Source organism: Mobula hypostoma, chromosome 2, assembly GCF_963921235.1.
Source record: "Mobula hypostoma chromosome 2, sMobHyp1.1, whole genome shotgun sequence".
NCBI lineage: Eukaryota > Metazoa > Chordata > Chondrichthyes > Myliobatiformes > Myliobatidae > Mobula > Mobula hypostoma.
This window is the reverse complement of record NC_086098.1, coordinates 242046264-242112559: the sequence shown is the minus strand read 5'-3', so window position 1 is coordinate 242112559 and position 66296 is coordinate 242046264. Positions and strand designations below refer to the sequence as shown.

Sequence of the window (66296 nt, the reverse complement as noted above, 5' to 3'; positions counted from 1 at the left end):
AAAAATAGAGGGCTATGTGCTAGGGAAATTCTAGGCAGTTTCTAGAGTAGGTTACATGGTCAGCACAATATTGTGGGCCAAAGGGCCTGTAATGTGCTGTAGATTTCAATGTTCTATGTTCTATGATAATAAACTTCATTTCAGACATGGAAATTCTTCATTGTTCACCGTGGTACATTTGTTAAGTTGTTTCAAAAGAATTGCTTTACTTGTTACATGTACACCGAAACATACAGTGAAATGCATCAATTGCGTCAACAACCTACACAATCCGAAGATACGTTGGCAAAAGCCCGCCAAGTGTTGCCTTTTTTCTGACGACTACTTAGCACTTACTAACCCTGGTGACGATCTCACCCACCCTGGACATTCTCTCTTCTCCCCTCTCCTATAGGTCAGAAGATGCAAAAGCCTGAAAACACATAGCTGTAAGCTCAAGGACATCTTTTACCCAACTTTTATCCAGTTCTTGAATGGACCTCTCATAGGATGAAGATGGACTCCTAATCTCTTTCTCATGGCTCTTGCAGTTTCTGCCTGCACTACCCTTTCTCTGTACTTCTGACACTTTTGACGTCTGCCCTTGTTCTGCTTTGGTGCACTGTTGTAATGAAGTGATCGGTAGGGATGGCATGCAAAATTTTTCACAGTACCTTGGTGCGTGGGGCAGTAATAAACTGACTGACCAATTCATACAGCTTTTAGAATTCTCCATCCTGGAGAGCTATGGAGGCTGACTCACTGGGGGATATTCAGCGTAGAACATAGAGGAATATGGCATCAAAACTGCCCCTGTGTCAGGCCCACACATTTACGTACCTCCCAGTCTCCACTCAGCTAATAGTAGTCACCTGCAGCCTATTTAACCCCAGTTGTCATCCACAATCCTCCAAGAGGACCACAACCTTGTTGTGTTTTGGAGACCTGCATGCCTCAATGACCCAGAGAGTTATGTTGGCTGGAGTCAGGGCGTGACGCTTTGGCTTTTGGTAGTCACCCATGCCAAGCAGGGCAAAGGGTAGAGGCCAAACTAAGAGTAGTCCACCGGTTCTGCAGCTCCAGGGGTTGATCTCAGGGCTAACAACCCTGACGGGTCAAACAAAATTGCTATGGAAACAGCCATGAAGAATCCTTCTACGATGGTATTCCTGAGTTACCTCTAGCATGGCTGACAGTGGTGAAAACCAAAAGGCAGCTACTGGTACAATGAAGAAAGCCCAGAACACTGCCAAGACCAAGATGAAAATTGGTTTCAGACAGAGATGGAGGCCCTCCATTGCTGCCCTAAGCCCCCAGCAGAGTAATGGACAGCAAGTCTCATCCAGTCCTGTTCACTACTCGAAACAGCCAGCCTCAACCAGTTGCTCTTCGCTTTCACTCTCCCTGCCTAATGTTAAGCTTGTTGTGTTTGTTTTCTGTTCTCGCTTGCTTTGTGGCCCCTTGTGGCTTGTTATTTTTAAAGTTACAGTCCGCTGCTAAATCGTCTCTGCTGCTCTGCTTTTAGGTCAAGCCACTTCTACATTTCCTGATACCCTGTGGTTCACAATGTTCAGCTGAACTAACCATTGAGCATACCTTCAAGGAGCACTGCTACAGAAAGCAGCATTCAGGGGGAGTCCTGGCATCCAGGCCATGCTCTCTTCTTGTTGCTACCATCAGGAAGGAAGAACAGGAACCTTAATTAAGGTCTCACGCCACCAACTTCAAGAAAAATTATTATGCCTCAACCATCAGGATCCTGAACCAGCTTAGATAACTTCACTCACCTCAACACTGAATGGATTCCACAGCCTCTGGACTCACTTTCAAGGGCTCAGCAACGATGTCCTCAAAATGTATGTATGGTATCCCCATTTATTTATTTGCAGAGTTTGTCTTCTTTTGCACATTGATTATTTGTCTGTAGTTTTCATTGATAGCATTGTGTTTCTCAGTTCTGTTGTGAATGTCTACAGGGAACTGAATCTCCAGGTAGTGTATAGTGATATAGTGATGCATACAGTGCTGTGCATAAGTCTTAGACATATCTATCTATCTAGGGTGCCTAAGACTTTTGCACAGTACTGCTGTCTCAAAAAAAAAACAAATTTCATAACATAAGTAAGTGATTTTGATATGGGTCTCTATTGTGGGCTGAGGGTGGGAAGGGGGCAGGGAGAGAGGGGAATCATGGCTGGGAAAGGGGGAAGGGAGAGGGGAGGGAGCAGGAGGCACCAGAGAGACATTCTATAATGATCAATAAACCTATTGTTTGGATTCAAATGACTTTGCCTGGTGTCTCCCAGCTGAGTGTGTCTGCACCTGTGCCAGCCCTGCTCTTGGCACTCCTTCTCTGCCACCTGTCACACACCCCTCCCCGCAGTGCTCCACCCTCATCATTCTCAGTATCTTTACTCCAGCCAGGTTCACAAACTGGCTCTTCGCTCCACGTTGACAAATACTGGACTGTGCAAGAGTCTTAGGCACCCAGGCTACAGAGCAACCTCAGACTTTTGCACAGCACTGTGCATACTGTGCTAATAAATTTAATTTGAACTTTGCAATAAATTAGTCATCAAATGTGATGAGACACTGTCTCGGGTGACTAGGACAGGCTGCACAAAACCTACAGGAAATGCAAGAATATTCCACGTTGACTCATTGAATGTTTTGCTGCATAAAGTGATCCAACTCTTGGACTGAACACAGCGTGACCATAGCCACTGAGGTTGGGAGGGAATGGTATTTGCATACACACAGAATGGAGGCCGGGTAGGGTGCACTTCTCTTCAACCCCGCACCCTCCTTACCTCTCCCCGGAGGCTCACACACAAACTCTATGGGCTTGCTCAGAGTCAGCGTGGTGAGTGGTGCTGACGACCAGGAGTTTGTTCCCCAAGGGCTCAGTTTCGTGAACTCCTAGCTGTATGGAGGCCTTCCATGTCCGCTGTGCCCCATCTTTCCCAGCAACATCAGCTGACTGCAGCTGAATACAGCGAGGACCGAGGAGCACTCCGACTGCTTGTTGGACCAATGTGGATAACTTCATTCACTCCAGCAGTGAACTGACTCCACAACCCACCAACTTACTTTCAGAGACTCTACAACTCATGTTCTCGTAATTATTTATTACTTTTAGACCCTGCAGTGGATAGTGAGGTCAGCTGAGATGATTATCGAGGTCTCTCTTCCCACCATTACAGACATTTACATCACACACTGCATCTGTAAAGCAAACAGCATTATGAAGGAGCCCACGCACCCCTCATACAAACTCTTCTCCCTCTGGCAAAAGGCACCAAAGTATTCCGGCTCTCACGACCAGACTATGTAACAGTTTCTTCCCCCAAGCCATCAGACTCCTCAATACCCAGAGCCTGGACTGACACCTACCTACTGCCCTCTACTGTACCTATTGTTTTGTTTATTATTTATGCAGTCCTGGGTAGGTCTGTATTCTTGTGTAGTTTTACATAGTTCAGTGTAGTTTTTGTATTGCTTCATGTAGCACAATGGTCCTGAAAAACATTGTCTCATTTTTACTGTGTACCATACCAGCAGTTATGATCAAAATGACAACAAGTGACTTGACTTATTATTTGACTTGACTTTTTGTATTTGCACAGTTTGATATATTTTGTACATTGATTATTTGTTCATATCTGTTTGTGTGGTTTTTCACTGATTCTATTGTGCTCCTTTGTATTATTCTGTGAATGACCGCAAAAAATGATTCTCAGGGCTGTAATATGGTTACATATATGCACTTTAATAACACATTTACCATGAATTTTTGAACTTCAAACTTAGAAGAACTTTCGCCATTGTGGTCTCTGCCCACAACTTGAGGCTATTTCAGAAGGTACAACTGCAGAGCAGAGAAGTCACGTTTTGCACTTTAAAACAGTCCCCACCCCCTGCCTGCCATCTTCACCACTCTTCTGCCCACACATTCACTGACATTTTGTAGAAGGTGCAAGGATTAAATTACATTTGGACAGGTACTTGGATAGGAAATAGTCAGAGGGATTATGGGCCAAACACAGGCAAAGGAGACTAGCTTGGATGGTGGGTTAGCATGGATGAGCTGGGTTGAAAGGCCTGTGGTCATGCTTTGTCAAGGCCATATTTGGAGTATTGAGGAATACTCTGATGGCTGACTTTGTGTGGCAGTGCCAAGCTGTGTATAAGTGTATGCAAACACCATTCCCCCTTAACTCCAGTGGCTGCCAAGGATGGCTATAGTCATGCTCCATTGTCAGAGCACTTCAGTGAAGAATCTGTTCCTAAAATGTTGAGTGCTCTTCCTAAAACTGCCTTCAGGCTCTTGCACCTCCTCTCTCATGGTAATGAGAACAGGGCATATCCTTGATTGTGAGGGTCCTTAATGATGGATGCCATCTTTTTGAGCCATTGGCTCAAGATGATGTCCTTGAAGATAGGGAGGCTAGTGCCCATAATGGAGCTGGCTGAGGCTACAATCCTCTGCAACTTTTTCTGATCTTGTCCACACCAGACAGCGACACAACCAGTTAGAATGTTCTCCATGGTACATGTGTAGAAATATGCTAGTCATTGGTGACATACCAACTCTCCTTAAACGCCGAATAAAATATAGCTGCTGGCATGCCTTTTTCATAATTGCAATGACCCTCTGATAGATCTTCAGTCATGTTGACACCAAAGAACTTTAAGCTGCTTACCCTTTCCACTGCTGAACTGCAACCCCCCCCCCTTAATGAGGATTGGTGCGTGTTCTTCTGACTTCCCCTTCCTGAAGTCCACAACCAATTCCTTGGTTATACTGACTGAGTGAAATCCAGGAGAATCCCCTCTCATTAAGCCACAGATAGTAGCAAGGCCACACTTGGAATATTATGCAGAGTTTAGGTCACCTTGGTGTAGGAAAGACATTGTCAAGCTAGAGATGATGGAGAAAAGATTTACAAGGACGCTACCTGGACTAGAGGGCCTGAGATATGGGGACATGTTGGCCACACTGGATCTTTATTCTCTGCAGTGCAGGATGAGGAGTGACCTCTCAGAAGTTTACAGAATCATAAGGGATATGGCTAAGATGGTTGGTTATTGTCTTTTCCCCAGGGGATAGATACAAGAGGAGAGAGACTGAAGAGACGTGAGAAGTAAGAGAGGAATGACTACCTGGAATGAGCTGCTGGAGAAAGTGGTCAAGGCAGGTACGACTGCAACATTTAAGAGACATTTGGATGGGTAAACAGAGGGAGGAGCCTGGAGGGTTATGGGCTTAATGTGGGAAACTGGAACAAGTGGGGAGGCTGCTGTGGTTGACATGAACCAGTTGGGCTGATAGGCCTGTTTTCATGCTGAATTACTTCCCCTTTAATGAATATTAAGTACTTAGAGGAAAGGCGTAGTCTAAAAGTTACAAAAGCACTATCGTGCATCTAGTGTAAGGATGTAGCAACAGGGCAGCAAAGGAAATTGGATGATTTGATCAACACAAGTTAAAAGATTTATATCAAATAAATTATTTCCTGTTAAAAACATTAATCTGTTCAAATAGTCACCACTGTGCTTCTTACTTCAACATTCAAATACAAAGAGTTTCACGCAGGGTTTTTAAAACATTGTTTTACTTCATGTCAAAAACTACACAAAATAGTGTCACATTTATACAAAAATTATCTATGAAACTTACTAAAAGCAGCAGAAATGGCTGTATTACAATGGTTCGAGATACTGGCAAATCCAAAAATGAAGTTTTTGTTTTGAATATTACTTTGACATGTAATGATAAAAATAGATTTTAAAATTAAAAGAGAAAAGAAGGGATTATTAATCAGTGCAGGATAAACATACGTTGGAAATTGTACTTGGACCACAGAATGAGCCAAGCTGGCCAACAAATTCACACCAACTCCCATCTCTGTTCAAAGGCATTTTCTCTTTCTAACCTCAGAGGCAGTGATGGGGAACAGGAACTCTGGCCGATTCCCTCTCTCTCTAACCCCCAGGATCACTGGTCAAGTGAATAAAACCTGATTCTGCCAAGCTTTTCCCCCTACTGACACTACCCCTTCCTCTCAGACATTACCACTAACCCCAGCACTTGCTGAACCAAGATCTCCAAAATGAAGAAAGCCTGGCTACGTAATGTTAAGCATTCGAGGCCACAAGAGTGCATGAGCTGTTAGCTGAGAGTACATCTCGACATGAAATGGTGTGATGCAATGGGATCCCTGATAACCAGTCACAGTACAATTGCCCCAATCCTTACTCAATTGCAGGAAATCTGAAAACACTAATCTGTTTCACAACACTCTCCACAAAGCAGCAGGTTGAAAATATAGTGTGAGGCAGCTGCTCCTTGCCACTCCCTCCACTCCTTTACCAGCAACAGAACTCATTCAGATGGGGCAGGGGGCAGGGTGGTGCGGAGACAGGCAGTGGAGGTTCCAGGGACAGGTGCATCTGGGTAATAACTCTGGTCTGGGTCCCTGCAGCTCCCCCATGGTCTTTCACTCTCTGCCTCTTGCGCACTGTTACGCAAAGGGCATGGGTTTTGTTTGGGGCAGGGAGAGGCGTTACAGAGGCTACCACCACCAGCCCAGTCCCAGCAGCTGTGTGCTCAGATGGTTCAGAGGAAGCACCTACGTCAGTTCAGAGTGACTCACTGAGCTGCTCACAGATGTCCGTATGTGATAGCGATGGTATAAATATAACCAGTAACATGTGAGAATGAGACAGATAGAGGGGAAAGGGGAGTGAGAGTGCGGGGGGGGGGAGAAAGAAATCAGAGAGAAGGAGGGGGAGAGGGGAAGGGGGTGAGGGGAGAGATTAGGCAGAGTGAGAGAGGGACTGAGGTGAGAGAAGGAGAGAGAGGAGACACTGGGAGGCCAGCAGTGGTGGGATATTGAATGGCCACTTGCCAGACCTCAGGAAGCCAAATGGAGGCATGGGGTTAAAATAAAGAATCCGAGTGATGGGAAGAGAGGAGATACAGAAATATGGAAAGGTGTGGTGCGGTGTGTGTGCCTTCACCTCGTTCTCCTCACACCTTGATAAAGAGGACACCGGTGACAAGGGAGAAACCCAGGATAAGCATTACCACCTTGAGGATACGATGGTGGGGCGAGTTGAGCTCGTGGGGCAGAATCTCCATGAAGGTGATGTAGATGAAGGTGCCAGTAGCTATACCCTCCAGCACAGCACGGACAAGCTGGTGGCTGGAGTCCTCGGTCAGTACAATGCCCAGCCCAACGCCTAGTGGCGACATGACAGCAAAGGTGACAATGCAGGCTACCACCACTGCCCACCTCAGCCTGCTCTGCACCAGTTTCAGAGTCAGGCTGAAGGCCACGATGCACTTGTGAACGGACAGGGCAACGCAGATCTCCACCACTCTGGTGCCCGTCTCCTGCACGCCTAGCGCCAATCCCTCGAACACTGAGTGTAGGGAGAGTGCCAGCACAAGCACGACACAACGGATGGCGGAGTGGGAGTTGAAGTCCACATGAAAATGGAAGGAAGGGCTGTCCGGGGGCAACGGACGGCCCAGCAGGGCCCTACTCTGCTCGTCAGTATCTGCCATCTGGTCCCGGCAGGCCAGTGTGATCTGCTCCATGATCAGCACCAGGAAAAAGCCCATGGCGACGATGAACTCTGGAAGGGGGAACTCCAGCTGCAGGAATTGGAGGGGGGGGGGAGAAAGAGAGAGGTGCAAGACAATAAGTGGCAGTGCTCGATGTCCCAATTACCCAGGGCCAGCGGCAGGAAACAGTAGTACATTGCCCTTGATTGGTTTATTGTGGCTGCAGGGTCCCGCCATGGGCCCACCATGGTTTAACAACAAAACTGTTGGGATGATGCAGAGGGAGCTTCACTCTTTGTCTGACCCCAGCAGTGTGCGATGGGATGGTGTAGAGGGAGCTTCCCTCTGTGTCTGACCCCAGGATTGTGATAGGAAGGTGTAGAGTGAGTGTCACTCTGTGTCGAGGCAGCTTTGGGTTTTATGTTAGCTGTGCTGTATCAGCCTTGGGAAGGAGTGGGATGTCTCAGAAGATCATATCAGTAATCGACACGTCAGCTCACTGCAGATTGCTTTACCTTCTTGGCAGCTTCAAGAACGCTAAAATCATTGAAATGCAACAGCTAAGAAAGAGTCACGCTAACAAAGGTAGCTTTGCAATGTACCAAGGATCAGAGAAATGGACAAATGAAGGGATTGGGGAAATAGCAACTTTCCCAAAGTTTGGAACAAGTGGCGTTGGGAGATGGGATAAGGATTGATCTAGGCTCATGAGGAATTTCTACATCTTGTCTTTTGTGATGCTCTCTCTCGAAGCTGTCTCCACCTTCACTCTTTCCCCTCCCCCAGTACATTCCATGCGTTTCATTTTTCCTCCTCTGCCGCTATTCATTCTCCCCCCGTCCCCCACAACCTGCCTATCGTCTTTCACACCTCTCCGCTCCCTCTCAGCCTTGATGCAGGGTTTCAACCCGAAACGCTGACAATCCCCACCCCCACAGATATTACTCAACCTGCTGAGCTGTTTGCTGCTCCAGATTCCTGTCCAGTCTCTGCTTTGATCCAGTGCTGACTGCGTAACCTTTGTGTGCATGCTCATCCCCCGCTACCCAAAACTGACTGTGCGCGCGCGCGCTCGCGGCATCCTTCAGACCATCGCAGACCAAGCTTATGCGTGCAGTGTAAAGACGCAGCAGCATCTCTTAATAAAGGAGAGGTTTGGGGTCTCTTAAGTGTCCCTAATGGATCCACCTCCACCACTGGCAGCCATTCTACGCACTTAACATTCTGTGTAAAAAAAAACCTACCAGACATTTCCCCCTACACGTTCGCCCAAACACCTTAAAGTTATACACATTAGCTGATCACACACGGGACCAATTAACCTACTAGCCCGTACTCCTCCGTCACAGGGAGAACTCCTTACAGACAGCAGTGGAATTGAACCTGGGTCACTGGTGCTGTAATAGTGTTGCACTAACCGCCGTGTGGCTGTGCCGTCACAGCAGTTGCCAAACTGTTGTGCAATGGCACACTTGCTCCCGTCTCATTCCATCGTTGATTGTTTCCGTGCTAAGACGATGTCAAATGAGTGCAACCAGATCTTCTCCTGAGGGCAGCTGTAACTGTTAGCTTTTCCACCAAGTGCCCAGGTTGATGTAAAAAAAAAATCAATGGAACGAGCCGGAAGCAAGTACGTCGTTGCACAAGAGCTACTGAGTTTGGCAATTGCGAAGCACACCAAATGCAGACAGGACGAGAACACCAACCTTCCTGTTTGGAGATAGGGAACCACAAGCTTCCTGCAGACTCGCTGTGTTAGAAAGATCTGATTCATGCTGATCAGGGAAATGTCCACCCCCCCCCCCCGCCCCCCCAGCACCCCTGGTGCAGCAGCTGACACTCACACAGCACTTGATACTGCAGTTTGGATATTCAGGGGTTGAGGGGGTGTCATCTTCCCCCTCGCCTGGTCTTCATGTGTGTTACCAACTATCAACGTTGAAATGTGGTGGGGAAAATGGCCGCCCCTCTGGTTTGTAAGCCTGTGACATTAAACTAGATTCTAAAATCAATGGTCGTGCCGTCAGGTTGGAGGCTATCCAAATGAAATATCAGAAGGAGTACAGCAAGTCAAATTGTAATGGGTAGCCACCGGGAAATCCTACCTTTTGTGGCAGACAGAGTGAAGTGTCCCACGATCTGTGTTGGCTCACCCCAATGTAGAGCAGACTGCACTAGGAGCACTAGATACAGAAGATCACCCCAACATATTCACAGGGGAAGCCTCAGGGAAGTGGGTTTCATGGAGATGTTAATCCCCCCCCCACCCACCAAAGTCATTTCATACTGTCATACAAGGGAAAGGAGAGAGACCTGTGACACTCATCGCAAGGATACTCACGGTGATCTTCATCTTGTCCAACACTGCAGCCATGTCCGACAGGAAGTCTGGAATCAAGTCCAGGAGGCAGGTGGCCAAGAACACCCCACCAGCTAGGCAGCTGAGCAGACTGAGAATGCGGCGATGACCTGGAGAAAGTGTTAAAACCAGGTATAAAACACATCAGGAGTCATACGCTGGCTGACAGCAACATACATGCTGGAGGGAGTCTGACAGGCAGGACTAACTCCCAGTATAGATCAGGGCACAGGAGCCATTCAGCCCGTCAAAGTGAGGCTAGACAAATCAGGACAAAGCCATAGAACAGTACGGCAGAGGAAACAGCCATTGGCCCACAATGTCAGACTGAGCCACCACTTCATTAAACACTTACGTCCACCCACAGCTTCTGCTACTACCACAAGGCTATTCACACGGCCACACTCAGGTTGGAGGAGCAACACTTTATATCGTCTGGGTACGATACCATGAACTATCTTCTCGTAACTTTTCCACACTTGCCCTTTTCACATCCTCCATTCTGGTTCCCCTCTCACCCATTCTCTTCTCCTCACCTGCTCAAATATCTCTCTGGTGCCCCTCCTTTCCTTTTCCATGGTTCACTCTCCTCTAACAGATTCTTCCTTCTTCAGACCTTTATTTCCTCTACCTTTCACCTCCCAGCTTCTTACTTCACCCCCCACCCACCCGGTCTCACCTGTCACCTGCCAGCTTGTATTCATTCCCCTCCTCCTACCCTCTTATCGTGGCTTCTGCCTCTTTCTTTTCCAGCCCTGACAAAGGGTCTCAGACTGAAACGTTGACAGTTTATTCCCCTCCATTGATGTTGCCCGACCTGCTGAATTCCCCCAGCACTGTGTGTTGATGTACTTTTCAACAAAATTCCTTTGTCCCAATAATGTAATGAACCATTAAGGCAGATCACAGGAGAGCTGGCCAAAAAATTGATAGTCTTGCAAACAAGGATACAAACAGGTGATTAAAAGTATAATCCTAGAGTGTGGTGCTAAAGGAAGGGAGAGGCTTCAGGTGAGAAATCGAGCACTCAGGATACAGACAGCTGGAGGGGGCAGTTCTCAGAAGTCCAGATCAAAGGCCAAAGGTTGATCTGGGGTCTGGATTAAAGAGCAAAAATTGATTGGGGGTCCACAAGTCAAGTCCCAAGTCTACAAGTCTCTGTGAGACTACTAGGGAAGTCAGGGCACAATGCCTGTGAATCCACGATCTGCTGGAGCCTGAAAAAGCTGGCTTGTCCTGGGGTTAGGTGTGTGTCTGTGGAAGAAAGCTTGTTTTGCTCTTGTTACTTGGCATGTTCTTTTTCGCTGTGCTGTCCTGCCAAGCATTGTGGACATGTTATGTTGGTGCTGGAGTGGGGACTTCTGCAAGCTGCCCCCAGCACATCCTTGAGTGTGTTGATTGTTAACACAAACTAGGTCTGGAGGGAGAGGGATAATGGAGGTAGGAGGAGTTGAAATTATGGCTGGATCTTTGATAAGCTTCTATAGATGTGCAGTGTTGAGTATACGGACCTGGAATGGGAACACCAATGCCTTTAAATGGAAAGACCACAAACAGTAATGGATACAGCCCTGTCCATCACAGGTACAACCCTTTCTACCATTGAGCACATTTACAGGAAAGCAGCATCTATCAAGAACCCCCACGAGGCTCTCTTCTCACTGCTGCTATTGGGAATGAGGTTCAGAAGCCCGAAGTCCCACACACCAGCAGGTTCAAGGACAGTTATTACCCCTCAACCATCAGGATCTTGAACCAGAGGGGTTAACTTCACTCACTCCAACACTGAACTGATTCCATAACCTATGGACTCATTAAGGACTCTACAATTTGTGCTCTCAATCTTTATTGCCTACGTATTTTTCTTTATTTTGTGTTTGCACAGTTTGCAGTTTTTGGGACATCAGTTGTTTGTCCATCTTTATGACAAAATGAATGTGGTGACACATGCCTTGTTAATAAATTTGATCTTTGAACACAGACGTGTTTCACAGATTCCAGCTAATACTTAACCAGCAGACAATGCAAGCTAGCAAGCACAAGCTAATCAACCACATTCTCAACTGTGGAGATTGTCTGATTTAACCCCAAATCCAAATTAAGCATTTTAGTATCATGTGTTAAAACTGTCACACAATCCATCTGTGGAAACTGATTAAAATAGGGACTGGTGTAAATATACCATAGTAAATATTGGAACAATGTGTTGACAAACCAGCCCCCAAAGCCTGTGCTAAGAATGACCCCAACTTGTAAACTGCAACGAACCCTACACCTCCCCCCCCCCACCTCAGTATCTGCTAATAAATAGGGTCAGAATAAGAATTAGGTTTATTATCACCGGCATGTGACGTGAAATTTGTTAACTCAGCAGCAGCTCAATGCAATACATAATATAGCAGAGAAAAATAATAATAAATAAAATTAATAAAGTAAATCAATTATGTATGTTGAATAGATTTTAAAAACATGCAAAAACAGAAATACTGTATGTTAAAATAAAGTGGGGTAGTGTCCAAAGCTTCAACGCCCATTTAGGAATCAGATGGCAGAGGGAAAGAAGCTGTTCCTGAATCGCTGAGTGTGTGCCTCCAGTGAGAAAAGGGCATGCCCTGGGTGCTGGAGGTCCTTAATAATGGATGCTGCCTTCCTGAGACACCGCTCCGTAAAGATGTCCTGGGTACTTTGTAGGCTAGTGCCCAAGGAGGAGCTGACTAGATTTACAACCTTCTGCAGCTTCTTTCGGTCCTGTGCAGTAGCCCCTCCATACCAGACAGTGATGCAGCCTGTCAGAATGCTCTCCAGGGTACAACTGTAGAAATTTTTGAGTGCATTTGTTGACATGCCAAATCTCTTCAAGCTCCTAATAAAGTACAGCCAAAATAGTCAGGGCCAGCAGAATGTTCACAGCTATGTTCTGGGAAATGCCTGATGTATGACCATGACTTCTTTCCCCTTTCTAATTCATGTCACAATAACACTTCCTCACAGCCCTGCTAATCGTTAAGACCATCGTTAAGTTCGTTAAGCTCCTCATCCCATTTCACCCAGGAACAAAATAGCCCAGCACTTGACCACCCAGCTCCCCCCTCCCCATTTCACCTGGACAGGAGCATGATTGAACACCCAACACACTTCCCTCCCCATCTCATCTGCAGAGAGAGAGCGCATTTGACAGTCCTCTCACCATTTTGCCAGGAGGTGGGCATTGTCAAAATCCCTGCCTGGCCATTTGCTTACAGGGGATACCAACTGTGCATGGTGCTCAATTAACCCGTCACCGCCATCTTGCCTGGGGGTGAGGGGGGGTCACCCACTTCCCCCACCAAGGAACAAGCACAATTAACTAAATCCTCCAACAGTTCAACAGGGGAGAGTGCACAATTAACTCTCACCTTCCCCATCTCACCTGGGTGAAGGGGATCCCAGCCCTCCATCTCGCTCAGAGGGGCTACAATTATCCCTTTACTCGCTGTCTCAGCTGGGAAGGACCCCCCCCCCCCCGGCTATAGTTATCTCCTTACTGAAATAAAAAAGAACTAAGACCCTCTCGCTTAATGCCTCATCTGGGAAAACGGTACAGTTAACCATCTCCCTCCCGTCGCCCCCCAACTTCCGCGGGGGCATTTGAATCGCCAACCTGCCTCCTTTAACCACTAATATTTAAGTTTCATCCAGGGCTGTGGGTGACATCAGTCTAAACCCCTGTCTTCCGACCCCGACCCCCACCCCCAGGGTACATCTAGCTGTCCAGACCCCAGCGGCCTCCTCACCTGCGCCCACAGAGCCGCCGGCCACAGCCCTCATGACGCACACCGGCAAGAGCCCGCACAGCACGGTCAGGACCAGCAGCAGGGCGAGCGAGGCCAGCTTCACCTCTAGCCCGGGACTCATCTTCAGGTCGACACCCGGCTCCAGCGGCATCTTCCCAGGCCCCGCTTCTCCCATCACCTCAAGCCGAGCACACCACCCACTCCATCGACGCCCGCCCAAAGGCGGGGCGGGAGCTGAGGGGTGTGAGGCGGAGTGTCAGCACGAACAGCCACTCGCGTTTAAACTTGGTCTCCGATTGACATAAAACTGACCAATCAATCGGCGCCGGGCGCAGCTCTCATTCGATTTTTAAAAAGAGGCGGGGTTTGGTCCAAGAGCACGCGGAGCGGTTCCAGGGGGCGGGGTTTCGTCTCAAAGTGGGCGTCACCACTGACCTCATCTGTCACAGGTCTTGCGGGAAAGAATCCGACGCCATGTTTATGAGGGGCGCCGACCGAACCGTTCCTAATTGCAAACCAAACGGAATCGCTGTGGGATGACGACAGTCACCAAAAAAAAATACGTTAATACTAGACGTATCACTCATGCCTGGAACAAGTGCCTTTTGAAATGTACTTGTCAAAGGTTTACCACTTGCACCTTACAAATCTGGCGGGCAGCTGCCGAGCGAGGAATCAGCCCGGCAGGTCACTAAATTAGACCAATCGGTTTGCAGTAGGGCAGGCCTCTGATTCCTGACATGCGCAGTCGGGGTGCGGTGACGTCATTGGTGCCAGGTTGGAAGTTGTGGTAAGTTGTCCAAGTGTGGAGGCAGGGTGTTTTGTGTGAGGGACTTTCTGATCTGACAGCGCTTTTTAAATCATCTCCTGCAATTTAATAGAGTGTAAGAGGAAGACATTTTTAAAAATGTACATTCAACAATTGATTAAGAATGCTAAGAAAATGCGCAAAATAACAGCTTGTCAAAGTATATGTCGCTGTGCGTTTACCTTTATTATAAGATGGGCAGGGCCATTCCAGGATCTTTGTATCCTGCACAGCCCAGGTCCTGTGCAAGCACAAAAAAAAAACACATTCCCGCAGATGTCACTGAAGGACGACAGTAGGAAACCAACGATACCACTGTGCAGAGAGATGGTGACCTCACATCTGGGAAAATTGGCGCAGTTTTGGTCTCCTTGTGTAAGAATGATACCATTACTTTTGAGACAGGGTAGAGAAGGTTTGCATCTCCAGACTTCACTGGATGAATGGGTATTTGTATCACAGAGTTAAGCAGATTGGATTTCTCTTTATGAACAATTAGAAGAACTAAAGGCAATCCAAATAATTCTTGACAAAGTAGAGAAACGATGGTTTCCCATTAGAATGTAGGACATTGCAAGCCCGTCATTGTGTGGCTGACTGACTTCCCAATGCTCTGACCTTGGCATTATATGACTGCTCATCCATAGACAATGGATAACTAACAGACCCCATAACCTGTTGCTGCCATAGGAGTCTGATGGGATGCTATAGAGGGAGATTCACTCTATGGCTGACCCCATGAGTGTGTGATTGGAGAGTGTAGGGGAGCTTCACTCTTGTGTCTGACCCCGGGTGTGTGTGATGGGACAGTGTAGAGGGAGTTTCACTCTATGTCTGACCCTGGGAGTGTGTGATGGGACGGTGTAGAGGGAGTTTCACTCTATGTCTGACCCCGGGAGTGTGTGATGGGACAGTGTAGAGGGAGCTTCACTCTGTGTCTGACCCTGGGAGTGTGTGGTGGGACAGTGTAGAGGGAGTTTCACTCTGTGTCTGACCCCGGGAGTGTGTGATGGGACGGTGTGGAGGGAGTTTCACTCTGTGTCTGACCCCGGGAGTGTGTGATGGGATGGTGTGGAGGGAGTTTCACTCTGTGTCTGACTCCGGGAGTGTGTGATAGGACAGTGTAGAGGGAGTTTCACTCTGTGTCTGACCCCGGGAGTGTGTGATAGGACAGTGTAGAGGGAGCTTCACTCTGTGCCTGACCCCGAGAGTGTGTGATGGGACGGTGTGGAGGGAGATTGACTCTGTGTCTGACCCCGGGAGTGTGTGATGGGACAGGGTGGAGGGAGATTGACTCTGTGTCTGACCCCGGGAGTGTGTGATGGGACGGTGTGGAGGGAGATTGACTCTGTGTCTGACCCCGGGAGTGTGTGATGGGACGGTGTAGAGGGAGTTTCACTCTGTGTCTGACCCCGGCAGTGTGTGATGGGACGGTGTGGAGGGAGATTGACTCTGTCTGACCCTGGGAGTATGTGATGGGACAGTGTAGAGGAAGCTTCACTCTGTGTGTGACTGTGGGAGTGTGTGATGGGATGGTGTAGAGGGAGTTTCACTCTGTGTCTGACCCCGGGAGTGTGTGATGGTACATTGTGGAGGGAGTTTCACTCTGTGTCTGACCCCGGGGGTGTGTGATGGGACAGTGTAGAGGGAGCTTCACTCTGTGTCTGACCCCGGGAGTGTGTGGTGGGACAGTGTAGAGGGAGTTTCACTCTGTGTCTGACCCCGGGAGTGTGTGATGGGACAGTGTAGAGGGAGCTTCACTCTGTGTCTGACCCTGGGAGTGTGTGGTGGGACAGTGTAGAGGGAGTTTCACTCTGTGTCTGACCCCGGGAGTGTGTGATGGGACAGTGTAGAGGGAGCTTCACTCTGTGTCTGACCCCGGGAGTGTGTGATGGGACGGTGTGGAGGGAGTTTCACTCTGTGTCTGACCCCGGGAGTGTGTGATGGGACGGTGTGGAGGAAGTTTCACTCTGTGTCTGACTCCGGGAGTGTGTGATAGGACAGTGTAGAGGGAGCTTCACTCTGTGCCTGACCCCGGGAGTGTGTGATGGGACGGTGTGGAGGGAGATTGACTCTGTGTCTGACCCCGGGAGTGTGTGATGGGACGGTGTGGAGGGAGATTGACTCTGTGTCTGACCCTGGGAGTATGTGATGGGACAGTGTAGAGGAAGCTTCACTCTGTGTGTGACTGTGGGAGTGTGTGATGGGATGGTGTAGAGGGAGTTTCACTCTGTGTCTGACCCCGGGAGTGTGTGATGGGATGGTGTGGAGGGAGTTTCACTCTGTGTCTGACCCCAGGAGTGTGTGATGGGACGGTGTGGAGGGAGATTGACTCTGTGTCTGACCCCAGGAGTGTGTGATGGGTCAGTGTAGAGGGAGTTTCACTCTGTGTCTGACCCCGGGAGTGTGTGATGGGACGGTGTGGAGGGAGTTTCACTCTGTGTCTGACCCCGGGAGTGTGTGATGGGACAGTGTGGAGGGAGTTTCACTCTGTGTCTGACCCCAGGAGTGTGTGATGGGATGGTGTGGAGGGAGTTTCACTCTGTGTCTGACCCCAGGAGTGTGTGATGGGACGGTGTGGAGGGAGATTGACTCTGTGTCTGACCCCGGGAGTGTGTGATGGGACGGTGTGGAGGGAGATTGACTCTGTTTCTGACCCCGGGAGTGTGTGATGGGATGGTGTGGAGGGAGATTGACTCTGTGTGTCTGACCCCGGGAGTGTGTGATGGGACGGTGTGGGGGGAGATTGACGCTGTGTCTGACCCCGGGAGTGTGTGATGGGACAGTGTGGAGGGAACTTCACTCTGTGTCTGACTCCGGGAGTGTGTGATGGGACAGTGTAGAGGGAGCTTCACCCTGTGTCTGACCCCGGGAGTGTGTGATGGGACGGTGTAGAGGGAGCTTCACTCTGTGTCTGACCCTGGGAGTGTGTGGTGGGACAGTGTAGAGGGAGTTTCACTCTGTGTCTGACCCCGGGAGTGTGTGATGGGACGGTGTGGAGGGAGTTTCACTCTGTGTCTGACCCCGGGAGTGTGTGATGGGACGGTGTGGAGGGAGTTTCACTCTGTGTCTGACTCCGGGAGTGTGTGATAGGACAGTGTAGAGGGAGTTTCACTCTGTGTCTGACCCCGGGAGTGTGTGATAGGACAGTGTAGAGGGAGCTTCACTCTGTGCCTGACCCCGGGAGTGTGTGATGGGACGGTGTGGAGGGAGATTGACTCTGTGTCTGACCCCGGGAGTGTGTGATGGGACAGGGTGGAGGGAGATTGACTCTGTGTCTGACCCCGGGAGTGTGTGATGGGACGGTGTGGAGGGAGATTGACTCTGTGTCTGACCCCGGGAGTGTGTGATAGGACGGTGTAGAGGGAGTTTCACTCTGTGTCTGACCCCGGCAGTGTGTGATGGGACGGTGTGGAGGGAGATTGACTCTGTGTCTGACCCTGGTAGTATGTGATGGGACAGTGTAGAGGAAGCTTCACTCTGTGTGACTGTGGGAGTGTGTGATGGGATGGTGTAGAGGGAGTTTCACTCTGTGTCTGACCCCGGGAGTGTGTGATGGGACAGTGTGGAGGGAGTTTCACTCTGTGTCTGACCCCGGAAGTGTGTGATGGGACGGTGTGGAGGGAGTTTCACTCTGTGTCTGACCCCAGGAGTGTGTGATGGGACGGTGTGGAGGGAGTTTCACTCTGTGTCTGACTCCGGGAGTGTGTGATAGGACAGTGTAGAGGGAGTTTCACTCTGTGTCTGACCCCGGGAGTGTGTGATAGGACAGTGTAGAGGGAGCTTCACTCTCTGTCTGACCCCGGGAGTGTGTGATGGGACGGGGTGGAGGGAGATTGACTCTGTGTCTGACCCCGGGAGTGTGTGATGGGACGGTGTGGAGGGAGATTGACTCTGTGTCTGACCCCAGGAGTGTGTGATGGGACAGTGTGGAGGGAACTTCACTCTGTGTCTGACTCCGGGAGTGTGTGATGGGACAGTGTAGAGGGAGCTTCACCCTGTGTCTGACCCCGGGAGTGTGTGATGGGTCGGTGTGGAGGGAGATTGACTCTGTGTCTGACCCCGGGAGTGTGTGATGGGACGGTGTGGAGGGAGATTGACTCTGTGTGTGACTGTGGGAGTGTGTGATGGGACGGTGTGGAGGGAGATTGACTTTGTGTGTGACTGTGGGAGTGTGTGATGGGACAATGTGGAGGGAGATTGACTCGGGAGTGTGTGATGGGACAGTGTGGAGGGAGATTGACTCGGGAGTGTGTGATGGGTCAGTGTGGAGGGAGATTGACTCGGGAGTGTGTGATGGGACAGTGTGGAGGGAGATTCACTCAGTGCTGTTTCTGATGTTTGATTTAATCTGATCGCGGTGTTTACTCTGTTTACTCTCTGTGTTTACTCTGTGTTTACTCTGTGTTTACTCTGTGTTACCCTGTGTTACCCTGTGTTACTCTGTGTTTGCTCTGTGTTTGCTCTGTGTTTATTCTCTGTGTTTACTCTGTGTTTACTCTGTGTTTACTCTCTGATCGCGGTGCCCCCAAGTGAGGTACTTGTTTTCTTCTGTGTTTCTGAGGAAATGAATCCTGGCGACCAGGACCTACTGGTCAGTTATCAGGAGCAACAGGAGGGAATTTTCCTCAGGAATGGCTATTTGGGGTCCATTGAGGGACAGGAAGAGGCAGACGAAGTGGTGCCTAACTGGTCAGCCGCCAGATCTGGGGTGAGTGATATCAATGAAGAGTTGGCCCCTAACTTGTGTATTGATCATAATATGACACCGCCTTCATTATTTCATGCGTCCTCATCTCCGAGACCCCCCTCCGCACCCCACCCTGGCCATGACCCCCACTGGCCCCCACCCCCTACCCATCTCTGTAACCCCCTTGGGCTCCTATTCTTTCTCTCTCTTTCTATCTCTCTATCTCTATCTCCCTCTATCTCTCTTTCTCTATCATCTCTCTATCTCTCTCTCCCCCTCTCTCCGACCCCACTGGCTTTTTCACTGTCAATCCCCTGAATATTCCTGAATCTCATCAGCACCTTCTCTCTCTGCTCCAGGCTCTGGAATTTCTTCCCGCTACTCCTCGTGTAAGACGTCCCCCGACCCCTTCCCACTCTCAGAACCTGCTATTCTCCAAGTGGAAGATTTGAAGTTTAGGTTGAGGGACCAGTGGATGGGGTGGTTGGATATTTATCCTCCTGAGGCTGAGGTCTCTCTCCTCGAAGGTTGTGGGCAAGGTGGAACTTGATGAGCTGCTTCAGACTCGCGTTAATCCCAATGAGGTGTACAACAACAGCAGCAATAACGGTGGCACCGCCGAATCGACTTCTGAGGCGGACAGCGGCATCTCCGACGACCAGCGGCCTGACAGTCCACTTCCTGCCGAGGCAACCCCCGCCCGCCTCTTCCAGCTCGTGTATGGGGTCAGCGTGAAGTCAGAGTCTCCTGGGGCCGATCTGGTCTCCATCGATCTTGGTCAGTGATCCCTGAGAAAGGGTAGGAGTGTGGGCATCCCCACCCAACTCCCTTCTCCCCTTCCCGCCTCTACCCCCTCTCCCTTCTCCCCCTCACCCCCTCTCACTCCTCTACCTCCCTCGCCCCCTCTCCTCCCCCCTCTCCCCCCTTCAAAGAGTTTTTTCAATTTTGTAATTTCAGATAACATAGAAACATAGAAAGCCTACAGCACAATAAGGCCCTTCGGCCCACAATGCTGTGCAGAACATGTCCTTACCCATAGCCCTCTATTTACCTGAGCTCCAGGACTCTCTTAAAAGACCTTACAGTATCCGCCTCCACCATAGTCGCAGGCAGCCCATTCCACGCACTCACCACTCTCTGCATAAAAACACCTACCCCTGATATCTCCTCTGTACCTACTTCCAAGCACCTTAAAACTGTGCCCTCTCATGCTAGCCATTTCAGCCCTGGGAAAAAGCCTCTGACTATCTACACGATCAATGCCTCTCATTATCTTAAACACCTCTATCAGGTCACCTCTCATCCTCCGTCACTCCAAGGAAAAAGTTCACTCAACCTATTCTCATAAGGCATGCTCCCCAATCCAGGCAACATCCTTGTAAATCTCCTCTGCACCCTTTCTATGGTTTCCACATCCTTCCTATAGTGAGGCACAGTACTCCAAGTGGGGTCTGACCAGGGTCCTATATAGCTGCAACATTACCTCTCGGCTCCTAAACTCAATCCCACAATTGATGAAGGCCAATGCACCGTATGCCTTCTTAACCACAGAGTCAATCTGCACTGCAGCTTTGAGTGTCCTATGGACTAGGACCCCAAGATCCCTCTGATCCTCCACACTGCCAAGAGTCTTACCATTAATACTATATTCTGACATCATATTTAACCCAGCAGAATGAACCACCTCACACTTATCTGGGCTGAACTCCATCTGCCAAGGTACTGATGTGTAACCCAGGTCTACGAGGATATCAAAACGTTCCATACAATGTGTTCTTGCAGCCGACTAGCCGGGACCAAGCTGGAGTGAGATGTTTCCTGTGAAAGCATCTCACTGCTCTGAGGCTGTAAAAAAAAAAATCACTTCTAAACCACTTTTAAAAATCATGCCACATGGGCTGTGACAGTCACTGTCTTATCGACCCTCCTCCTTCCTGCTGGCCTGTCCCGCAACATCCTTTTTTTTCTTAAAGCCGTCTGCTTCCTGAAGCAGTGAGAAGTGTAAACAGAATCCTTGGTGGAGAGGCTGGCTTCCGTGATCTGCTGAGCAGAGTCCACAACTCTCTGCCGGTTTCTGGTGGTCCTGGGCAAGACACAGTGAAGGGTTTATTTGCAGACGGAGGTACAGTTACACAGAAAGTGCACTGCAAGCAGATAATAAAATGCAGGGTCATGCCAAGGTAAATTGCGTGGTCAAGAGTCCATCTTATCAGTACTCTTATCGAAGCTGTCCTTGAGCCTGCTGGTACATACTTGCAGGCTTTTGTATCTTCTGCCCTGTGTGAGAGTGGGGAAGAGAGGACATCCGGGGTGGGTGATGTCTTTCTTTATGCTAACTGCTCAGCCAAAAGAGGCGAGAAGTGCAGAGGGAGGCCGTGTCCAGACTCTCTGCTCTTCCCCATTGTGGAGCTCAGTGGGCAAATGGCCTAATTCTGCTCCTGAAGGCAGACACAACAGTACAATTTACAAGATGTTTGGACAGGGATTTGGATGTAAAGGATGTGCAGGTAACCTTGATATTGGGGTTGGCATGGGACAGGCAGGACCTGTTTTAGGGGAGTGAAGGAGGGAGTTGCGAGTGAAGGAAAGAGGAGGGGGTGTGAAGGAGAGGGGGGTGAAGGAGGGGAGGGTAAGTGAGGGAGAGGGGGTGTGAAGGAGAGGGGTGAAGCTGAGAGGGTGAAGGAGGGGAAGGTAAAATGAGGGAGAAGGGGTATGAAGGAGACAGAGGGTCTGTGTAGGAGTGAGGGGGAGTGAAGGAGGAGATGGTAAAAGAGAGAGGGGTGACAGGGAGAGGCTTGAAGGGGGAGAGGAGGTTGAAGGAGAGAGATGGGGAGTGACATTAAGGGGGTGAAGGTGAGAGAGATAGAGGGGGAGAAGAGAGAGTGAGAAGGGGATGTGAAGGAGAGAGGGGGAGTGAAGGAGAGGAGGGTAAATGAGGGAGAGGGGGTGTGAAAGAGAAAGGTGAAGCAGAGGGGATGAAGGAGGGGGTAAATGAGGGAAAGGGGGTGTGAAGGAGAGAGGGGTGTGTGGAGAGAGAGGGTTTGTGAAGGGGAGGGGGGAGTGAAGGAGAGAGCAGGGAATAAAGGAGAGGGGGTGAAAGAGGAGAGGGTATACAAAAGAGGGGGAGATGGAGGGAGGGGGTTGTGGGGTGGGAGTTGAAGGGGGAGGGAGGGGGTTGGTGGAGAGAGGAGTTTGAGGGGGGAAGATGGGGGTTAAGAGATGGGGACTGAAGGGGAGAGAAAGATAGGGGAGAAGAGAAGGGAAAGGGAAGGTGTGTGATGGAGGGTAAAGGGGGTGAAGGGGAGAGAGGGGGTGGGGAGAGAGAGAGTGATGGAAGGGGATAAAGGGGAGAGAGAAAGTGTGTGAAGGGGAGGGGGAGTGAAGGAGAAACAGGGAATAAAAGAGGAGAGGGTAAAGGAGAGAGATGGGGTGAAGGAGAGAGTTAAGGTGTAGAAATAGAGTGTGAAGGGGGAGAGGGGTGTTGAAGGTGAGAGAGGACTGGGGTAATAGAGGGGAGGGTAAAGCAGAAAGATGGGGTGAAGGGAAGAGAGGGCGGTTGAAGGAGAGGGGAGTGAAGGACAAAGGAGGTGGAGAAAGAGGGGATGAAGGAATGAGAGATTGAAGGAAGGGAAGGTAATGGGGAGAGATGGGGGCTGAAGGAGAGGGGGTTTGAAAGAGAGTGAGGGGGTTAAAGGAGTGGGGACGTGGGTGAAAAAGGGTGGAGGGTGGAGTGAAGGAGAGAGAGGGGGGTGAAGTAGAGAGGGTGAAGGAGAGAGATAAGGTGTGTGAAGGGGAGTTGAAAGAGGGGAAGGAGAGGGAGGCTGTTTGAAGGAGAGAGGGAGTGGGAAGAGAGGGGTGGAGGGAGAGAGAGTGGGTGATGGAGGGGAGGGTAAAGGTGAGAGATGGGGAGAGTGGGTTGAGGGGGTGAAGGAGAGAGAAGAGGGAGTGAAGGAGAGAGGGGAGTGAAGGGGAGGTGGGTGAAGGAGAGCGGAGGGCAGAGTGAAGGAGAGAGGGGAAGGTGAAGGAGGGGCGGGTAAAGGAGAGAGATGGGGTGAAGGGGGGTTAAGGAGAGAGAGATGGGGTTGAAGGAGAAGGGTTTGCAAAACAGTAGAGAGAGAGGGTGGGTGAAGGAGAGACAGTGGAACAGAGAGAGAGGGGATGAGGAGGGACGAAGGGGAGGGGGTTGGAAGGAGAATGAGGAATTCCCACCCCTCCCCTTCTCACCCCAAATCAGTCGTACATTTGGGTATTCTCCCAATGCTGCTATGCTGCTTTTATTACCCTGCACACATTATATTTTCATAAAACTAATGGCATGTAATATTTTAATTGTTAAGTAATTATGTGTGATGAACAAGTGTAAGCTTTGTGGGCCAAAGGGCCTGTATTGTGCTGTAGGTTTTCGATGTTTCTAAGACAAACACTGCTTTCTGGTAGCACACAAATTCAGTTGGAAATGATGATGATTCCAAGCCATCTCATTATATCTTCCAAAATCCAGAAAAATCCAAAACACTTCCGTCCCCAAGCATTTGGATTTGATATTTGGGTGATTACAACAACAGCACTGTTTAGAAGTGAAGTTATTTTTCGATTGCATTTTTATAAGATTGATATGGATAATTTTTGAACACATTTTCTGAAGTACTTCATTTATTTCAATCTGTCTGTGTTAAACTTTTATTAAGAGTAAAACAATGAACATGTAAACAAGCAACAGAACTAATCATTTTTCCTTTTTAAAATAAAGGCCACAATCGGACTTTTATTAAACTAAGATACGAGCAGAATAAGTACATTTGGCCACATTGAGTCTGTTCCACATTATCGCCCATATTTGTTACTCATTGATTAACCAATGATTAGATTAGATTAGATTGGATTCAATTTTATTGTCATTGTGCCAAGTACAGATACAAAGCCAATGAAATGCAGTTAGCATCTAACCAGAAACGCAAAGAATATTGATAATCTCTTGACAAAATTACCGAGGTACTAAAGAGGATTTTTTCTTTAGAAGCCATTTTAGGCACACGCTCTCAAAAAGGGTTTCCATTCCCACCTGATGACAGATCAATGGGGAGGTTGTTCAGGGTGCTCAGATGTCCCAGAGAGAGGGATCTGGGAAGGGAACAGAGTGCATTCCTGTGGGCATCAGGGATCAGACCTCAGACTGTAGACCCTACCCTACGTTACCCTGATAGCCAAAGAAGGGATTCACCACAGGATGTTTTGTTCTCCCCCCCCACCCCCCCGTTACAGGCAGCTGGAACAGCCAGGCGCTCCTGCCCGAGTCTTGCGTAGTGGATGCCAGCAGGGAACCAGGCACTATGGATGATCTGCCGGTAGGGGCTGGGGCCAGGGTTGGGCGGGGGGAATTGAAGTGGGGAGGTACAGGGAGGAGGCAGAATAGTATGCCTGGTGGAGGGGTCGCGGCGAGAAATGGAGTACAGACCCCTACCACAGTGGGAGGGAAAGAGGAGGAGGGTCATCCCTGTGGCGAAAAGGGAAGGGAGTGTCCCCCCAGAAGGGTAGGCGGAGGAAGTAGTATCTGCTGCGTTGGGGGAGGGGGAGGAAATTATCCCTGGTGGGGATGGGAGAAGGAGTGCCCCTTGGCTGAGGAAGGGGGGAGCATCCCATGGCAGGGAGAGAGGAGAGGGACGGTCCACATCTCGAGGAGGATGTGTGCCCTTCCTGGGGGGTGGAGTGTAGGAAGAGAGGGGAAAGGAGCATCCCACAGCAGAGGGATGAGTGGGAGGGAGTGTTCCCCTGTAGGGAGAGAGGAAACATCCTGACAAGAGAGGACCTGTTGTCTCTTCAAGAGAAACTGGACAGTTTGGGTCTGTCTTTCATTGCTTTACGAGGAGGGGGAGGGAGGTGACATTATTCACATACAAGATGTCTCGATGGGGACAGATCTGGAGATGTTCTTGCCAGTGGGAGAGTCTCGAACATGGGGATGCAGCTACAAGACTAGGGAGCAGGTCAGTTCAAAATCCCTTCTCTTGGAGGGGAGTGAATCCCTCGACTTCTCTGTCGTGGGGGGGATATACATTCAAGATGGAAATAAATAAATAGTTGATAGATAGATCGAGGAATTGAGGGCGATGGGGAACTGGGAGAGAAGAGGAGTTGGCACCAGTGTAGGTCAGCCACCATCATACTGATCGAGGGGCTGAGTGTGCAAATCCTGTTTCTTGTGTTCTTATGTCCCCTGGTGAGGCAGCATCCCAGGGAGATGTGTGTGGACTCACACCAGAGCAGCTGCCCTCTCTTGTCTGATAAAAGGCAAGGTGTGTTAACTGGTGGTGATCCTGGACGGTGGGGGAGGTGGAGGAACTGACGGCCCACCAACACCACCATCACCGCTTAGGCTGCGGCTGCTCCGGCTCGTTGCTGCCCTCCGACAGGCTCTTGTCCTCCTTCGGGGGGTGGAGTCCAGGGATGGCTTCGGCCCATGCAGCGGCGCTGGGGGTCTGCGGCCGCGGTGTCTGGGCCTGGATGGTGGCTTGGGGCACTACATTATACGATGCAGTCTTGGCTCAATTGCCTTGGCCGGCAGCCAGTCGAGAAGAAGGACACTTCTGACTCTGAACCCGGGCAGACAGAGCTCGTTAGCTTTGGCAGACAGTTCGTCCATAAGAAAGAAAAATGAGCTGCAGAGAGCTGTAAACTCAGCCTCATCGTGGGTACTAGGCCCCATCACCCAGGACATGCCCTCTTCTCATTGCCACCATCAGGGAGGAGGTATACACACTCAGCGATTCAGGAACGGCTTCTTCCCTCCGTCATCCGATTTCCAAATGGACATTGAACTCATGAACACTGCCTCACTACCCCTTTTTATTTTGATTTTTTCACTATTTATTTAATTTAACTATTTAATATATGCATAATACTTACTATAATTCGCAGCTTTCCCCTCTATTATTGTACTGCTGCCACAAAGTTAACAAATTTCACGGCACACGCTGGTGGTATTAAACCTGATTCTGATTCTGATTCCAATCCCTTGAAGTGTCAAGGCATGACGGACAATCTCAACGTGCGAAGACCCTGGGTCCAGAGACACGCTTTGAGCATCTATTGGCCATGGCTTGTCATTGGGAAACTGGCCCAGTGCCATGTGGGTCACTCCCAGGAGAGACGAATGTTAAGGGTGTAAACCCTGACAGTAAATCTGGAGTGGAAACCCTAAGGGTGGCAAGATGACATTCTATGCCTCCGCCTGGCAACTCCTGCAGCCGCGTTGGTATCAAATTGTACCAGTTCTACCTTTCCTTTGGATTACATCAGCAAGGCCACAGGGGTTTCTTGCCGTCTGGGCAGCCCAGGGTCTCCGTATCACCTGCCCTGGCTTGTAGCACCCTGGAGGGGTCACTCCAGTGATGTTGCAAGACTTGGGCAGAACATGAGAAGTGGCAGTTACTGGTTCTAAGCTCACACCGATTGGTGTAGGAATGAGCACCAGAGTTTCCTTCTGATGGTGGGTGAGATGATCGCATCTTATTGGACAGCTACCACCCACCTCTAGCTGGGCAACCCCCAGCCAGTAAGGCACTGTCCCACCTCAGCCAGTAAGATACTGTCCCAGCCACGGCCTACCTGCTTCAGTGGGTGCGTGGAGCTTAGAGACTAACCTCAATGAGCAGGCTAAAACCCTGCACCAGGCAAACCTAGAGGAATCAAGAAGACTCCAGCTCTTCGTGTCGCAAGCTGGACCATGCGTCCAGGACTCATGAATGACATCCAACAGATCGATGAAGCTCACAAGACTGCCGTCACAAACAGAGAACTCTGCAGACTGAATATTGACATGGCCTGCCTTCAGGAGACTCATCTGGAAGACAGCGGCTGTATCAGAGAGTCGAACTACACCTCCTTCTGGCAAGGGAAGCCTTGAGATGAGCCAAGACTGTCTGGTGTTGGCTTTACGGTGAAGAACACACTAGCTGCAGCTGTTGAGCCCCCACTGGGGGAGGGGGGAACAGGCAGAATCCTTCTTCCTGCTTGACAATGTCATCTTCCCTGGTTGACTTTGTCAGCATCTATGCCCCCACTCTCGGGACCACCCCCAACAATGACAATCTCTTCTACGGGGCACTGGATGAAGCATTGCCCAAGATATCTAGCACTGTAGGGTTGTACCTGTTGGGAGACTTCAGTGCCAGAGTAACAAGGCCTGCCCCAGCTGTTTAGGCCCACATGGAGTGAGAAAAATGAACAAAAATGGGTGGAGGCCGCTAGGACTCTGCTGTTACCATGGACTGTGCATGACCAAGACCTATCTCCAGTGCAAGGAGCTTCACAAGGTCTCATGGAAGCCCCCACGATCTCATCACTGGCATCAGCTAGACCTTGTCATCACCACCTTATCACCCACAGTTATCACACTGCAGACTGTGACACCGACCTCTCCTCATAGCCAGCAAAGCGAGGAGCATACCAAAGAAGCTAAGAGGGAGGGTCGACCACCCATCTACACTTGCTGTGTGTTCAGTGCCAAGTGGACACAGAAGTTCATTGATGGCTTTGAAGGTGCTTTGGCAGCCTCCAGCTATGATGACAGCAAGTAGTTCCGTCTCCACGATGCCACCTTCAACTCAGCCATCACTGTTCGGTAAGAGAGGACGCACACGAGCAAACCAATATGAGGAAAGCTGGAAAGAAATGGAATCAGTGACTGAAGCCAAAAGAAGAGCCCTCCTTGCCTACAAGAATGATCCTAACCCTGGCACCCAAGAGCTTCTTTAAGGCCACAAGGAATAAGGCCTGGAAAATTGCTTCCTACTGTGCCAACAACTACTGGCTGAACTTGCACGGCAGTATCCAAACTGCTGCGGACATGGGATGCATGAGGCATGCGTGAAGGCATCAAGAAGGCCACAGGATCTTTGTCCCTCTGTCCTCCATAACCCTGGGGTGGAGCAGATAATCTGCACCCGAGGGTTCTGAAGGAGGTGGCTGAAGAGGTTGTAGAAGCATAAGTAACGATCTTTCAAGAATCAATGGATACTGACATGGTTCCAGAGGACTGGAAAATTGCAAATGTCGCTCCACTCTTCAAGAAGAGGGAGAGGCAGAGGAAAGGAAATTATAGGCCAGTTAGTCATCAACGGTTGGCAAGATATTGGAGTCAACTGTTAAGGATGTAGTTTGGGGCTATTTGGAGGCATGTGATAAAATAGGTCATAGTCAGCATGATTTTCCTCAAGGGAAAAGCTTGCTTGTCAAATCTGTTGGGATTCTTTGAAGAAGTAACAAGCAGGATAGACAAAGGAGAATCAGTGGATGTTGTGTTTTTGGATTTTCAGAAGGCCTTTGACAAAGTGCTACACGTGAGCTGCTTAACAAGCTATGGGCTCAGGGTATTACAGGAAAGATTCGAGCATGTATAAAGCAGTGGCTGGTTGGCAGGAGGCAAAGAGTGGGAATAAAGGGAGCCTTTTCTGGTTAGCTGCCAGTGACTTGTGGTGTTCCACAGGGGTCTGTGTTGGGACTGATCCTTTTTACATTATCTATCAGTGATTTGGATGATGGATTTGATGGCTTTGTGGACAAGTTTGTGGATTATACGAAGATAGGTGGAGGGTAGGTAGTTTAAGGAAGTAGAGAGGCTACAGAAGGACTTGGATTAGGGGCATAGGCAAAGAAAAGGGAGATGGAATACAGTGTTGGCAAGAGCATGCTCTTTGGTAGAAGAAATAAAAATGGACTATTTTCTAAATGGGAGAAAATTCACAAATCTGAGGTGCAAAGGGACTTGGGAGTCCTTGTGTGGAATTCCCTAAAGGTTAATTTTCAGGTTGGGTTGGTAGTGAGGAAGGCAAATGGAATGTTAAATATTCTTTTCAAGAGGGCTCGAATATAAAAGCAAGGATGTAATGCTGAGACTTTATAAAGCATTGGTGAGGCCTCACTTGCAGTACTGTGATCAGTTTTGGGCCCCTTATCCAAGGAAGGATGTACTTACATTGGAGAGGGTTCGAAAGAGGTTTACGTAAGTGATTCTGGGATTGAAAGGCTTATCATATGAGAAACGTTTGATGCTCTGGGCCTTTACTCGCTGAAATTCAGAAGAATAAGGGGGTTTCTAATTGAAACTACCGGATGTGGAAGGGCCTTGATAGAGTGGACGTGGAGAGAATGTTTCCTATGGTGGTGGAGTCTAGGACCAGAGGGCGCAGCCTCAGAATAGAGGGAAGTCCACTGAGGATGGAGATGAGGAAGAATTTTTTTTTAGTCAGGGAATGCTGAATCTGCAGAATTCATTGCCACAGGCTGCTGTGGAAGTCATGTCATTGGGTATGTTTAAGACAAGGGTTGATAGATTCTTGATTAGTCAATGCATGAAGGGACACAGAGGGAAGGCAGGAGATTGGGGCTGAGAGGGAAATGGGTCAGCCATGATGAAATGTTGGAGCAGGCTTGATGGGCCAAATGGCCTAATTCTGCTCCTGTAAATTATGATCTTATAGACTGCCCCTCTGAAGTGTAAGAATGGAGAGGTCATATCTGATCAAGGCAAGCAGCTTCAACACTGGGTTGAACACTGTGTAGATTTGTACTCAGCTCAGAATGTGGTGACACATTCGAACCTATCCTAGATCTACCAGTCCCGGAGGAGCTAGACGCACTGCCGACACTGGAAGACCTCAGCAAAGCCATTGACTATCTCGCTTGTGGGAAGGCCCTTGGAAACGCTGTATCCCTCCAGAAGTTTTGAAGAGTGGCAAACCAATATTGCTGCACTATTTGCATGAGCTTCTCTGTCTCTGCTGGGCGAAAGGCTTCGTGCCACAAGATAGGCGAGACACCAACATGTACAATTCAAGGGCGATGGCAGTCTCTGTAACAACTACTGTGGCATCTCCCTCCTCAGCATTGTGGGAAAGGCCTTTGCACGAGTCGTTTTGGCACAGCTACAGCACCTTGCTAAACATGGCTACCCAGAGTCATGGTGTGGTTTTAGAGCACTCTGGATCTTCTCACTATGCCAGCTCCAGGAGGAATGTCCAGAGCAGTAAAAACTATTCTTCATTGCATTCATTGACTTGACAAAGATGCTCGGCCTGGTTAGCAAAAGTGGGCTCTTCTGCTTGCTGCAGTAGATAGGCTGCCCTCCGAAACTGCTGGGCTTGATCGCTTCCTTCCATGAAGGTGTGCCCAGTTCTGTTTGCTTCAACAGTGGAACTTATCAATCTTGACTTCCGGTCAAGGTGGTGCCAGCAAACCGTGCTACCTCGGATGTCACCTTTCAGATGGTCCATGAAACTTTGTTTCACTTCTTCTACATCTTTTTATCTTAATTGTGTTTCTAATACTGTTGGAGGCTGTGATATAAGTTTGAGATCGATTGAGCAGTCTGGCGCTTTGCAGTCTCTGAGAAGGTCCCAGGAGGCCAGTGGCCTCGAGGCAAAGAAGCTTAAAGACGAGATGTGAGCCCGCGATCGACTCCATCTCTTACTGATCTTGCCAATTAGAACGTCGAGGAAGATTGAAGCATCGAAGTGAATGTGGTGAGAAGCGTTCAGCGCCATCTTCCAGCCTCTCACTTGCTGCTGCCAGAGAAGGTGTCTGCGTGTGACGGATCTCTCACCCGCTCAAGTGGTCTCTCCCACGATGCTGTCGGAGGATGTTACCAAAGTTGGCAATTTGCGGACTGTGATTTAAACTGGACTCCTTCAGTTTGATGTTTTTATGTTCTGTGTTTTCAGGGGTTCTTTCTTGTTGCCATTTGTGCAATTTGTTTTTTTTTTGTGTGTGGGGGTTTTAATGTTCTTGTCATTTGCATGATTTGTTGTTTTTTACATGGGAGGAGTTGATAGTCTTGTTGCTGTTTACTCAAGTTTTTTTCTGTGTGTAGGGGTGGGGTGGTTGATGTTTTTCTTTGAACTGCTTCCATGGTTTTTTTTGTTTTGTGGCCATCTGTAGAAGAAGAATCTCAGAGTTGCATACTGCAGACATACTTTGATAATAAATGCAAGTGAACCTTGAATTTTGGAAGATTTTCCAGTGAGAAGCGGAATAGAGCAAGGCTGCACTCTGGCACCGACACACTTGAGCATCTTCTTGTATGTGCTGCTTCAGTATACTTTTGGAGATTGTGCCAATGGCATCTGCCTACATACCAGAACTGACAGCCTGAGGGCATCTTTCTACATACCAGAACTGACAGCCTGAGGGCATCTCTCTACATACCAGAACTGTCAGCCTGAGGGCATCTCTCTACATACAGAACTGACAGTGCCGAGGGCATCTGCCTACATACCAGAACTGACAGTGCCGAGGGCATCTGCCTACATACCAGAACTGACAGTGCCGAGGGCATCTGCCTACATACCAGAACTGACAGCCTGAGGGCATCTCCCTACATACCAGAACTGTCAGCCTGAGGGCATCTCTCTACATACCAGAACTGTCAGCAGTCTCTTCAACATTGCTCACCATTACTCTAAGACCAGGCTCTGAGAGGTCTTCATTTGAGAGCTGTTGTTCACTGTTGACGCAGCACGAACTTCCCACACGGAAGCCCAACTGCTGGATGTCATCGACCACCTGTCCCATGCTTTCAAGGAGTTTGGGCTGACCATCAGCCTGAAGACAACTGTCATGGCCCAGGGCACTGACTCCCTCGCACCCATCACCATCGATGGTCACACTCTAGAGGTGGTTAACTCCTTCACCTGTCACAAACGCTCTGACTCTTGATGCTGCACTGAGCAACCAGGCTGCAGCTGTCATGGCTAGGCTGAACAAGAGAGTGTGGCTGGGAATACCAAGCTGCATGTGTACCAGACCTGTGCTCTTGGCACTCTCCTATACAGTTGTGAAGCCTGGAAAATCTGTGCTAGGAAAGAGACGAAAGTGATCAGCAATACACACAGCAACCCAGGCAGCATCTATAGAAAAGAGTGAACACTCAATGTTTCGGGCCAAGATCCTTCTTCAGGAGCGAGGTGCCTGAATTAAAAGGTTGGGGAGAGGGGGGTTGAAAGGCCATCTGGAAGGTGGTAGGTGAAACCAGGTGGATGGGAAAGGTCAAAGGTTGGCGAAGAAAGAATCTGATGGGGGGAGGGGTAGAGTGGACCAAAGGTGAAAGGGACGGGGAAGGGGAGCCAGGGGGAAGTAATAGGCAGGTGAGAAGAAGTAAAAGGTCACAATGGGGAATGGAAGGGGGTGGTGGTGAATGTTTGTTCACTGGAAGGAGAAATTGATATTCATGCCATCAGGTTGAAGGGTACCCCGATGGAATATGAGGTGTTGCTCCTTCACCCTGAGGGTAGCCTCATCTGGGCACTGGAGGAGGCCATGGAAGGACGCATTGTAATGGGAATTGAAATGTTTGGCCACTGGGAAGTCCTGGTTGTGGCGGATGGTGCGGAGGTGCTCGATGAAGCGGTCCCCCAATTTACAACGTGTCTCACTGCGGATCCTGCACATACCTTGGCAGCACAGAGCCACTAAATCAGAGGTCTTACAATGTGCAGGCATCCTCAGTACGTTTGCCCTCCTCAGCCAGAGGCGGCTCAGATTAGGATGTGTCGGACGGTTGGGCTCTGGTTGAATCCTGAAAGACCTGCTGTGTGTGCCCAGTTGGTCGCTCACAGCTCTGCTTCAAGGACGTCAGCAAAAAGGATCTGAAGCTGGTCGGCACTGAGAAGATAGAGTAGACGATCGGGCTGCCTGGAGCCTGGCGGTTCAAAAGGGCAAGTACAAAGAGCAGGAAGTACCCTCAGCAACGAGCTAGCTGCAAAGAGAGCTCAACGGACGGAGAGGGGCCGCCCCAACCGCACACCAGTCTTCCTTCACCTACGGCCTGTGAGGAAGAGACTGTTACTCCAGAGTGGGACACCTCAGCCACCTCTAGGAAGTGCACCACCACGAGCTGACTTTCGCTGTGTGCAACCCAGCATCCTTCGAGACAGTAGGATGCCAACTAATGAACTGGGCAACACAGCTGCCCTAGTGGGTCACAGTACCGGAATTCCGAAACAAATCCAGCCTCCGGCGCTGACTGCCGCTGCAGTTTCCGCCCAGGTCCCAGTGGTTAGCATGTGGGGACGAGGCAGAGTCTAGATGGGCTGAAGGGCCTGTTTCTGTGCTGTAGTTTTCTATGACTCCATGAGAATAAGCTGGGCAGTGTTAGGGCGAGCAGCATGGTATCTCTTTATGGTTCCAGCGATCTGGGGTTCAATTCCCACTGCTGAGTGTAAATACGTTCTCTTTGTGACCACGTGGGTTTCCTCCGGGGGCTCTGGTTTCCTCCTACTTTCCAAAGAGATACAGGTCGGGGTTAGTGAGTTGTGGGCACGCTATGTTTATGTTGGACACTTGCAGGCTGCCCCCAGCAAAATCCTTGGACTGTTGGTCTCAAACAGCTCATTTCACTGTGTGTTTTGATGTATGTGTGACAAATAAAGCTAATCTTTAAACCTTTATTTTCTCCCTGTCTGACAGCATTTTCCGGATCTGTTGTTGACTGAGGAGGAGCAGCGATTGCTGAGCCAGGAAGGCATCATGCTGCCTAGCAACCTACCACTGACTAAGGTATCCTGGCAACTGTCACCAACATCCCACCACCAGACCACAGTAACTGGGGCAAGAGAGGGTCTGGGGATGAGGGAAGGAGTTCCGTAACTCCAGCCAGAGCAGGAGTGGTACAGAGACGGGAAAGTATGTAGGGGCCTGGAAGGGGAGGGGATACAGAGACAGAAGGTGTGTAGGGGCCAGAGGGGTTACTGAGACAAGGGGGGGTGTAGGGGCTGGAGGGGGTTACTGAGACAAGGGGGGGTGTAGGGGCTGGAGGGGGTTACAGAGACAAGGGGGGTGTAGGGGCTGGAGGGGGTTACAGAGACAGGGAGGGGTGTAGGGGCTGGAGGGGGTTACTGAGACAAGGGGGGTGTAGGGGCTGGAGGGGGTTACAGAGACAGGGAGGGGTGTAGGGGCTGGAGGGGGTTACAGAGACAGGGAGGGGTGTAGGGGCTGGAGGGGGTTACAGAGACAGGGAGGGGTGTAGGGGCTGGAGGGGTTACAGAGACGGGGAGGGGTGTAGGGGCTGGAGGGGGTTACAGAGACAGGGAGGGGTGTAGGGGCTGGAGGAGGTTACAGAGACAGAAAGGGACATAGGGGTAGAGTGGGTTACAGAGATGGGGAGGGGTTCAGGGGGTGGGGGCCATACAGAGATGGGTTGGCGCGTAGGGTCACACTGGGACGGGGTGAGGTATAGGGTCGCACAGATGGGGAGGCATGTAGGGTCACACAGTGACAGGGTAAGGTACATTGGCACGCAGAGTGTTTGGGAGGGTGCTGACATCCTGAGGGATCTCAACTGAGATGAAAGTGTTGCTCCATTTGGGAACAATTCAGGTCGCCCGTTAATGGGGCACTGAGGGAGAAGAGCCCTTAGGTTAGCGGAGGGAATGGGAGTAGTGGAGTCACGCAAGGGCTGCTCTGTGAAGGCAAGCAAAAGCAGACTGGTGTTGCTGAGAAGGGAACAGAAACATACCCTGCGCTATTGACTGTGCCTCATGCTGGGGATGCTTAAGACTGTCCTCCCAACCTGGTCATTTCCCATAAGAACCTAGGAGCTGAATTGGGCCATTTGCCCCTTTGACCCTGCTCTGCCATTCAGTCATGGCTGATTTATTTTTCTTCCCAATCCCATTTTCCTGCCTTCTCCCTGCAACCTTTGACACCCTTACTAATCAAGAACCTATCAACGTCGGTGTTAAGTGTAGCCAATCACTTGGCCCCACAGACATCTGTGGCAATGAATTCCACAGATCCACCATCCTCTCGTGAGTAGACGTCCTTGTATTCTGTGACCTCTGGTCCTAGACGTGGGCACGTGGCCAAGTGGTTAAGGCATTGGACTAGCGATCTGAATGTCGTGAGTTCGAGCCCCAGTCGAGGGAACGTGTTGTGTCCTTGAGCAAGGCACTTAATCACACATTTCTCTGCGACGACACTGGTGCCAAGTTGTATGGGTCCGAATGCCCTTCCCTTGGACAACATTGGTGTCGTGGAGAGGGGAGACTTGCAGCATGGGCAACTGCTGGTCTTCCATACAACCTTGCCTAGGCCTGCGCCCTGGAGAGTGAAGACTTTCCAGGTGCAGATCCGTGGTCTCGCAAGACCTAACGGCCCTAGACTCTCCCTCAATTGGAAATATTCTCTCCACATCATCTTCCTTACTCCCGTCTCTCCTTTCTCCTCTCCCTACTTTATCTGGTCACTCTCCCCTTTCCAAATCCTTACTCCTACATTCTGTCCTTTGTTACTCCCTCACATTCCAGTGTATTGTCATGGGCAGATATGCACAGGGAATAAATAGCATGAAGATCATGGTGAGTGTGAGTACCCTCGCTTTACAACACCAGTGATCACCGACTGGTGTTCAATTCCTGCCGCTGTCTGTGAGGGGTTTGCACGTTCTCCCTGTGATTGCGTAGGTTTCCTCCCACATTCCAAAGACATACGGGTAGGGGTTAGTGAGTTGTGGGCACCTTATGTTGCTGCAACACTTGCGGGCTGCCCCCAGAACACCCTGCTGCTGTGTTGGCCATTGACATAAACGATGCACTTCGCCATGTATTTCGATGTACATGTGACAAATAGAAACCAATCCTAAATTAAATTAGCTTTTTATACTGGCATAAATGAACATAAATCATTAGTAACTTGCAGAAGTGCAAAATAAACATGACAATGGAGCAGAATTGAGCCATATGGCCTCTCAATCATGTCAATACTAGTGCACGATTGAGAGACAGGGAAAGTGAAATGTAGTCGGACATAGTGTTCAGGTATTTCAGCTTGGTTCGAGAACCTGATGGCAGTGGGGAAGAAGCTGTTGAGCTGTGGGTCTTCAGGCTCCTGTACCTCTTGCCTGATGGCAGCAATGAGAAGGGAGCACAGCCTGGATAGTCCGGGGTCCCTGATGGTGGATATCACCTTCCTGAGACACTGTCTCTTGTAAATGTTGCCTGATGGCTGGGAGAGCCGTGTCCATAATGGAACTGGCTGAGTCCACTGCTTTCTGCAGCCTTTTACAAGTCTGGGCATTCGAGTCTCTGCAATGCAGACAGTCAGAGCACTTTCCAGTGTACATCTGTAGAAATTTGTCACTCTTTGAAGACAGGCTGAATGGTGTTAAACTTCTAAACCATTTATCAATCAGTATTAATCACCAGGCTTCTAAACCATTTATTAATCACCAGACTTCTGAACCATTTATCAGTCAGTATTAATCACCAGGCTTCTAAACCTGGGCCTCTGTTCCCGTGTCTGCAACTGAATCCTTGGTTTCCTCATCAGGGTCTACAGTCAGTATGGATCGGTTATAACATCTGCTCACTGACAATCAGCACAGGCACTCCTCAAAGATGCCTGTTTACTGCTCTACTGTCTCTACAGTCATGACTGTGTTGCTAAGCACAGCTCAAACATCATCTATCAACTCGCTGATGATGCAACTGTTGTTGGCAGAGTCTCAGATGGTGTTGAGGAGGCGGACGTAGATTGGCTGGTTGAGTGGTGTCGCAATGATAACCTCATTCAGTGCCAACAGGTCCAAGGAATTGATTGTGGACTTCAAGAAGGGGAAGTCGAGGGAATGCACACCACTCCTCACTGAGGTGTCAGCGATGGAAAGGGTGAGCAACTTCAAGTTCCTGGGTGCCAACATCTATCCCGGGCCCAACGTATTGATGCGATCACAAAAAAGTCAGAGCAGTGGCTATATTTCGTTAGGAGTTTGAGGAGATTTGGTATGTCACCAAGAACCCTTACAGAGGTACAGTGGAGAGCATTTGGACTCTGCAACACCGTCTGGTACAGAGGCACCAAAGCACAGGCTTGCAAGAGCCTCCGGAGGTTTCCAGACCTAGCCAGCTCCACAAGCCTCCCCACCAATAAGGATATCTTCAAAAGGCAATGCCTCAAGAAGGTGACATCTTGAAGGTGACCCTCTTCTTGTTACTACCATGCAGGGAGGAGGTACGGGAGCCTGAAGATACACACTCAGTGTTTAAGGAACAGCCCTTCATCTCCACTGTCAGATTTCTGATTGGTCCATGAACACTACTTCACTATTCCTTTTTCTGCACTATCTCATTATTTTAGTAATTTATAGTAATGGTATGCCTTTGCACCATACTGCTGCCGCAAGACAACACATTTTATGTCATATAAATCGGTGATAATAAACCTGATTCAGATCAGACCCTTTGTCTCCCTCATCACATCTCCTCAGGCAGAAGAGCGGATTCTTAAAAAGGTTCGGAGGAAGATCCGGAACAAGCAGTCCGCACAGGAAAGTCGCCGTCGGAAGAAGGAATACATTGATGGACTAGAGAGCAGGTAAAGCGTGGGTATTCAGCATGCTGGGGTTGGTGGGGTTTGGCTAAGGCTTTGGCCTTGAAGAGGAACAGGCCGTTATATTGGAGGTGTACAAGACATTGGAGCAGCTGCATTTGGAATATTTTCCATTTCAATTCGACTTCCCATTCCCAGTCCAACATGTTTTGTTCATGGCCTGCTCTATTGTCATAATGAGCCCAGGTTGGAGAAGCATCACCTCGTATTACATCTGAGTAGCCTCCAATCTGATGGCATGAACATCGATTTCTCCAACTTCCAGTAATTTCTCCCCCACCTCTCCTTTTTTCCATTCCCCATGCTGCTTCCCTCTCAACCTTTCTCCTCACCTGCCCATCAACTCCCTCTGGTTCCTCTCCTCCTTCCCTTTCTTCCATGTTCCTCTGTCCTCACCTATCAGCTACCTTCTTCAGCCCTCCACCTCTTATACCTATCACCTCCCAGTCTTACTTCATTCCCCCCTCCCCATCCACCCACATTCCCCCCTCCCTATCCACCCACATTCCCCCCTCCCTATCCACCCACATTCCCTCTCATCTGTTCTCTCCTGTCAGCTGCCAACTTGTACTCCGTTCCCTCCTCCCACCTTCTTATCCTAGCTTCTACCACCTTCCCTGCCAGTCCTGATGAAGAGTCTTGGCCAGCATCATGTGTTTATGACTTGGAATATTGTGTTCAATTTTGGTTTCCCTGCTATAGGAAAGTTGACATTAAGCTGGAAAGAGTGCAGAGGAGATTTACAAGGACATTCCTGGGACTTGAGGGACTGAGTTATGGAAGAGGCTGAGCAGGTTGGGACTTACTTTCATGAAGCATAGGAGACTGAGAGGTGATCTTGTGGTGGTGTATAAATCATGAGAGGCATAGATAAAGTGTATGCTCAGAGGGTTGGGGAATCAAGAACTGGAGAGCACAGGTTTATGGTAAGAGGGGAGAAACTTAATAGAAGCCTAAGGGGAAACCTTTTTGAATTGGAACTATCTACCAGAGGAAGTGGTTGAGGTAGGTATATTAACAACATTTAAAAGGTACTTGGACAAGTCCAAGGAGAAGGAACGTTTTATAAGGATACACCCAAACTAAGTAAATGGGACTAGCTTAAATAAGGTTTTAGTTGGCCAGGACTTGGGCTGCAGGGCCTACTTCCATGGGATGGGGGCTAGAATGGATTATGGGGCAAAGGTTGGATGGAGGAGCCAGGATTTGTTAGGTTGGTACAGGGACAACATCTGTGGGCTGGAAGTAGTAGGTAGGAGCGGGGTGGTGAGAGGGTGGTTTGGAAAGGGGACTGGTGTGAAGCAGGCAAGAGGTGTGTGTTTGGTCTGCAGGTAGAAAAGGGGCAAGTCTGGGGTTGAGTTGGTTGACACACAACACAGTACAGCAGAAACAGGTCCTTCGGCCCACGATGTGGTGCAGGTTAAAATAATCCTCTCTGCTTGCGAGTGATCTCCATGTATTCATTCCATTTGTAGTCATTTCCCTCTTGAAAACCTCTGGCACATCATTATCCATCACCAGCCCAGCCTCTAGAACACCTTTATCCCTCACCATCCCAGAAGCCTCTAGAACACCATTCTTCATCATCAGCCCAGCTTCTAGAACACTGTTCTTCATCACCAGCCCAGCAGGCTCTAGAACACCCTTATCCACCACCAGGCCAGCAGACTCCAGAACACCTTTATCCATCACCATCCCAGAATCCTCTGGAACACCATTCTTCATCACCAGCTCAGCATGCTCTAGAACACCCTTATCCATCACCAGCCCAGCAGACTCTAGAACACCATTCTTCATCACCAGCCCAGCCTCTAGAACACCCTTATCCATCACCATCCCAGAAGCCTCTAGAACACCATTCTTCATTACCAGTCCAGCCTCTAGAACACCGTTCTTCATCACCAGCCCAGCAGGCTCTAGAACACTTTTATCCATCACCAGTCCAGCAGACTCTAGAGCACCTTTATCCATCAGCAGACTCTAGAACACCTTTATCCATCACCAGCTCAGCAGACTCTAGAACTCCATTCTTCATCACCAGCCCAGCCTCTAGAACACCCTTATCCATCACCATCCCAGAAGCCTCTGGAACACCACTCTTCATTACCAGCCCAGCCTCTAGAACACCTTTATCCATCACCATCCCAGAATCCTCTAGAACACCGTTCTTCATCACCAGCCCAGCAGACTCTAGAACACCCCTATCCATCACAAGCCCAGAATCCTCTAGAACACAGTTCTTCATCACCAGCCCAGCAGGCTCTAGAACATCTTTATCCTTCACCAGCCCAGCAGACTCTAGAACACCTTTATCTATCATCAGCAGACTCTAGAACACCTTTATCCATCACCAGCCCAGCAGACTCTAGAACACCTTTATCCATCACCAGCCCAGCAGACTCTAGAACACCATTATCCATCACCAACCCAGAAAGCTCTAGAACACTATTCTTCATCACCAGCCTAGCAGGCTCCAGAACCCCTTTATTCATCACTGGCCTGACAGCCTGTCCTGTTACCACCATAGTCCGTGTGCAAAAATAAAAGCCTGCCCCACACATCTCATGAGACCACAAAGTAAAGAGGCAGGATTAGGCCATTCATCAAGTCTGCCTCACCATTCAATCATGGCTGATTTATTTCCTTCAAATCTAACCGCTCTCATTTTAAAGCTATGTGAAAAGCCACTCAAAGAAAAATGGAGAGCTATGTTCAAACCTCAAAGCACATTTATGATCAAAGCACGAACACCATGTACAGCCTTGAGATTCGTATTTTCTCCCAGGTGAGAGGAAAGGTTTAGATTGATGTAAGAGTAGGTTAAAGGTTTGCCACAACATTGTGATCCGAAGAGCCTGTACTGTACTGATCCATGTTCCATGTTCTATGCCCTCTTGTATTTGACTAGGAAAAGATTCTGACTGCCTACCCTATCTATACCTCTCATCATTTCCTAAACATCTTCCCCTCAGCCTCCACCACTCCACAGAAATCAACCCAATTTTGTCCAACCTCTCCTTGTAGCTCATGCTCTTTCATCCAGGCAGCAACCCTGGTGAACCTGTTCTGCACCCTCTCCAAAGCCTCGACATCCTTCCTGTAATGGGATGACCGGAATTGCACGCTGTCCTCCAAGTGTGGCTGTACCAGGTTTTTTTTTAAACATCTGTGTAATAAATCAATCTGAGGGGTGGGTGTGGTAGGTTGGGGTTTCCGACGCTGTCTGAAAGAAGGCACAGTTTGGGATTGTGAAGAGGTGGGCCTGTTTGGTGATTGACAGTTCTGATCTCTCTTTGCCTCTCAGCCAGAGGGTGGTGAGTGAACCAGTGGAATTCATCGCCACAGAAAGCTGTGGAGGCCAAGACATTGGGTACATTTAAAGCGGAGGTTGATAGTTTCTTAATTAGGAAGGGAATCACTGGTTACAGGAAGAAGGCAGGAGAATGGAGTTGAAAGAGATAGTTAATCAGCACTGATGGAATGGTGGAGCAGGCTTGATGCGTTGAATGGCCTAACTCTGCTCCTGTGTCTTGTGGTCTTCTCTCAGAGTGGCTGCGTGCACCGCTCAAAACCAAGAGCTTCAGAAGCAGGTGGAACAACTTGAACATCACAACCTGTGAGTATCACTTGTTTGCCCTTCTCCCCCCACCCCTCCACCCGATGGCACTGCTTTTGCATCTCCCCACCTGTAGTCCATCACTCCCTTACCGGTGGTGATTAGTGTATGTTGTCACATGATACAGTGGAAAGCATTTATCTGCGTGTCATCCAGACACATCATTCCATGTGCAGGTACATCGAGGTACTAAGGGAAAACAGAGCATAGAGTATAATCACAAGAGATTCTGCAGATGTTGGAAAAACAGAGCAACACACGCAAAATGCTGGAGGAGCTCAGATCAGCAGCATCGATGGAAATGAATAAACACAAGATTTTGCAGGTGCTTGCTTACTTACACTGTTGGCATTTAGGGCAGCAATGAAGGTCCTCCACCTCTGTCTGTCCTTGGTCATCTTCTCTATTGTGTGGTTCAGGGTCCTCACTTCTGCCTCTAGGGTAGAGAGCCAAGTTGTCATTGGTTTCCCACATTTCCTCCGCCCTTCAGAGGTCCAATGCTGTCTTGATGATAGAGTTGGCCTTTCTTCTCATCACGCACCCAATCCACCTCTAGGGTTTCCTCATGATGATTGTGGCCACGTTCTTCTGATGACACTGAAGAGTAGGGTGTTCTCGGAGCTCTTTCTTGGCTAGAAAATATGGAGGATCTTCCAGACTGTCATGGTGTGGCATGACGACAGCTTGGCAAGGTTGTTCTCTGTCGTGGGCCAGCATTCTGACCCGTACAGGAGTGTGGACAGAACAGAGAGCTGGTACAGCTTCACCTTGGTGTGGACGCTGTACTTGGTTGATCCCCAGATGTCAGTCATTGATCGGTAGGTGTTTCTAGCTTTGCTGAGTCTGCACTGGGTGCCGTCCTTGGTCCCACCTTCCTGCTGAATGGTACTGCCTAGGTAGGTGAATCTGCCAGTGCTGGGTATGTTGACGCCATATGCCTTGGTGGGAGGAGGAGTCTCTACATTGAGTGTCACGGTCTCAGTCTTTCCCTGGCTGACTCTCAGTCCAACCTGTCTATCAAAAGTGACCAGGCACCGGTGTCTATGGGATAGTAATGCAAGGTCGTTTGCAAAATTAAGGTCTTCTAAAGTAGAGAATGGAGTCCAAAGTGCCTCTCTGCTTATCTTTCATTGTTCGCCTCATGACCCCAGTCAATCACCGGGTTAAACAATATCACTGACATCGCACTGCCTTGCCTGACTCCTGTCTTGACTTCAAAGTTCAAATTGCAATCCCCAACTGTACAGGTGAAATTAGCACAGCGATTGGATAAACTGGACAGTTTTGGAAGGGATCCCATATCACCAGAGGCTCGCCCTGTGGATACTGTGAACTGCCTTTTCAAAGTCCACAAAATTCACTTACAGTTGTATCTGCCACTCTGTGCACTGCTCTATGATGTTACACAGTGTGAAGGTCTATTCGACACAGCCTCTGTTCTTCCTGAAGCCAGCTTGCTCTTTCCTCAAGCACACATCGACAGCATGAGTAATCCGTTGGAACAATGACTGTGACCTGAATCTTGCTGGGTGCTGACAGAAACATAGAAACATAGAAAATAGGTGCAGGAGTAGGCCATTCGGCCCTTCGAGCCTGCACCGCCATTTATTATGATCATGGCTGATCATCCAACTCAGAACCCTGCACCAGCCTTCCCTCCATACCCTCTGATCCCCCTAGCCACAAGGGCCATATCTAACTCCCTCTTAAATATAGCCAATGAACTGGCCTCAACTGTTTCCTGTGGCAGAGAATTCCACAGATTCACCACTCTCTGTGTGAAGAAGCTTTTCCTAATCTCAGTCCTAAAAGGCTTCGCCTTTATCCTCAAACTGTGACCCCTCATTCTGGACTTCCCCAACAACGGGAACAATCTTCCTGCATCTAGCCTGTCCAATCCCTTTAGGATTTTATACGTTTCAATCAGATCCCCCCTCAATCTTGTAAATTCCAACGAGTACAAGCCCAATTCATCCAGTCTTTCTTCATATGAAAGTCCTGCCATCCCAGGAATAAATCTGGTGAACCTTCGTTGTACTCCCTCTAAGGCAAGGATGTCTTTCCTCAGATTAGGGGACCAAAACTGCACACAATACTCCAGGTGTGGTCTCACCAAGGCCTTGTACAACTGCAGTAGTACCTCCCTGCTCCTGTACTCGAATCCTCTCGCTATAAATGCCAGCATACCATTCGCCTTTTTCACCGCCTGCTGTACCTGCATGCCCACTTTCAATGATTGGTGTATAATGACACCCAGGTCTCGTTGCACCTCCCCTTTTCCTAATCGGCCACCATTCAGATAATAATCTGTTTTCCTATTTTTGCTACCAAAGTGGATAACTTCACATTTATCCACATTAAATTGCATCTGCCATGAATTTACCCACTCACCCAACCTATCCAAGTCACCCTGCATCCTCTTAGCATCCTCCTCACAGCTAACACTGCCGCCCAGCTTCGTGTCATCCGCAAACTTGGAGATGCTGCATTTAATTCCCTCATCCAAGTCATTAATATATATTGTAAACAACTGGGGTCCCAGCACTGAGCCTTGCGGTACCCCACTAGTCACTGCCTGCCATTCTGAAAAGGTCCCGTTTATTCCCACTCTTTGCTTCCTGTCTGCTAACCAATTCTCTATCCACATCAATACCTTACCCCCAATACCGTGTGCTTTAAGTTTGCACACTAATCTCCTGTGTGGGACCTTGTCAAAAGCCTTTTGAAAATCCAAATATACCACATCCACTGGTTCTCCCGTATCCACTCTACTAGTTACATCCTCAAAAATTCTATGAGATTCGTCAGACATGATTTTCCTTTCACAAATCCATGCTGACTTTGTCCGATGATTTCACCGCTTTCCAAATGTGCTGTTATCACAATTTTGATAACTGACTCCAGCAGTTTCCCCACCACCGACGTTAGGCTAACCGGTCTATAATTCCCCGGTTTCTCTCTCCCTCCATTTTTAAAAAGTGGGGTTACATTAGCTACCCTCCAATCCTCAGGAACTAGTCCAGAATCTAATGAGTTTTGAAAAATTATCACTACTGCATCCACTATTTCTTGGGCTACTTCCTTAAGCACTCTAGGATGCAGACCATCTGGCCCTGGGGATTTATCTGCCTTTAATCCCTTCAATTTACCTAACACCACTTTCCTACTAACATGTATTTCGCTCAGTTCCTCCATCTCACTGGACCCTCTGTCCCCTACTATTTCTGGAAGATTATTTATGTCCTCCTTAGCGAAGACAGAACCAAAGTAATTATTCAATTGGTCTGCCATGTCCTTGCTCCCCATAATCAATTCACCTGTTTCTGTCTGTAGGGGACCTACATTTGTCTTTACCAGTCTTTTCCTTTTTACATATCTATAAAAGCTTTTACAGTCAGTTTTTATGTTCCCTGCCAGTTTTCTCTCATAATCTTTTTTCCCCTTCCTAATTAGGCCCTTTGTCCTCCTCTGCTGAACTCTGAATTTCTCCCAGTCCTCAGGTGAGCCACTTTTTCTGGCTAATTTTTATGCTTCTTCTTTGGAATTGATACTATCCTAATTTCTCTTGTCAGCCATGGGTGCACTACCTTCCTTGATTTATTCTTTTGCCAAACTGGGATGAACAATTGTTGTAGTTCATCCATGCAATCTTTAAATGCTTGCCATTGCATATCCACCGTCAATTCTTTAAGTGTCATTTGCCAGTCTATCTTAGCTATTCACGTCTCACACCTTCAAAGTTACCCCTCTTTAAGTTCAGAACCTTTGTTTCTGAATTAACTATGTCATTCTCCATCTTAATGAAGAATTCCACCATATTATGGTCACTCTTACCCAAGGGGCCTCTCCCGACAAGATTGCTAATTAACCCTTCCTCATTGCTCAAAACCCAGTCTAGAATAGCCTGCTGTCTAGTTGGTTCCTCGACATGTTGGTTCAAAAAACCATCCCGCATACATTCCAAGAAATCCTCTTCCTCAGCACCTTTACCAATTTGGTTCACCCAATCTACATGTAGATTGAAGTCACCCAGTATAACTGCTGTTCCTTTATTGCACACATTTCTAATTTCCTGTTTAATACCATCCCCGACCTCACTACTACTGTTAGGTGGCCTGTACACAACTCCCACCAACGTTTTCTGCCCCTTAGTGTTATGCAGCTCTACCCATATCGATTCCACATCTTCCCGGCTTATGTCCTTCCTTTCTATTGCGTTAATCTCTTCTTTAACCAGCAACGCCACCCCACCTCCTTTTCTTTCATGTCTATCCCTCCTGAATATTGAATATCCCTGAACGTTGAGCTCCCATCCTTGGTCACCCTGGAGCCATGTCTCTTTGATCCCAACTATATCATAATCATTAATAACAATCTGCACTTTCAATTCATCCACCTTGTTACGAATGCTCCTGGCATTGACACACAAAGCCTTCAGGCGCTCTTTTACAGCTCTCTTAGCCCTTCTTGATGCTTGCCTTGGATTTGTCGGCCTGCCACTTTTACTTTTCTCCTTACTACTTTTTGCTTCTACCCTCACTTTACACCCCTCTGTCTCTCTGCACTGGTTCCCATCCCCCTGTTGTGAACTAACCTCCTCTCGCCTAGCCTCTTTAATTTGATTCCCACCCCCCAACCATTCTAGTTTAAAGTGAGGTGCCACGCCAGTTGTTGCGGTCACCGTGCTCCTTTCTTGAGGACCTAACAACAACTCCTTTTGTACAGTTGGTGTTTTCCTGTCCCCATTCCCAGATTATAGTGAACAGTGGTTGCAGGATGGTTGCTGCAACCTTTGGTTCAGCTTTGAACAGTTTGGGATTCAACTTGTCGAGTCCCGGGGCTTGGCTGTTCTTTAATGATTTAATCGCAGCAACAATTTCTTTATTCTTGGGTGGATCTGTGTTGATGTCGAGGTCCTCTGCTGCCTCTTGTATGCCAGGTTCTTCATTTGGTGGTGGTCTATTCAGTAATCCTCTAGTTACTCTGTCCATCGTGCTTCTTGATCTTTCTCAGTTGTCAGAAGCAGACGGTTCTAATCTCTCTCAGGACCACTGGATCTGACCTGCAACTTTCCACACACTAATTTTGAAACCTTGTTTTTATTTCCCTAGCTGCTGCTTTGGCCTCTACTGCAAGGTCTTCCATGTAAATTCTCTTATTCTTTCTTGTAAGATTCTTCACTTTCTTGTTAGCTTCAGTATATGCTAATTAAAGTTTCAGCTTAATTTGTGTTGAGTGCATCTGACACTTTTTTTTTCTAATTTTCCAGCTTTCTTCTAAGGCTGTCCATGTTTCCTGCTATATCCGTTCTTTGTTCTTCTTTCCAGCTCTGTTACCTAGACAAGCCTCATTGCTTTTCTTGAAGACTGGGGCAATCCACTTCTACATTCTGTTGACCTTGTCTACTGAGACATCTTCATCAGGGTCTTGCAAAGGGTGAAATCTGTGCTTAAGCGGAATGGTGAAGGCAGAGCTCACACTGGTGTCCTTGAGATTCTCAACATCAAAGCATCTTTGTACACATGTTCTGGTCCCAGTGGTTCTCAGTTCCATCTCGGCTACAACAAGGTGGTGATCACTTCCTCTCTTCATCGTTGCACCCTGCAAGGATCGTCTCCACTGACCATTGATCTTCAAATAGTCAGTCTGGTTCTTGTCGTGTCCTTTGCGTGAGCACCGTGTCAGTCTCTGGATTTCACGGTGTGGAAAGAGGTGACCAGATTATTCATGGCACAGAATTCCACCAGTTTTTCACCGTTGTTATTCATTATGTTACGTACCCTGTAACTGGGTTGCCAAACCAGCAGAAATGGACCACTTAGTTGGAGTCTGGATTGCTGGAACTAAGAAAGTTTTATTAAAGAAATAAGTAACACAGTCCTCTAATAGTAAGGATATAAATGCAACAGGTTAGCAATGAATAAACACACATGTACACAGAACTAGGATAATAGGATCAATCAAGCTCTATCGCAGTCTAGGGGTAAAATGATCAGTCACAAGTGACAGAGTTCAGTTCAATTTAGTTCAGTTCGCAGTAATCGCTGTTGTGCCGAAGGGGGGAGAGAGAGAGTGAGCGAATGAATATTCAAATCAGATTCCAAACAGACCTTCGATATTCCTCGCAGTTAGCTTTCGGGTGAGCCCTTTATAATGTCTTCTGAGGTCACCGACTGTGACCCCTCCGTTCCAGATACGATCGTTCTTCTGCGGTGAACCTGGCACCCAGGCAAGGGCGGACACACACACCAGGTTCCCGCCCAACCGTATCTTTCCACCCTGTGCTCTATGGCTGGTCCCGCGACCAGACCTCCAAAACTCCACCAACTTGTGGGGGCACACCGCTTCCAGGGTCTCGTTACCTCGTGGTGTCGTGTCTTGCCTTAGTGAACCTGTTCCTTTTATCCCCCTGCTGGGGTATCGCCTGTCCATCAAACTTCAAACAGTTCAAAGTAACTGGTCTCTGACAATACTCGGAACTGTGTCTCCTTTCGGTAATCTCTCTCGTCTCTCCCTTATTAGCATTTTGAATGTTCCCCCATTGTCCTCTTATCAGCATCAATCTTCTGATAACTGGTTCTTTTGTCACAATTATTCCACGTTGTTGCGTGCCCACGACATCCTTTCCTTCAATTTCATTGTCGTTAGTTGGAGCTCAGCACTGGATCAGTCATGTTCACTTGCTTCCCTTTCAGCCTGACTCTCATCAGCTTACTGTTGATTGGTTTCCACTGCAGCAAGCACTTCTCAAAGCCTTTCTTCAAAATGACAGCTACACCATCATGATGCTGACCACTTTCTCTTCCCGAGTATAAAACTGTTTCACCAGTTGTTGCTTTTAGTCTGCCAGACCCTGTCTATCTGCTTTCACTGCTGCCCAGTGTATGTAAATTGTAACAACACATTTCTGCAGTTACTTGTGTAGCGTTCCAGTGTTGTACATAGTCCATATATTCCAGAAAATCAATTTTGATCTTGGTCTTGGCAGTGTTCAGGGCTTCCTTCATCATGCCAGTAGCTTCCTCTCGGTTTTCACTACTGTCAGCCAGGAAAGGACAGGTGGAGACTCAGGAATACCATCTGATGTAGAAGGAATCTTCATTGCTGTTTCCATAACAATTTTGTTTTACCAATCAGGGTTATCCCTGAGCTGAACCCCCAAACCTGGAATACTGGTGGACCACTCTTGGCATCTACCTTTTGGCCCTTGGTAGGGTCAGCCATGCCAAACAGTTCAAAGCATAAAGCCCTGACTCCAGCCAGCATAGCTCTTCACATCATTGAGGCACACAAGCCTCCAAACCCTACCACAAGGTTGTGGTCCTCTCGGAGGGGAAGTCCAGAGCAACACACACAGAATGCTGGAGGAACTCAGCAGACCAAGGAGCATGTATGGAAATGAATAAACAGTCAATGTTACGGGCCAAGACCCTTCAGGAGGACTGGAAAGGAAAGGGGGCAGTAGCCAGAATAAGAAGGTGGGAGGGGGGAGATTGAAGGAGTACAAGCCTGCTGGTGATAGGTGAGACTAGGTGAGGGGGAATGTGGATGCACGGGGGAGAATATAATGTGGAGGAATTTTGCTGAACTGTGGGTATGCTATGTTGGCACCAGAATGTGGCAACACTTGCGGGCTGTCCTTGTTTGTGTTGGTTGACAAGGCAGGTGAATCATCAGTGTACATGTGATAATTAAACAAGTCTGAAGTGTGAAGCAGGTAGACAAATAAGTTAGACAGGAAGATGAGGAGTTCACCTTTTTGTCATTGAAAGCTTCTTTCAAGAGTCTGGGGTAGATGCTGTCCTTGAGCCTGGTGTTATGTGCTTTCAGGCTTTTGTATCTTCTCGTGGCAGGGGGTTGAAAGGGGTCCTTTATTATGTTGGCTGCTTTCCCACGGCAGTGGGAAGTGTAGACAGTGTCAGTGGCTGGTTTTCGTGATGGATTGGGCTGTGTTCAATGTCATGCAGTCTGGGAAGAGCCATTGCCATTGTATCCAGATGGGATGCTTTCTGTGGTGTACCAATTAAAAAACGGTGAGGGTCTAAAGGGACATGCCAAATTTCCTTAGCCTCCTGAGGAAATAAGAGTCCGGAGCCCAGGCCTCTGCGCTGTTTTTGAAGGCTAGTTACGTGGGGTGTTTCAAAGGACATCCAGAATCTAGGTGTCTGCGCCGTGTTTGAAGGCTAGCGATGTGGAATATTTCAAAAAGCATCCAGAGTCTCGGCTCTGCCCCATGCTTGAAGGCCAGTGATGTGAATGTGTGACAAGGGACATTGGAGTACAGGCCTCCGCTTTGTGCTCAAAGGCCAGTGATCTAGACACATGACATCCGTGGATGTCGAGCTGCCCTGGGTCGTTGAGTCCCAGGAATGTCCAGGATCGGATGCTCATGCAAGCAAGAGACACAAGGGCCGGTAAGTCAGCGACCTAGAGTTCGAGGCCTAAGTTCAGGGTCTGGTCATCAGCTAGTCCAGGGCTGGTTACCGAAGATCGAAGCCCATGAGTAGATGGGAAGTCTGGGCGTCGAAGCCTGGGGAGTGGAGGTCCAAAGGCCTACCCTTGAGTTGGAGGATTGTCTGTGTGTGTCGGACGGTAGGGGCTTGTTTGCCTTATGTCATTTACTGTTATTTGTTGTGTTCTGTGGAACATTGTGGGCACGCTTTGTTGGCGACAATTGCGGGCTGCCCCCACACATCCTTAGGCTTGTGTTGGTTGTTGATGTAAGCTACGCTTTTCTCTGTATGTTTCGATGAAAAGGCATCCGTTAGTCTTGCGAGACCATGGATCTACACCTGGAAAGTCTTCACTCTCCAGGGCGCAGGCCTGGGCAAGGTTGTATGGAAGACCAGCAGTTGCCCATGCAGCATGTCTCCCCTCTCCACGACACCGATGTTGTCCAAGGGAAGGGCATTAGGACCCATACAGCTTGGCACCAGTGTCGTCGCAGAGCAATGTGTGATTAAGTGCCTTGCTCAAGGACACAACATGTTTCCCCGGCTGGGGCTTGAACTCACGACCTTCAGGTTGCTAGTCCAATGCCTTAACCACTTGGCCACGTGCCCACGTTTCAATGTATAGTTGATAAATAAATCAGAATCTGAAACAGATGCTGGCGAGCGCTCTCGGCCATGGCGTTAGTATGGCGAGGTACAGGTCCAACAGAAAACTTGCAGCAGTGTCAAGTACGTACGGACAACACACAAGACATAAATTATCCAAGACAGCAAGGGGAAAGGCTCTGCAGAAACATGATCAGAAACAGGTCTGTGGAAGTGTAAGAGGTGGTGTGTGGCTTTCCGTGGCTGAGGGAGAGGGGAGGACGACTCTCGTGATGTGCTTCTTACAGCCTCAGACATTTTGTGTTGCTGCTTCTTATCCCCTCCTGCAGGTCTCTGATCAGCCAACTACGTAGACTGCAGTCTCTCATCAAGCAGACATCAAACAAAGCAGCCCAGACCAGCACCTGTGTCATGGTAAGTTCGCAGAAACACCAGTGGAGGGATGGGGAGCTGCAACACCAAGCGGGCATCCATAGTTTCGAGCGCGAGGGGGTGGGGTGCAAAGTCAATGCACAAGTGCACCAATGCATTCCTTGCGCCTTGTGAAACGGTGCAAAACAGATTCACTGGGGTTTGGCCTCGGTCAGAGTATTAGTCATTAGGAGTCATTATGTTGCAACTTCATAAAACTCTGGTTAGGCCACATCTGGAGTATTGCACACAGTTCTGGTCGCCCCAGTATAAGAAGGATGCTGAGGTTTTGGAGAGGGTGCAGAAGAGGTTTACCAGGATACTGCCTGGTTTAGAGGGCATGTGGTATCATGAGAGGCTGGATCAACTTGGGTTGTTTTCTCTGGAGCGCCAGAGGCTGAGCGGAGATCTGATAGAGGTTTATAAGATTATGAGCATGGATAGAGTAGACAGGGAATAACTGTTTTCCCAGGGTAAAATTGTCTAATACCAGAGGGCATGCATTGAAGGTGAGGGGGGTTAGGTTAAAGGGGGATGTGGGGTGCTCAGTGTTTTTACTCAGAGAGTGGTGGATGTCTGGAATGCGCTGCCTGGTATGGTGGTAGAGGCAAATACATTACAGGCTTTTAAGAGGCGTTTGGATAGGCACATAGATGTAAGGAGGATGGAGGGTTATGGACATGGTATGGGTAGAAGGGATTAGTGTTTGGGTGTTTTTGATTTCCTTTTTAGCTGGTTCAGCACAACATTGTGGGCCAAATGCCCTTTTCCTGTGCTGTACTCTTCTACGAGAAGTTAGGTACATTTAGATTATCCATGTCTGTAGATCCCTCAAAGTTGCCATGAAGTTGATAGGGTTGTTGAGAAGGTGTATAGTACTTTGACTTTCATTACTCAGCGCTTAAGAGCCGCGAGATAATGTTGCAGCTCTATAAAACTCTGGATAGACCACACAAGCAGTATTGTGTTCCGTTCTGGTCGCCTCATTATAGGAAGGATGTTGAAGCTTTAGAGAGGAGATCGACCAGGATGCTGCCTGGGTTAGAGAGCATGTCTTAAGAGAAAAAGCTGAGCGAACTAAGGCTTTTATTTTGGGCTTTCATTAGTCAAGGACTGAGTTTGATAGCCACAATTGCAGTTCTATAAAACCTAGATTTGAAACCTTGCCTGGGTTAGAAAACATCTTTTAAGAAGATGGATTGAGCAAGCTAGGGCTTTTTTCTTTGGAGCGAAGGAGGATGAGAGGTGACTTGATAGAGTGAACAGGTTGATAAGAGGCATTGACTGAGTGGAGAGCCGGAGACTTTTTCCCAGGAGGGAAATGGGACTTGATGCAAACGATGCATTCACTGTAGGTTTTAGTATTTCAATATACATGTGTGAAATAAAGTTAATCTTTATCTTTACATTCTGCAGCACTAAAACTAATTAAACCAGCAATTAAATGCCTAACTAAACTAATCACTTCTGCCTGCACAGTTTCCACATCCCTCTATTCCTTACATCTTCACTTGTGTATGTAAAAGCTGGTGGCGGGGTGGAGATACATCTCTGCTAAAAGAGGTGTAGGGCGCTCCTTCCCTCTGCTGGCCTGCGGGTCACCCTTGGGTAAGGTGTAGCACCTGCTTAGCCCCTGATCAGGGTCACATGAAGCTATGGTGCAGGTGGTGGATGGCCATATGAGCAGCTGGTGCACATCATAAGCCCTGGTTGTGACCACTGATGCCATGCTGACAATTATTGACGAGTAATAATAATGGCTGGGGTCACCCGTCTTGTAAAGACACTGCCCAGAAGAAGGCAATGGCAAACCACTTCTGCAGAAAAATTTGCTGAGAACAATCATGGTCACGGAAAGATCATGATTGCCTATGTCATATGACATGGCACATAAAGAACAAGAGCGATTTGTACGTCTTTATCATACTTGCCTCTACCACACAACCCAGGCACCCACCACTTCTGTGTTTTTTAAGAAAGAAACAAAACTTTGACCCGTACTTATCCTTTGAACTTCCTACCCTGTTGTGTACCTTTCGTTAGATCTTATAGCAAAGAACCAAAAAAAATGCAGGGTAGATCTGTTCAAATGCATGTTTATTATTTGTAAGGAGAAGATCTCCTCTACTCCTCCATGAATGGCAGGCGGCTTTTGTTTTACAGCTTTCAAAGTTATTTTGTTTTAAAATACAAGTGTTCAGGCTATTCCTTGGCTGTTATCTGTTCTGGGTGTCAAGTCCTTCACTTAGCAGCTGCAGTCACGCAATGTACCAACCTTGCCTTAGTTACACATTGAAAAATGATCAGAACATTACATGCCTCCTGCCACATACACATTTCACATATAGCAAAGCACTCTGGGATTATACGGGTTCCATTTTGTCACATTGTAAGATTAAGTACATTAAAAATCTCAAAATTACGAATATACTTGCACTCTCCTCTCACCTTACATTTCAGCCTTCTGCTATTACATAATTTGACCCGTGCAATGAAACCTTACTTGCAGCAGCATCAGGGGCACATAGCATTAAAGACACACCTTTCACAAGAACAGCATAAATTTTATTATAAATCATACGAAACAGAATGCAATTATAACAAAAACAAAGTCCACTGTAGTGTACAGTGTTGTGAGCAGGGTTCAGATGAAGGTACAACGCCAATGTATATGTCACCATATACAACTCTGAGATTCTTTTTCTTGTGGGCATACTCAATAAATTGATAATACAATAATAACCATAATAGAATCAATGAAAGGCCACTTCAACATGGGCTTTCAACTCATGCAAAAGACAACAAACCGTGCAAATACAAAATAAAGAAATATAATAATAATAAATAAGCTATAAAATCGAGAACATGAGATGAAGAGTCCTTAAGAGTGAGTCCATAGGTTGTGGGAACAGTTCAGTGATGGGACAAGTGAAATTAAGTGAAGTTGTCCCCTTTGGTTCAAGAGCCTGGTAGTTGAGGGGTAATAACTGTTCCTACACAATGTCCATATCCTCCCAATTCCCTCACATTCATCTACCTATCTAAACATCTGTTAAAAGTCTAAAAACGTAAACATGAGGAATTCTGCAGATGCTGGAAATTCAAGCAACACACACCAAAGTTGCTGGTGAACGCAGCAGGCCAGGCAACATCTCTAGGAAGAGGTACAGTTGACGTTTTGGGCCGAGACCCTTCATCAGGACTAACTGAAGGAAGAGGCCACACATTTTAATTCCACATCCCATTCCCATTCTGATATGTCTATCCATGGCCTCCTCTACTGTAAAGATGAAGCCACACTCAGGTTGGAGGAACAACACCTTATATTCCGTCTGGGTAGCCTCCAACCTGATGGCACGAACATTGACTTCTCTAACTTCCGCTAAGGCCCCACCTCCCCCCCGTACCCCATCCGTTATTTATTTATACACACACATTCTTTCTCTCTCTCTCTCCTTTTTCTCCCTCTGTCCCTCTGACTATCCCCCTTGCCCATCCTCTGGGTTTTTCCCCCCCTCCCACTTTTCCTTCTCCCTGGGCTTCCTGTCCCATGATCCTCTCGTATCCCTTTTGCCAATCACCTGTCCAGCTCTTGGCTCCATCCCTCCCCCTCCTGTCTTCTCCTATCATTTCGGATCTTCCCCCTCCCCCTCCCACTTTCAAATCTCTTACTAGCTCTTCCTTCAGTTAGTCCTGACGAAGGATCTCGGCCCGAAACGTCGCCTGTACCTCTTCCTAGAGATGCTGCCTGGCCTGCTGCGTTCACCAGCAACTTTGCTGTGTGTTAAAAGTCTCTAATGTTTCTGCCTTTACCACTGCCCCAGGCAGTGTATTCCAGGCACCCACCACTCTCTGTGTGAAAAAAAATAAAAACTTGCCCCTCACATCCCCTTTGAACCTACTCCTCTCACCTTAAATACATGCCCTCTGGTATTAGACCTTTGGAAAACAGCCTGTCTACTTCTGTGCCTCTCATAATCTTATAAACCTCTATCAAATCTCCCCTCAGCCTCCAAGAGGAAACAATGCAAGATTATCCAGAAACAGAATGAGAATCAGGTTGAATATTACTAGCACTTGTCATGAAATTTGTTGTTTTGTGGCAGCAGTACATTGAAATACATAATAAAAAATGATAAATTACATTGAATATATATAACAAGAGAAAATTATATTAAGTAGTACAAAAAGAGAAGGAACAAAATTGCTGAGGAAGTGTCCGTGGGTTCATTGTCCATTCAGAAATCTGATGGCAGAGGGGAAGAAGCTCTTCCTGAAATGTTGAGTGTGTGTCTTCAATCTCCAGTACGTCATCCTTAATGCTAGTAATGAAAAGGGGTGATGGGGGTCCTTAATAATGGATGCTGCCTTCTAGAGACATTGTGTTTTGAAGATGTCCTCGATGCTGGAGAGGCTAATTCCCAGAATGGAGCTGGCTGAGTTTACAACTTTCTGGAACTTTTTCCGATACTGTATGGAGTACCGCCCCCCCCCCCACCCACCCAACCCTGCCTCATAACAGACAGTGATGGAAACAGTTAGAATGCTCTCCACAGTACATCTATCGAAATGTGCTAGTGTCTTTGGTGCCGTATCAAATCTCTTCAGGCTCCAAATGAAATATAGCCACTGCCATGCCTTCTTTGTAATTGCATCGCTATATTGTCAATATGTTATTGATATGTTATCAATAGGATGTCATTGACAATTATTTCAGGGAAAATTTATTAATATTATTTTATTAATAAATTGGAAAACACTGTTTGTGCTTCCGCAGATCCTGGTCTGCTCCCTGATGTTGCTGATATTCCCCAGTTATAGCCCATTCAGCCTGGAGACTCCAGTCAATCCTCAGGGATACAAACCCACTGGAGGTACAGACCTATTGTACAGTGCTGTCCCGTCTGGCCCTGTTTACTTCCACAACACCGCCCCCCCACCCCGACCTACTTGTGCAGGGTCTTGCTTTTCACTCAGGGATTCTTAACCCGCACCATGGTGCTCCCTCCTCACCACCCCTCCCATAGCGCAGTTCTTCGTCCTCACCACCCCTCCCGCTGTGCGATTCTCCCTCCTCACCACCCCTCCCATAGCGCAGTTCTTCGTCCTCACCACCTCTCCCGTAGTGCAATTCTCCCTCCTCACCACCCCTCCCATAGCGCAGTTCTTCATCCTCACCACTTCTCCCATAGTGCAGTTCTTCGTCCTCACCACCCCTCCCGCTGTGCGATTCTCCCTCCTCACCACCCCTCCCATAGCGCAGTTCTTTGTCCTTACCACCTCTCCCGTAGTGCAATTCTCCCTCCTCACCATCCCTCCCATCGCACGATTCTCCCTCCTCACCATCCCTCCCGTTGCGCGATTCTCCCTCCTCACCATCCCTCCCGTCGCGCGATTCTCCCTCCTCACCAACCCCTCCCGTCGCGCGATTCTCCCTCCTCACCAACCCCTTCCGCCGCGCGATTCTCCCTCCTCACCAATCCCTTCCGTCACGCGATTCTCCCTCCTCACCAACCCCTTCCGTCATGCGATTCTCCCTCCTCACCAACCCCTCCCGCTGTGCGATTCTCCCTCCTCACCAACCCCTCCCATCGCGTGATTCTCCCTCCTCACCACCCCTCTTGTCGCGTGATTCTCCCTCCTCACCACCCCTCTTGTCGCGCGATTCTCCCTCCTCACCATCCCTCTTGTCGCGCGATTCTCCCTCCTCACCACCCCTCTTGTCGTGCGATTCTCCCTCCTCACCACCCCTCTTGTCGCGCGATTCTCCCTCCTCACCATCCCTCCCATCGCATGATTCTCCCTCCTCACCACCCCTCCCACTGTGCGATTCTCCCTCCTCACCAACCCTTCCCGTCACGCGATTCTCCCTCCTCACCAACCCCTCCCGCTGTGCGATTCTCCCTCCTCACCAACCCCTTCCGTCACGCGATTCTCCCTCCTCACCATCCCTCCCGTCATGTGATTCTCCCTCTTCACCATCCCCATGGCATAGTTCTCCCTCCTCGCCGCCCCTTCCACAGCACTGGACACCCTCCTTGCCTCCCCTTCTCACCAACCTTTGCCAGAGTATACATTGGTCTGGATGGATCACCTAGCCCAGCATCACCACTCCTCTCTCTCCCTCTGCAGTGATCTCCCGGACAATCCTGAATGACCTGGAATCCTCGCGGAGGTCAGAACACGCTGAGATGGCGGCGCCGGATGCCGCAGCTCTGCGGGAGCAGGAGGAGCGGCAGGACCCTGCAGCCCCCCTGCCGAAACCGCCCGTGACCGGATTCCCACCAGTACCCAACGTTGCCCACCAGGATGTCATTCCTTCACTGGATTCATCTGACCCTGGCACGGCCTCCAACTCGACCTCTGACCTTCGACCTCTGGGCCACGGTCCATTACCCAAGGATTCCGACTCATCCAAACCGGGGCATGCGGACGAGATGTGATTGGAGACTTAGTGAGCCTTGATCACTGACTGGTACCCCATCCCCATCAGGTGAATGGGGCAGAAAGCGATTGGCCGTAGGGATGTCGTGGCAATGAACTCAGAGGCCACATGGACACCGTTCGTGATCACTTCTCCACTGAATGGGTCAGGCACTGCCCCGTCTGGGCTCGAGAGAGTAGACACTGTACAGTTTCTGTGCTGGTGTGATATTCCTCACTGTGGTGGTGTATAAATACTTCCTTCAAACTTCTGCCTGAAATCTGATTCATCCTCTGTCTGTCTCTCACACTTTCTCTGTCCATCTCTCTCTTTCTCTGTCTGTCTCCCTTTGTCAGTCTGCCTGCCTCGCTGCCTGTTTCCCTCTCTCTGTCTCTGTCAGTCTCTCTCTTCTCTGCCTGTCATGCTCTCCCTATCTGTCTCTGTCTGTATATCTCTTTGTCTGTCTGTCACTGTATCTCAGTCTCTCTGGCTTTGTCTATCTCTCTGTGTCTGTCTGCAACGCTGTCTTCCTGTCTCTCTGTCTGTCTCCCCTGTCCTTGTTATAGGATTGTTATATCTACATGAAATAAAATATTTGATATTTGCATAAACTCAACCCCTCCTGTTTCTGAAGAGACCTCTCATCTGGATTTAATAATGCCAACAGCTTAATTAATTCTCTTTCCTGGTATTTTGTGGACAGCTTGGGTGTGAATGATTTTTACATGGGGAGGGTGGTGATCCTTTGTGGTAAAAGGCACTATCTTATTGGGGTCCAGTGCCCAGCAGGACCTGTTCCCAGAATTCCAGCATGGCCATTCATTAAGCTTGTTATCTCTTTATGTGCTTTGAGCACAGACTTTTTTTTTAGCTCTCACAAGGAAATCTGCAGATGCTGGAATTTCAAGCAACACACATAAAAATTGCTGGTGAATGCAGCAGGCCAGGCAGCATCTATAGGAAGAGGTACAGTTGACGTTTTGGGCCGAGACCCTTCGTCAGGACTATAGATGCTGCCTGGCCTGCTGCGTTCACCAGCAACTTTTATGTGTTGCTTTTTTTTTTAGCTGTCTGCTTTCCCAGGACAGAGAAAGGAATAGAGTGTCTTTTCATTCCTGATCTTCCTTTCCTAATAAAGTGGAAAGAGAATTATGGAGTGTGCATTTGTAGTCATAATTTCCTGAAGATAAAACTGAAATACTTTTGGTTGGTCCCAAAGCAAAAAGAAATAAACTTCCTGATAAACTTGGGAACTTGGCTCCCCTTGTAAAATCAGAAGTAACAAGCCTGCATTGAATTTTGAATTGAATTGACATTATTTCTTACATCCTTCACATATGCAGGGAGTAAAAATCTTTAAGTTACATCTCCATCTGAATGTGCAAAGTGAGAATTTTAGTAAATAGTATATACAACAGAACAGTCAATATAGCTTAGAAATACAATTGTATCGGCACGAATTAATCAGGCTGATGGCCTGGTGGAAGAAACTGTCCCGGAGCCTGTTGGCCCTGGCTTTAATGCTGTGGTGCCATTTCCCGGATGGTAGCAACTGGAAGAGTCTGTGGTTGGGGTGACTCGGGTCCCCAATGATCCTTCAGGCTGGATGTTAGCGTTGATTCCGATTTCAAATTTAAAACCCACATAAAGAAAGTGACCGGAGCAGCATTTCTACACTTAAAAACATTGCAAAGGTGTGTCCATTTCTGACACACAATGATTCAGGAAAGCTTTATTCACATCTTTATATCGAACAGACTCGGTTACTGCAATGCCCATTTTTATGACCTTCCAAAGCAATCTATTCAACTCATTTAAACACTGCAGCTAGACTTTTAACTAAAACCACGAAAAGGGAGCACATCATTCCCATTCTAGTCACTCTGCAATGGCTTCCTGTATCTATTAGAATTGATTTTAAAAACGCTCTTACCTGTTTTTAAAGCTCCCAATGGTCTAGGACCGGAGCACATTACCAAATCGGTTTCATTTTATAATTCTGCACAAGCTCTAAGGTCTTCTTCCGCCAGTCTCTTAAACTTAAACAATCTCTCTCAAAAGATAATTGGCAAGTCAGCTTGTTATAACTTCACTCCTAAACTGTGGAACTCAGGTACCTAAAACTGTAAGGGATGCAGACTCAGTTGACAATTCTAAATGCCAGCTCAAACCCTATTTATTTAATCTTGCTTTAAACTAATATAATTTTGCCTTTTATTTTCATGTTTGCACTTTATCCAATTGTAAAGCACTTTGAACTGCATCAACTGTATAATAAGTGCTCGATAAATAAGTTATTATTGTTATCAGAAGGGCGTATACTGTGTGTGGGTGCACGCGCATGCGGCAGAGATGGTCAAACAGTGTAATGTGGCGGATGCCTTGTACGTGGACTTTTAAAATAGCCTTTATCAAAGTTCCACACGAAAGGCTTGCCAGCAGCAGTAGTATGTTTGGGAGAGTCCGAGTCAGCTGGATTTTTCACTGACATACAGGCATATCATAAAATTTGTTGTTTTGTGGCAGCAGTCATGCAGTACATGAAAGTTACCACAATTTACAATAAGAGATCTATAAAAGGAAGTAGTGCAAGAAAAAGCATATAGTGAGGTAGTTTTCATGGGTTCTTGGACATTTCAGAAATCTGATAGCGGAGGGGAAAAAGTTGTTCTTAAAAAGCCATGTTGACTATCTCTAATTAGTCCATATCTATCAAAATACTCATATATCCAGTCCCTTAGAATACCTTTCAATAGCTTTCCCACTGCTGATGTCAAACTCACTGGCCTAATATTTTCGAGTTTATTTTTAGAGCCTTTCTTTAACAGCCGAATAACATTGGTTAACCCCCATCTTATGAGCCTGATTGATTGATTTGTTGAGGATGTGACTAAACACATTGATGAAGGTAGAGCAGTAGATGTAGTGTATATGGATTTCAGCAAGGCATTTGATAAGGTACCCCATGCAAGGCTTATTGAAAAAGTAAGGAGGCATGGGATCCAAGGGGACATTGCTCTGTGGATCCAGAACTGGCTTGCCCACAGAAGGCAAAGAGTGGTTGTAAATGGGTCATATTCTGCAAGGAGGTCAGTCACCAGTGGACTGCCTCGGGGATCTGTTCTGGGATCCCTACTCTTCATGATTTTTATATATGACCGGAATGAAAAAGTGGGGGGATGGGTTAATAAATTTGCTGATGACACAAAGGTTGGGGGTGTTATGGATAGTGTGGAGGGCTGCCAGAGGTTACAGCGGGACATTGATAGGATGCAAAACTGGGCTGAGAAATGGCAGATGGAGTTCAACCCAGATAAGTGTGAGGTGGGTCATTTTGGTAGATCAAATATGATGGCAGAATATAATAATGGTAAGACTCTTGGCAGTGTGGAAGATCAGAGGGATCTTGGGGTCCGAGTTCATAGGACACTCAAGGCTGCTGTGTAGGTTGATTCTGTGGTTAAGAAAGCATACAGTGCATTGGCCTTCATCAATCGTGGGATTGTGTTTAGGAGCCAAGAGGTAATGTTGCAGCTATATAGGACCCTGGTCAGACCCCACTTGGAGTACTGTGCTCAGTTCTGGTCGCCTCACTATAGGAAGATATGGAAACAATAGAAAGGGTGCAGAGAAGATTTACAAGGATTTTGCCTGGATTGGGGAGCATGCCTTATGAGAATAGGTTGAGTGTACTCGGAGTGACGGAGGCTGATAGAGGTGTATAAGATGATGAGAGTTATTGATCGTGTGGATAGTCAGAGCCTTTTTCCCAGGGCTGAAATAGCTGGCACTAGAGGGCACAGTTTTAAGGTGCTTGGAAGTAGGTACAGAGGTAGCTGTCAGGGGTAAGTTTTTTACGCAGAGAATGGTGAGTGTGTGGAATGGGCTGCCGGCGACGGTGGTGAAGGCGAAAATGAAAGGATCTTTTAAGAGACTCCTGGACAGGTATATGGAGCTCAGAAAAATAGAGGGTTATGGGTAACCCTAGGTAACTTCTAAGGTAAGGGCATGTTGGGCACAGCTTTGTGGGCCAAAGGGCCTGTACTGTGCTGTAGGTTTTCTGTTTCTTTCCAGAATCTGTCTCCCTATCTGCTCCTTGATATCCCTGTTACCTTTGGGTAGTCTATAAAAAACACCCAGTAGAGTTATTGACCCCTTCCTGCTCCTAACTTCCACCCATAGAGACTCTGTAGACAATCCCTCTATGACTTCTTCCTTTTCTGCAGCCGTGACACTATCTCTGATCAACAGTGCCACTCCCCCACCTCTTTTGCCTCCCTCCCTGTCCTTTCTGAAGCATCTAAAGCCTGGCACTCGCAGTTACCATTCCTGCCCCCTGAGCCATCCAAGTCTCTGTAATGGCCACAACATCATAGCTGCAAGTACTGATCCACGTCCTAAGTTCATCCACTTTGTTCATAATACTCCTCTCATTAAAATAAACACATCTCAAACCACCGGTCTGAGCATGTCCCACCTACCTATCCTCCCCCTCGCACTGTTGTTATAGTTGGAGGGAGGGGGAAGTAGTGGGGACAAGCTCCTGCTACCTATTAAAAACTAACAATGGCATGCATCTCAAATAGCCTCTGACAACCAAGTCCAACTCCTGGCCTTCATGTGTGGTTTGGCTACTAAGTCCAGCGGAACCATTTCTACGGACAGGAGAAGGGGCAAAGGTGGGTTACTGGCGCCTTAAGACCAGTCGCGTCGGGCAGATGGGGCTCATCGGCCGTAGCTGGCAGCTCATCTAGGAGAAGGGAATCTCTGATCTCAAATCTCCGCTGCCTTGCGGCTATACCCACTCATGGGGATGGATTCAGGAGTAAACCCCGAGGAAAAATCTGGAGCTGGGGTCCCTAAGGCAATCCTACATTGAGTTCAACACTGACTGGCACCTCCTGCGATGCCACTGGTACCACACTGCAGTGGTCTCTGCCGTTCTTTTGGATTCATTGGCTGTTTGGAGAAGGGGAGCCTGCTGCAAGGGGAACAGCTGGCTCTCCATATCGTACTGCTCTGGCCTGGGTGGTGGCTTGTACATCATGTAGACAGCAGGTACACAATATCTATGGTGACCTCGACCAATGGAGAGCCTTATTGTCATTTATAGTTTCTAAAATTCTGTATTATGTGTACTGCTGCTGCAAAACAACAAAATTCACAACATATGCCAGTGATTCAACCTGATTCTGATCGCGATTCTGAACTGGATAAAGACCCAAAGTGCTATCACCTCATCTCTGGCCCATGAATCCCATGATGCAATAGCTAATTACCGTAGCAAACACTAAGGAGAGGAAGGGAATGACGCAATGGAGCTTCCGAGATTGTCGTACAAAGAAATGGACTGAATAACATACACAGTCATAGTCATACTTTATTGATCCCGGGGGAAATTGGTTTTCGTTACAGTTGCACCAAATAATTAAATAGTAATAAAACCATAAATAGTTAAATAGTAGTATGTAAATATGTAAATTATGCCAGGAAATAAGTCCAGGACCAGCCTATTGGCTCAGGGTGCCTGACCCTCCAAGGGAGGAGTTGTAAAGTTTGATGGCCACAGGCAGGAATGACTTCCTATGACACTCTGTGTTGCATCTCGGTGGAATGAGTCTCTGGCTGAATGTACTCCTGTGCCCAACCAGTCCATTATGTAGTGGATGGGAGACATTGTCCAAGATGGTATGTAACTTGGACAGCATCCTCTTTTCAGACACCACCGTCAGAGAGTCCAGTTCCATCCCCACAACATCACCGGCCTTACGAATGAGTTTGTTGATTCTGTTGGTGTCTGCTACCCTCAGCCTGCTGCCCCAGCACACAAAAGCAAACATGATCGCACTGGCCACCACAGACTCGTAGAACATCCTCAGCATCGTCCGACAGATGTTAAAGGACCTCAGTCTCCTCAGGAAATAGAGACGCCTCTGACCCTTCTTGTAGACAGCCTCAGTGTTCTTTGACCAGTCCAGTTTATTGTCAATTTGTATCCCCAGGTATCTGTAATCCTCCACCATGTCCACACTGACCCCCTGGATGGAAACAGGGGTCACTGGTACGTTAGCTCTCCTCAGGTCTACCACCAGCTCCTTAGTCTTTTTCATGTTAAGCTGCAGATAATTCTGCTCACACCATGTGACAAAGTTTCCTACCGTAGCCCTGTACTCAGCCTCATCTCCCTTGCTGATGCGTCCAACTATGGCAGAGTCATCCGAAAACTTCTGAAGATGACAAGACTCTGTGCAGTAGTTGAAGTCCGAGGTGTAAATGGTGAAGAGAAAGGGAGACAAGACAGTCTCAGAGTCTGGAGCTGCAGTGCTGCTGATCACTCTGTCGGACATACAGTGTTGCAAGCACACGTACTGTGGTCTGCCAGTCAGGTAATCAAGAATCCATGACACCACGGAAGCATCACCTGCATTGCTGTCAGCTTCTCCCCCAGCAGAGCAGGGCAGATGGTGTTGAACACACTGGAGAAGTCAAAAAACATGACCCTCACAGTGCTCGCTGGCTTGTCCAGGTGGGCATAGACACAGTTCAGCAGGTAGACAATGGCATCCTCAACTCCTAGAATGGGGCTGGTAGGCGAACTGGAGGGGATCTAAGTGTGGCCTAACCATAGAATGTTGGAGGAACTCAGCAGGTCAGGCAGCATTTATGGAATTGAATAAACGGTTGACGTTTCAGGCCAAGGTCCTTCATTAGGACTGGAAAGGAAGGGAGCAGAACCAAGATTAGGAAGGTGGGAGAGGTGAAGGAGAACAAGTTGACAGATGAAAGGCGAAACAAGGTGAGGGGAAAGGTAGGTGGCTGAGGAGGGGGAAATGAAGTAAGAAGCTGGGAGGTGATAAGTGGAAGAGGTAAAGGGCTTGCAGGAGAAAATTGATAGGAGAGGAGAGTGGACCATGCAAAAAATGAGTAGGGGAACCAGAGGGAGGTGAAGAATTATATTTTGGATGAAAAAAAGCATTTTATCAGAAACGATTTCGGAGGGTAGAATGACATTGGATTCAGTTTTATGTTTGGAAGATGGGCATGCAGGTACAGCAGGCGGTGAAAAAGACGAATGGTATGCTGGCATTTATAGCGAGAGGATTCGAGTACAGGAGCAGGGAGGTACTACTGCAGTTGTACAAGGCCTTGGTGAGACCACACCTGGAGTATTGTGTGCAGTTTTGGTCCCCTAATCTGAGGAAAGACATCTTTGCCATAGAGGGAGTACAAAGAAGGTTCACCAGATTGATTCCTGGGATGGCAGGTCTTTCATATGAAGAAAGACTGGATGAACTGGGCTTGTACTCGTTGGAATTTAGAAGATTGAGGGGGGATCTGATTGAAACGTATAAGATCCTAAAGGGATTGGACAGGCTAGATGCGGGAAGATTGTTCCCGATGTTGGGGAGGTCCAGAACGAGGGGTCACAGTTTGAGGATAGAGGGGAAGCCTTTTAGGACTGAGATTAGGAAAAACTTCTTCACACAGAGAGTGGTGAATCTGTGGAATTCTCTGCCACAGCAAACTGTTGAGGCCAGTTCATTAGCTATGTTTAAAAGGAAGTTAGATATGGCCCTTGTGGCTACAGGGGTCAGGGGGTATGGAGGGAAGGCTGGGTTCTGAGTTGGATGATCAGCCATGATCATAATAAATGGCGGTGCAGGCTCGAAGGCCGAATGGCCTACTCCTGCACCTATTTTCTATGTTTCTATGTTTCTATGATATTAGGAAAGCCCAGGTAAATAAAGAAGTTGTAATAGCAACTTCTTTGATATAGAAAATGCATATGATATGCTATGGAAGGAGGGTTTTTTTGATTAAATTATGGAAATTAGAAGTGAGAGGAAGGCTATACAATTTTTTTCTGAGTGTTTTATTTGGATAGTCTATGCCGGTAAGAATAGGAAAGGTATGTTTGAGCTTGTATGAGAGAGAATGGTAAATCACGTTTTGCAAATGATGGAGCTTTATGGATCAGAGGTAGAAATTTCAATTTAACTGTATATAGGGTGCAATTAGCAATTAATAGCATCGAACAGTAGGCATATAGATGGGGTTTTAAGCTTTCAGTAGCTAAAACACAAATTATATATTTTACAAAGAGGATCAATAGACCTGCACTTAATTTGAACTTATATAGTCAAAATCTTGAAGAAGTGTCAGTGGTAAGATTTCTTGGCATGTGGCTGGATAATAAGCTGAAGTGGAAGCACCATATCAGTAATTTAGTTGACAAATGTAATGGAGCATTAAATATCCTTAGGTGTCTATGTGGGTATTCTTGAGGTGCTACACTAAAATCTCTGTTGACTATTTACAATATATAGATATTGTTGAATTAGATTGGTTCTCGAATATGGTTGTGTGGCTTATGGATCAGCACCATCTTCAAATTTAAAATGTTTGAATGTGATACAAGCTCAGGTTTTAAGACTGTGTTGTGGTGCAGTAAGGTCATCTCCTGTTTTGGCTTTACTGGTTGAAATGGGACATTGTCTTTAGAGTTGTGGAGAATGAAGTTGTTGTTATCATACTGGGTTAACTTGAGGGGACAGAGAAATGATCACCCTCTGTTAAAGGTCTGTTGAAAAACTGTTGGGAACATCACAAGGGGAGTGTTTTTAGTTTGGGTGGCTGGGTTCTCATCACGCTAGGAATATGGGTTTGCTGGATTACACAATATGTCTCACTGTAGCTTTCTCAGTAACCCCACCGTGGTGTTTTCCAATGGCTTTAGCTGATTTTAGGTTGCATGATTTAACAAAGTCCAAGGATTCTGAATACCTGAGAGTCTGTTGGTTCATCAATATGTTAAAGAAAATTATTGAGATATGTTAACCATTTTTACTGATGGATCAAAAGATAATTTAACTGGGAATGTTGGAGTGGCTGTTTTTGTGCCTGAATTACAGGGAACAATAAAGAAACAACTTCCTAGCTATTTGTCAGTGTATACTGCAGAACTGGTTGCCATCATTTTGGGCTTACAGTGGGTGGAAGAAATCTGTCCTTCCAAAGTTATAATTTGTTCAGATTCTTTGCAGGTTTGACTAGTCTTAAAACAGGTCTTTCCAGCAGTAGGTCAGATTTACTGGCTGGATGTTCTTCAAACTTTATTTCATTTTCAAGGTCTTCATGTCCCCTTGTGGGTCCCTGCACATAGAGGTGCTGAGGGGAATGAGCCGGTCGATTGTTTGGCCAAAAAAAAGCTGTTAAAAGTTCATCT

General features: G+C 48.0%; 2 protein-coding genes across 2 annotated transcripts; one reads left to right on the top strand and one right to left on the bottom strand.

Annotated features, from left to right (window-relative positions):
* Nucleotides 1-5605: 5605 nt before the first annotated feature.
* slc39a1 (solute carrier family 39 member 1) lies at nucleotides 5606-13889 on the bottom strand. Its single transcript, XM_063041837.1, has 3 exons — nucleotides 13685-13889; nucleotides 9894-10021; nucleotides 5606-7642 (listed from the first exon to the last, which is right to left on the bottom strand). The coding sequence occupies exons 1-3, from the start codon at nucleotides 13857-13859 to the stop codon at nucleotides 7013-7015; spliced, it is 933 nt and encodes a 310-aa protein (XP_062897907.1). The 5' UTR covers nucleotides 13860-13889; the 3' UTR covers nucleotides 5606-7012.
* A 269-nt stretch (nucleotides 13890-14158) lies between these two features.
* On the top strand, nucleotides 14159-58008 carry LOC134358024 (cyclic AMP-responsive element-binding protein 3-like protein 4). Its single transcript, XM_063069894.1, has 11 exons — nucleotides 14159-14215; nucleotides 14433-14474; nucleotides 19057-19203; nucleotides 19710-19959; nucleotides 24445-24527; nucleotides 33643-33732; nucleotides 37439-37545; nucleotides 41108-41176; nucleotides 50565-50649; nucleotides 55424-55520; nucleotides 56779-58008. The coding sequence occupies exons 1-11, from the start codon at nucleotides 14159-14161 to the stop codon at nucleotides 57087-57089; spliced, it is 1338 nt and encodes a 445-aa protein (XP_062925964.1). The 3' UTR covers nucleotides 57090-58008.
* The last annotated feature ends 8288 nt before the right edge of the window (nucleotides 58009-66296 follow it).

Excerpts from the sequence above, each read along its gene's own strand:
- LOC134358024 (XM_063069894.1), top strand. The coding sequence starts at position 14,159 with ATGTTTATGAGGGGCGCCGACCGAACCGTTCCTAATTGCAAACCAAAC. Across the intron at positions 24,528-33,642 it reads GCACTATGGATGATCTGCCG|CATTTTCCGGATCTGTTGTT; the intron begins GTAGGGGCTGGG and ends CCTGTCTGACAG. Across the intron at positions 50,650-55,423 it reads AGACCAGCACCTGTGTCATG|ATCCTGGTCTGCTCCCTGAT; the intron begins GTAAGTTCGCAG and ends GTGCTTCCGCAG.
- slc39a1 (XM_063041837.1), bottom strand. The coding sequence starts at position 13,859 with ATGGGAGAAGCGGGGCCTGGGAAGATGCCGCTGGAGCCGGGTGTCGAC. Across the intron at positions 10,022-13,684 it reads CGGCGGCTCTGTGGGCGCAG|GTCATCGCCGCATTCTCAGT; the intron begins GTGAGGAGGCCG and ends CACTTTCTCCAG. Across the intron at positions 7,643-9,893 it reads TGGACAAGATGAAGATCACC|CTGGAGTTCCCCCTTCCAGA; the intron begins GTGAGTATCCTT and ends CAATTCCTGCAG.